The sequence below is a fragment of the Macaca nemestrina genome, chromosome 8, assembly GCF_043159975.1.
Source record: "Macaca nemestrina isolate mMacNem1 chromosome 8, mMacNem.hap1, whole genome shotgun sequence".
Lineage (NCBI taxonomy): Eukaryota > Metazoa > Chordata > Mammalia > Primates > Cercopithecidae > Macaca > Macaca nemestrina.
Window position 1 is genome coordinate 8,695,066 of NC_092132.1, and position 72,089 is coordinate 8,767,154.

Sequence of the window (72,089 nt, forward strand, 5' to 3'; positions counted from 1 at the left end):
TTGACAGCTGTTTTCCATTAAAGTGCAAACTATCCCTATATCAGTCCTAGTTTACATACCCCAAATTTTTTGCAGGTAAGAAAATATCACATAATAGCTCTTATTCCTGTTCATAAAACTTCAAATCAATCAATCAATCAATTAAGTAATTTTAGAAATTCAACATTTCAGCCCTCCTGCCCGACGAACAACGGGGACAAGTCTTTCAGAGTCTTTCAGCATGACCCAGGCTAGTGACCTGAAGTGTTGGAGGACTGAGTGCCTTGCACTCTCCCAGCTACTCAAACCCAAAAGAAGAACCCTGTTGAACTCATGTGCAGACTGACATCGATATTTAATATGATTTCCCTAACCCTCCATTGAATCAGAGCCACACCTGTCACCCACGGATGGTTCTTGATCACAAGCTCCTCTCAAATAGGCCATTTAGCAACTCCATGACCCTGTTCACAGAAATCGGTGGCAAAAGAAAAGGGTGGAACTGCCAGTGTGTATCACCAGCCCCTATTGGAGAAAATAAACTGTAGAAATGCCTCTTATAAACTTTATTCAGTCCTCGAAACCATTCAAAGGAGCCCCGATAATCAGTGTCAGTATACGGCATGAAAGCTGGGGAAGTGTGCAGAACAGACAGAGATCAGAGGAGGCCATGATTATAGAGAGAGGCGGCCAGGGTGCAGAATGCATGAATTTTACACTGTTTTGTTCCAGAACCTGCCACCTGAGTTGCTGCTGCCGCAAACGCTTGAGCTCAGTAAATCAAAGCAAAGTGGTCGACCTCAGACAGCTGCTGGATTCCTGTAAGTGGTTCCCAAACTCTACTACTTAAAAAAGCAAGATGTAATGCAAATTCTAAGGGAAAAGTATGTGGTGAGATGTGGTTGAGGGAGGAGGGCAGTTTTAGTTGGAGTAAAAAAGAATGTGACAGATTTCAGGCTTCTTTTCTTCATTTAAATAAAAGTATTTTTTATAAATATTTTACACATGGAGATTTCTTATCAGATTTTTATTTGAGAAAAAAAAAAAAAGAATGGTGCAGATGAGTGAAATGTTAAGATTCATTGTTTAGGTCAAATCAGGGACCAGAGGATGATACATTTTCTGACTATGAAACTGCATAGACATAGGAAAGTTGTCAAAAACTTATGGAGATTTTCCCATCCAAAAACAGGAAGATGTGGGTGCCACTAAGAGCAAGTTCTACAAAGTTATGTTAATGGTTGTGGAAACTGGGAAATGGGGAGGAGAAGGGACTATCCAGAGAAGTACTGCTCAAAGGCAATCGGCTGAGTAAAGCACTGCATTCTTTCTTTCTCTTTTTTTTTAAATTATACTTTAAGTTCTAGGGTACATGTGCACAACGTGCAGGTTTGTTACATATGTATACATGTGCCATGTTGGTGTGCTGTACCCATTAACTCATCATTTACATTAGGTATTTCTCCTAATGCTATCCCTCCCCCTTCCCCCCACCCCACGACAGGCCCCAGTGTGTGATGCTCCCCTTCCTGTGTCCAAGTATTCTCATTGTTCAGTTCCCACCTATGAGAGAACATGCAATGTCTGGTTTTCTTGCAATAGTTTGCTCAGAATAATGGTTTCCAGCTTCATCCATGTCCCTACAAAGGACATGAACTCATCCTTTTTTATGGCTGCATAGTATTCCATGGTGTATATGTGCCACATTTTCTTAATCCAGTCTATCACTGATGGACATTTGGGTTGGTTCCAAGTCTTTGCTATTGTGAATAATGCTGTAGTAAACATATGTGTGCATGTGTCTTTATAGCAGCATGACTTATAATCTTTTGGGTATATACCCCGTAAAGGGATCACTTACTACATTCTTTCTTAAGGCCTACAGAGGAGATGTTCACCATCTCAGTTGGTTGAGCACAGGCCAAGGGAGAATATCTATGAAGTGTGTGTGGCTGAAGTATGATTGATCCATGTCTTTTTGGTTCATTTGACCATGATAAACCCTAATGTGCGTATACAGTTGCTGAGGTAGTCAGTGGACAGATTTCCTTCTGGTTTTATTTCTGGGAATGTTTTGTGGCTCATCACCCTTTTCTAAAACAAACTAAAATCACAGACTTTTATTACTGTGTGTTTTTTGTTTGTCTCTCTCCTCTGTTTGCTTCTTATTTTTATGCCCCTTTTACCTTGTCCACCAATTAAGACATACATCCGTCCACAGGGCATAGGAACAAGACATGGTCCCTTTTGTTAAGGAAGTTGGAGTTCAGTGAGAGACCTAACCAGCATAAGGAATGCTACTTGCAAAGCATCAAGGCATAATGACTAATTGTTTAGTCTCTTAAATTAAAGTAACTGGGTGGAATCTCTCTGCTTAGCTGAATGTGTGCATGACCTCAGATTCTTTGCTTGTATCTCTAGGTCTCAGTCTCCTGTGAGTACCATGGGGAAACACGCACTGCAGGGATGGAGGGGGTACATGTGTGTTGATTGGAATGACATCCCATTCTAAAACATAGGTCTGCATTCCACTCCCCAGGACCTGTGAATATGTAGCTTTATATCAGCAGGCAGAAAAAGCTACTGTTATAGAAAGTACAAGGGGTCTGCACTGACACAGACCTGGGTTTGAGTTCTGAGTCCTTCAGTTTGCTACTAGCATGGCATTTGGCAAGCTACTTAACTACTTGGAGTCTCAGAGCCTCATATAAAAATGAAGGTAAGAATGCAGGTCTTCCTGAGTTGTTGTGTGGATGCACACTTCTGGAATTACGTATTTACTGGGCTCCTCCTCTAGATTCCTAGCTACTTAGGAGCAGGGTCCATTCTGTATGCCTCATATCTGGCACTTTGGGGACTTAACAGAGAATTGTTCAGTAAGCAGAAGTATGTGCAAAGTACTATGAAAGCAAAGAGAAGTTAAAGACACCATGCTTCCAGGCTGTGGGAAAGATTCAGCGAGATGGCTTTTGAGCTCCTTTGAAAGGAGATAAACCTATAGGTTTCTACCTCAATTTAGGCAGCAGTAATGGAAACAGCTCACACTTACTGAACGGCTACTATATCCTCTTTGTTAATACATTATTTTTATCCCTCAAAATCTTTACACTTCCAATGCTCATTGACATCAAAAGGAAGTGATGCTCAGAGAGAACAAATAACATAGTCAACTCACACAACTTGTAAGAAGTAGCGTCGAAATTCTAAGTTGACCGTGTCTCATTCCAAGGAATCATACCCAGCTTGCTCTGACATGATCCCTTGGGGTGGAGATGAGATAGAAAAGTAAGTGCTAGTGCTAATCTGTGACGAGTCTATTGTGAGGCACCCTCCTTCTCCAAATGTTGATGAAGTTATTCACCAGGCAGAATGGCTGGCTGGATGTGTTCTCAGGTTCTGTGAATTTCTAGAAAAACTTCCCTGCTCCCTCCACAGTCATTTTCAACCTCCCCTGCCAGTCTCTGGGTTGTGCTGTTGGTGACCCTGAGGAGGAACTTCACAATGTTTTCAGGCCCCAGGTGCTGCTCTGTTCTGAACACAGTACTAAGAAGGACATCCCAGATCCCAAAGATGCTCTCCCTATTATCTCATCTTTCCTGAGATTTCGGAGTGCCAAACAAACATGAGGAAACACATATCCGAAAGAGTCCCATTTGGTAAACTGCTAAGAGGTTTCTTGGTTTGCAATCAAGATAGCACTTTGAAAAGAGCTGTGTCTGGGTGGAACTGCCCTGCTTCTTGCTATTAAAGGGAAATCTAACCACAGGGTTATGTTTGCTATCTATCATGTCTGTTTTTCCTCACACAAGGACATGACTTTTATGGTTCTGCAAAAAATAGTCCTGCATGTGATATCTTTTGTAAGAAACACATTGCTTCTAGGACAAAAAAGCTTTTTCTGTTGATTAATTAATTAGTGTATATTTTCAAAGTTGTTTGCATCTTCTCTAAACCTATTTTTTTTCCAAAGGGGAAAAACAAAAACAAAACAAACAAACAAACAAAAAACCAGAGAATGAAGTGGGTCCACCCAGATCATCACAGACACCACAGTATTGACCAGAAAGGACAATAACAAAAAGGGGAGAGAAAAACAGGTCACCATGCTGTTCCTGCAGAGTAAAATGATAAACACGGGCTAGACAAGGGTCATGAAAAATGTGAGAAACTCCAAAAGTATATGCAATGCTTACTTTATATGCTTTATTTAAGGTGCACGGACCCATAATTTATATCATATTCTCAACTGGATCCATGACTTCAAAATGGCAAAGAAGCACTTCTCTAACTGAAAACTCAAATCATTTTCAACCACAATATTATTCTTCCACGCATTATTATTCACATTATGTTTCAGATGCTCTGCAAGGGGCAGAATCCAACTTACTTTCTTTAATCCAAATAAAAACAGAAATACTAGTTGACATATATTGGGTGTTTATTTTGTTTCAGGAACCATAATAGCACTTAAATACTTAATCTCATTTAATCTCAGAAACACATTGAATCAGAAACTATTTTACAGATGGAGTCTCAAATGCAAAGTGACTTTCTGAGTTTATGATTCCAAGGAGTGGTGGAGCCCAGGTTAGAACCAGCTTACTTTCAGGAGTTGTTCTTTCAATCACAGTGTGTTACTGCAATTATTTCCATACTTACACTTTTTCAATGATTTCTATGCATTGTTTCATTTTATCATCACAAGAAGCTCATGTGGTAGCTACTGATTATGTTATTTTCACTTTACCATGAAGGAAACTGACTCAAGGACCTCTCTTCTGAAAGTGTTTTGACATAAACACTTAAAAGTGGCAGAGTCCATTGTAGATCCACATTGCAGTTCCTTCCTTTTCCTATAAGATTTTTTTTCCCTCTAACCTGAAGTCTGGTTAGGTCATGAGAATTGATCTGGCTCAGGCCATGTGTGCACAAGTGACAGGTAGAGGCTTGACCATCCATTGTGGACTTTGCCACAGTCTTTTCCTCTGTCATCACCTTGCAGAACACGGCATCTACACCATGAGCCTTAGTCCCGGAGTAAGCCCAATAACAGAGTGGAACACAGGTCACAGTTGACTATAGTGAACACACACATAGTGTGAATAAGAAAGATAATTTCAGTGTTTTAAGTTCCTAAGATTTTAGCTTGTTAGTGTCCTTCGTATAACCTGGTCTATCTCTAGGTTTAGATGACTCGAAGTCCATGTAATCAGCCATCTGATGGGTATTATCCTAAGTTTAAATATGAACTCTGTTGATCCCGTAGGACAGGATGACTGTAAAGAAAACTAATACTCTCTAGCTCATCTCCACAAATGGTCAGGAGATTTAGCTCAGCTCCCTGTCCTCCTCTCACCATAGGCCCAGTCAGATGAACTTTTCAAATAAAGAGGACCAGGAGTGGGGTGTGGGACCTGGATGAGGCTGAGGTGTACCCTCTTCCCCACCATGCACTCTATGATGAAGGACCGGGATGGGTCTTATGATTGGGCAAGGAGTCCCACATTAAGGCACTCTGATTAATCAGGAAGTTGAGTAGCTGGAAGAGCATCGCAGACTGTCTGATTTTCAGAGGAACTCATCCAGATAGCCAGGGTTTTGGCTACAGAGCCAGGGTGGGGCAAGAAGTCCTCGATGCCTCCTCATCATGGACCCAAAGAAGCATATTTGTCTTTGCAATCAGGAAGTGCCTGCAAAGAAAAGATGTGAGCAGGATTGTAATTATTTTACACACACTCTCTCTCACACACACACTTATACTCATGCATAGACACTCACACTCCCACATTAACAAACGCACACACTCACACCATACTCATACACTGATGGGTACACATACACAAACATGCACTCCCTCACCCATACATGCATACAAATGATGAACTGTCCTTCATTTTCATCCACTATTTATTTTGCCATTACAGTTTGATTTTAAGAATAATAAATTTTTTACTGCATAGGGTTGTTGGGAAAAATACATCTATTAGTGAGGTATCAAAAACAGGACCTGACATTTCATGGTTGCCCAATGAGTGTATGGCCTGTCTTATCTTCTGATTTTCTTTTCCAGTAGTGACATGGATGTTGGGAATTATTTCCAGACATTATTTACTGAAGAGTAGGAAACTAGCTGTCTATGGTCTAATAACCTCCACACGAGGACCTAGAAGCCACTTTCCAACCTTGCCAGCAAAAGACTAAATATATCTCTAAGACATCAGATTAACCCTGAAGAAGAAAAATATTTGAACTGCTAAAGTGTTGTTACTTCGTGAGTCTCTGTGGTTTTTCTATTCTCAAGTGTTCTCTGGGAGGTTACCAAGTGATCAGATGTGGAGAAGAATTAACATTCTTCAGTACTGTGATAAAATACTAGGTTTCTAACCAACTCCAATATTATCTCAATACATGTGTGAATTCACTGAAAATTTGGTAGAGTTCATAACTAATAAACTTTAAAGAGTCTAAAAATATTTTTTTGGCCGGGCACGGTGGCTCAAACCTGTAATCCCAGCACTTTGGGAGGCCCAGACGGGCGGATCACGAGGTCAGGAGATTGAGACCATCCTGGCTAACACGGTGAAACCCCGTCTCTACTAAAAAATACAAAAAAACTAGCCGGGCGAGGTGGTGGGCGCCTGTAGTCCCAGCTACTCAGGAGGCTGAGGCAGGAGAATGGCGTGAACCCGGGAGGCAGAGCTTGCAGTGAGCCGAGATCGTGCCACTGCACTCCAGCCTGGGCGACAGCGCGAGACTCCATCTCAAAAAAAAAAAAAAAAAAAAAAATTTGAAAAAAAATTGGAAAGAGTTCATTCTGTCACTACTCCTCGTAATGCCCTTCCTCTTTGTCTCTTCTTTTATCTACCTGGAAAACATATGCGCTTCATTTTCTTTGATTAGCATCCATTTCATTCAACATTAATTGAGTAATTTAATTCCAAATACATCTATTAAACACACTCTATGTGGTAGGCGATGAAAATAACAGTGTGACGAAGGCAGCTAAGCTTTCTGTCTGCAGGTGCTTCAGATCTGAAGGAAGACTATTAAACACGATGGAAAGGAAGCAAGATGATGTCATGGCAGGCGTTAGTGGAAGCCCTGGGAACCTGTTTGCCGGCCAGGCACCAAACTGGGGCCAGGATAGGTAGATCAGGAATGCTCTTCACACCAGACGAGGTGCCATTCACGTAGATGTGATGGAAACCGTCTTTCCTGGAAAGGATACAGTGAGATGCCCTTGTTCTATGTACAAATAACTAACAACTGCATACCTACACCTTGCTAGTTTTGGGATACAAAATAGAGGACAAATGAGCATCCCTCTAATTCTGGAGCTTAAGTAATAGTGAGAAACAAAATCCTAAATAAACTAGATATCACAAGGCAAGTTAAGGTTTGTAACTAAAATAATAGTATAATTTACCATCAAAATGGAGACACTTCTAAGAGAAAAAAGACAGTGCTTTGTTTTGTCAGTTTCCCTCAAAGTGTCCCAGGGAAACCTAGATAGATGCACCCCCTCGTATTGGTGAACTGTGAGGGTATTAAGAAGAGGGCGTCGACCGGGTGCAGTGGCTCACACCTGTAATCCCAGCACTTTGGGAGGCCTAGGCAGGCAGATCATGAGGTCCGGAGATTGAGATCATCCTGGTTAACACGGTGAAACTCTGTCTCTACTAAAAAACACAAAAAACAAAAAAACAAAAAAAATAGCTGGATGTGGTGGCGCTTGCCTGTAGTCCCAGCTACTTGGGAGGCTGAGGGAGGAGAATCACTTGAATCCATGAGGTGGAGGTTGCAGTGAGCCGAGATGGTACCACTGCACTCCAGCCTGGGCTACAGAGCAAGACTCTGTCTAAAAACAAAGAAGGAGAAGAAGAGAGTGTCAATAAGAGAATAGCTAAGGAAGTGTAAGTTAGCAGAGTAAATGTGGGCCAGGTAAGCCTCCACCTCCAACTGTGGGCTTTCTCATCCTTGGCAATAGAGTATGTCACCTGGGGACAAGATGATGAACAGAGTCCTGCTAAAGGCCCTGTGTGCTTGCCAGCTTGACTGCAGTGAGTGAAGAAATGCAAGCACTATAAAGAGTGCTGCAGATCCCCGAACTTCTGATACATCTTAGCCCAATGATGAAGACCCATTTTGCCCTTAAAAATATTTCTAGTTGTGGTAGGGGGATAAGTTAAAGGGAGCCAAGCAGGAAGAAGAAGCCACCTGAGAGGGCTGCAGTATCCTAGCATGGAGGCAGTGAGGTGGCCAGAAGGAGCGGAGGTGCAGGGTGTTCAGGAGGTAGACTCACTAAGATTTAGTAAACAAGTGAGAGGGACTGAGAAAGGGAGGGGGTGGAAATACAGTTTACTGAGAAAGGTAACCTAAGGGAAGGAGGGCACTGATGAGTTCAAGTGGCTGGATTTTAGGTGTCCTGGAAACATCCAAGTAGAGGCATTAATAAGTGAGCAGTATAGATGTCAGGAAAGGATTTTAATTACAGACAGTGCTTAGGATTCATTATTAACTTGAATGGTCATTAACATGAATGAATGAAAGAATTCCTCCTATTGTCAAAGGAGATAAGTAAGACCACCAGAAATACCAACATTTCAGAGGGGGAAAAAAAGTCCAGGATCCCAGGAAATTTCTGAGAAGGAATATGTAAGAAGAAGAGGAAAAGAGGAAAATCCAGAATAAAATTGTACCCCTCTTCCCCCTCCCTCACACAAACAGAGAGACGTACATGGAAAGAAAATGATTCTGAAAAAAAAAGGAGTAATAGTAATCACTTGTTAGAATCAAAAACTGGATGCGGACCAAACATTACAACTATGTTCAATAAAAATAAATACATCAGTGACCTAGGAGAAGACCGTTTTTTATTTACTCCTATTTCTCTCCTTTCCCCATATATATACATTCACTACAAGAAAATTCCTTCAGGACAGAAGGTCTGTGGTGTTCCTCGATGTATACAGGACTGACTCCAATGCCCAACTCAGAGTGGCTGCTCAAGAAGCATTTGCTTTTGAATGCGTGGAAAGTAAGGAAGAAAAATCAATCCAGTAATCCAACTACTGGCCATCTACCCAATGGAAAGAAATTATTTTATCAAAAAGGTACCTGCACCTGGCTGGGCGTGGTGGCTCACCCTTGTAATTCTAGCACTTTGGGAGGCGGAGGTGAGTGGATCACCTGAGGTCAGGAATTCAAGACCAGCCTGGCCAACATGGTAAAACCCTGTCTCTACTAAAAATATAAAAATCAGCAGGGCATAGCTGTGCATGTCTTTAATCCCAGCTACCTGGGAGGCTGAGGCAGGAGAATCCCTAGAACCCAGGAGGAAGAGGCTGCAGTGAACCGAGATCACACCACTGCACTCCAGCCTGGGTGACAGAGCAAGGCTCTGTCAAAAACAAAATGATACCTGCACCTATATGTCATCACAGCACTGTTCACAATAGCAAAGATATGGAGTCAATCTTAACATCCACCAATTGATGAATGGATAAGGAAAATGCGATATATAGACACACACATACACACACACACACACACAATGGAATACTGTACAACCATAGGAAAAAAAATACAATCACGTATTTTGCAGCAACACGGATGGAACTGGAAGCCATTATCTTAAGTTCAACAACTCAGACATAGAAAAGCGAATACCACGTGCTCTTATAAATGAGAACTAAATAATGTGTACAGACTGGGCGCGATGGGTCACGCCTGTAATCCCAGCACTTTGGGAGGATGAGGTGGATGGATCACCTGATGTTGGGAGTTCGAGACCAGCCTCACCAATATGGTGAAACCCTGTCTCCACTAAATATACAAAAATTAGCCAGGTGTGGTGGCATTCACCTGTAGTTCCAGCTACTCAGGAGGCTGAGACAGGAGAATTGCTTGAACCCGGAGGCAGAGGTTGCAGTGAGCTGGAGCCAAGATCGTGCCATTGCACTCCAGTCTGGGAGAGAGAGTGAAACTCCGTATCAAAAAATTAAAATAAAATAAAGAAAAACAAAAAATAAATGTGTACTGATGGACATAGTGTGGAATGATAGACAATGTAGATTTGAAAGTTTGGGGGATTTCAGGGGTGGTATTGATTAGAAATTACTTAATAGGTACAATGTATGTTATTCTGGTGATGGGTACACTAAAAGTCCTGACTTCACCACTACCCAATATATCTGTCTAACAAAATTACATTTGTACCTCATAAATTTTTACAAATAAAATTTTTTGAAAGGAAAAAAAAATCATGAAAAATGTTTGCCTAGAAGTCTTGATTTCCAGTGCAGAGGCAGCCTGAATATGGGGTTGTATCAATTAATTTTAAGACCAAATGAATTTTGAATAAGTTCAGGGTGAGCTGAAAATAGAATGTTCTAAGTAAAGAAGTTTCCAACTAGCCTTGCTTTGATGAGTTGGGAAAGAAATTGAACAAGATGAAGCATTTTCAACTCTCAGCCAGAATATGCCAAAATCCATCTCTCTAAAGTAGATCTTAATCACAGTCAAATTTCTCCTCAAAGTACATTAAGGTTATATAAGTCTCCAGGCTTCATTCAAGTGAGCTAGAGCTAACTCTTTCTGTCTCTTCCTCAATTATCATCATTGTTGAGTTATTAAGGCAACAAATTGTATTTAAGTATGTTCTTGACAAGGTCTCTCCTCCCCTGTAGCTAGAAGGATTCCCATAACATACAAGTGAGCCCTAACCTAAGGTCATGGGGATGATTTGGGAAAAGCATTTCTGCCCCAACAGAGTGATATGTCCCTGATGCCTTTCTCTTTCTCTTCTGCCTTGTTATTTCTGAGGCATAATACGAGATTTTGGAAGTTCAGGAGAATCACAGGGTGATTACTAGTTTAAAGAAAAATGTAGGCATTACCACCTTATTTGGGTCATAAAATTGGTTATTTAACAAATAACCACATTCTAATGTGTAACATGTTTATCACAATTTAGTGGTGGCATGTCGACAATTGCCTCCTTTTACAAAATTTACTGTTCAGTTTTATTCCAGCTGTATAATATTAGCAATAAATCCACAAGTAATATTGTGACTTTTTTCAGTTGATTAAACTGAAATCATGGATACAAATTAAATGTTGGGGATTGTATTTATTGCTGATCTATAATACATAGTTTATGTAGAATACATTTAAAATGGCCAGTGTTCAGAGTATTCAGAAAGAAGTAAATCCACAACATATTCCAGAATATTTTTTGTTTAAACTTTAGATGGTATATCTTTGAAATATCACCTAATGTAAATAAAAAGCTTTACAAGCTAAATGACCTCCATAAGAACAGGAAAATTGTTATATTAATGGTTCCTAGTGCATAGTAGGAATTCAATAACTGGTAAAAAACTTGCATTCATTTTCCATGCTGCTGTAAGAAAGTATCACAAACTTAGAGACTTAAAGGAACATACATTTATTATGTGAAAATCAGACGTTCAAAACGGGTGTCACTTGACTAAAATCACGGTGTCAGCACAATAGCATCCTTTCTGGAGGGTCTATACGAAAGTCCCTTTCTTCCCTTCCCAGCTTCTAGAGGCCATCTGTATTTCTTGGCTATGGTCCCTTCCATCCTCAAACCAGCAGCATAATTATTTGAATCTTGGGCCTCTACTTCCACTGCCATATCTCTTTCTTTCATTTAATCTATCTGCCTCACTCTTATAAGGACTTTTGTAAAGACATTGTGTCTACTCTGGTTATTCAAGGCAATATTCCCACTTAAAGGTCTTTATATTTTTTGACTTGCAAGCTACCATCTTCACAGAATTCAGGAATCAATGTATGAACACCTGAAAGTCATTATTCTGCCTACCACAGGTCTTCAAGATCAAATTTTTAATTATTCAAGCCTATAATTTCAAGTCATTACTACTTTTTCTAGATTAGGAGAACTATATAGACATTAAATACTGGTCCTATCAAAAAATATCAGCATCTGATAATACTAGTTAGTCTTTCAAGAACATTAAATTGAGGACTGTTCACGTATTATTTCAGTTAAGTCAAAAAGTTGAAAATATGCCAGTTGGAATTACTGATGTATAGAAATTAGAGATGTATGAATATATTCTCAATAGATGCAGAGAAAGCATTCAATAAAATTCAATATTCTTTAATGATAAAAATTCTCAACAAAGTAGGTGTAGAAGGAACATACTTCAAGTTAATAAAAGCTACCTATGGCAAACACACAGCCAGCATTATACTGAACAGAGAAAAGTTGAAAGCATTCCCCATAAGAACTGGAATAAGACAAAGATGCCCACTTTCACCACTTCTATTCGACATAGTCCTGTAAGTGTTAGCCAGGGCACAGGCAAGAGAAAGAAATCAAGGGTATCCAAATGGAAAAATGGAAAATCTAATTACCTCTGTTTGCCAGTGTTATAATCTTATACCTAGAAAACCCTAAAGACTCCTCCAAAGAATCCTAGATTGATAAATGTGTTCAGTAGAGTCTCAGTTTACAAAATAAATGTACAAAAATCAGTAGCACTGCAATATATCAACAACAACCACACTGAGAATTAAAACAGGAATACAATACCCGCACAACAAACAAACAAAAACACAGGCATAGCAATAAACTTAACCAATGAGTTGAAAGATCTCTACAAGGTGAACTACAAAAACACTGCTAAAAGAAAACATAGATGACACAAACAAATGGAAATACAGCCCATGTTCATGGATAGGAAGAATCAATATCATGAAAAGGACCACACTGTCCAAATAAATATACAGATTCAATGCAACTCCTATAAAAATATCCATGTAATTCCCAACAGAATTAGAAAAAGATAATCCTAAAGTTAATGTGGAACAAAAAATAAGCCTAAATAGCCAAACCAATTCCAAGCAAAAGGAACAAATCTGGAGGCATCACATTACCCAACTTAAAATTATACTATCAGGTTATAGTAACCAAAGGAGCATGGTACTACTGGTATAAAAGTAGATACATAGATGAATGGGATAGAAGAGAGAACCCAGAAATAAAGCCAAATACTTACAACCAGTTGATTTTTGATGAAATATACAAAAACAAAAACTGGAGAAGGGATATCTTATACAATAAATGGTGCTGGGAAAATTGGATAGCCACATGTGGAAAAATGAAACTGGATTTTGATCTCTCACCATATACAAAAATTAACTCAAGGTGGATTAACAACTTAAATCTAAGACCCGAATCCTTCCAATTCTAGAAGAAAACCTAGGTAAAAACCCTTCTGGACATCAGCCTATGCAAAGAATTTATGACAGACCCCAAAACCAAATGCAACAAATACAAAAATAAATAAATTGGACTAAATAAAATTTAAAAAAATACTGCACAGCAAAAGAAATAATAATCACTTTTAAAAGGCAACTTAAAGAATGGGAGGGAATATTTACAAAACATGAATCTGATAAATAACTTATATCAATAATCCGCAAGGAACTCAAACAAGTCAGAATAAAAAGCAAATAATGTCACTTAAAAGTGGGCAAATGATATGGATAGGCATTTCTCAAAATAAAATATATAAATGTGCAATAAACATATGAAAAAATGCTCAACATCACTAACCATCAGAGAAATTAAAATTTAAACCACAGTGAGATACCACCTTACTCCAACCAGAATGGCCACTATTGAAAGTGAAAATACATATATATATTGGTGCAGATGTGGTGAAAAGGAAATGCTTATATACTGCTGTTGCAAATAGTACAACATCTATGGAAAACAATGTGGAGATTTCTTAAATAACTAAAAGTAGACCTACCATTCAATCTAACAATCCCACCACTACTGGGCATCTACCCAAAAGAAAAGAAATCATTTTATCAAAAAGACACTTGCATGAATATGTTTATCACAGCATAATTCACAATTGCAAAGACATTGAATCAACCTAAGCCCCCATCAATGGATGAGTGGCTAAAGAAAATGTTATACACACACACACACACACACACTGCGGAATACAACTCAGCCATAAAAAGATGAAATAATGTATTTTGCAGCCACTTAGATGGAATTAGAGGACATTATTCTTATTGAAGTAACTCAGCAATGAAAAACCAAATACTGCATGTTCTCACTTATAAATAGAAGCTAAGCTATGAGTAAGACAGAGTGGTATAATAGACACTGAAGACCCAAAAGGGGTAAGGTGAGAGAGGGATCAAGGATGAAAAACTACCTACTGGGGTACAATATACACTGCTTGGGTGATGGGTGCACTAAAATGTCAGACTTCATCACTATATAATTCATCTATGTAACCAAAAACCACTTGTATCCCAAAATCCATTGAAATAAAATAAAATTTAAGAAAAATTATAGCTGTATAGGTATACTATACTTCACTCAGGGAAAAAAATCCTAATTCAAATATAAAGTACTGCTAAATATCAGTTATGGAGAGAACTTCTTCAACTTATTGGCAGGAAGAGTTTGAAATTAGCATTATCTTTTTATTTAAAGTTAATTAATTCTTGAGGCCAGGTGTGATGGCTCATGCCTGTAAACCCAACCTTATGGGAGGCCAAGGCAGGTGGATTGCTTGAATCTAGAAGTTAGAGCCCAGCCTGGTCAATATGGTGAAATTCCTTCTCTACAAAAAAATACAAAAATTAGCTGGGTATGGTGGTTCACACCTGGAGTCCCAGCTACTTAGGAGGCTGAGGCAGGAGAATTGTTTGAACTCAAGAGGTGGAGATTGTGATGGGTTGTGATCATGCCATTGCTCTCCAGCCTGGACAACAGAGCAAGACCCGGTCTCTAAAAAATAAAAACTACATTAATTAATTAATTCTTTTCATGGGCCAATAATAAATTATGCTTTAATGACAGAGTTCCCAATGAGCCTTGCTTATACTGCTAATTTTAAATTACACTTATTTATTTGTATTGCAAAAGGAAAACTTATCCTAAGTCTGTAAAAATGGTACAAATCTTGTATCTGTTTTCCAAACTACAGGTAGTTTTCTACAATCAATAATCATTTATTTTGTGAAGCATCTCGAGAGTTAAGTCTAGCAGATATCGTTATTCCATTTTATTTTTGATTAGTGCAAAAGAAATTGCACTTTTTGTTCTTAAAGATAATGGCAAAAACTGCAGTTACTTTTGCACCAACCTAATAGAAGAGTAGCTAAAGTCCAGAGGACTTTAAAGAGCTTTCCAAGTTGTACAGGTGATAAGGACTGAAGATCTCCTCACTCTTTGTTAATTTCAATCACTATCAATCAGCTATGAACTTAAGATATTATACTACCTATGTTGGGGTCAGGCGCCATGGCTCACGCCTGTAATCCTAGCACTTTGGGAGACTAAGGCGGGTGGATCTTGAGGTCAGGAGTTCAAGACTATCCTGGCCAACATAGTGAAACCCTATCTCTACTAAAATACAAAAAATTAGCTCAGTGTGGTGGTACGCACCTGTAGTCCCAGCTACTCAGGAGGCTGAGGCAGGGGAATCCCTTGAACCCAGGGCAAAAGTTGCAGTGAGCTGAGATTGCGCCACTGCACTCCAGCCTGGCGACAGAGTGAGACTCTGTCTTTATTTCATATAGCATACCGACTCTTTAAGGCTTTTGACTACGTGATGGTTAATATTGACAGCCAGCAAGGCAATGGGAACACCAGTCCTCTAACTTCAAGGACACAAATTTTTTCAACATGTAAAATAAGTTTGGAAACAAAAACTTTCCTCAGAGGCTCCAGACAAGAATGATTGATTTGCTGAAATGGGATCCCACACAACATATCTTCAGAATGAGAGACACTTTCCATGATAAAGCAGTTTTGCAATGGTTGGGGGCAACTGAATCTTAGCACCATGTGTGACAGTAACCACATGACCCAGGATCCACTTTTGCTACCATAAACCACATCACCTAGAGCAGCTACACGATAGATGTTGCAATGGTCAGTGGAAGGATCAGCTAAGGTACTGGCTCAGAGACAACACCCTGTGGGTTTGGAGTACTTTCCTCCAGGATTCAGTAAGGTTGTCCTCCTTATCTACCATTTTGCTTTCTATGGTTTCAGTTACCTGCCGTCAACCATCGTCTGAAAATATTAAACAGAATATTCTACAACAGCATGCAATTGATGAGTTTTAAATGGCAGGCAATTCTGAGTAGTGTGATGAAATTTCATATGGTCCTGCTTTGACCTGCCCTGACATGAATCATCCCTTTGTGCATCCTAACTATGTGGTCACTTTTTAGTCACGTAGTAGCCCGCTGAGTTATCAGATCAACTGTCCCAGTATTGCAGTGCCCGTGTAAAAATAATCCTTATTTTTACTTAATAATGGCCCTGAAATGGAAGAATAGTGATGTTGGCAATTAGGAAATGCTGAAAAGAGGCCATAAAAATGATTTCTCTAAGTGAAAAGGTGAAAGTTTTCTAGTTAATAAGGAAAGAAAAAGTATTGTATGCTGAGAGTGCTAAGATCTAAGGTAAGAACACATCTTCTATCAGTAAAATTGTGAAGAGAAAAAAAAAGTTGTGCTAGTTTTGCTGTCACACATCAAACCCCAAAAGTTACAGCTAGTGTGTGATAAATGCTTAGTTAAAAAGAAAAGTTCGTGAGTAGAAGACATGAGCAGAAACATGTTCTGATTGGCGGCAAATGGCTTCATACTATGCTCAGTTTCAGGCATCCACTGGAGGTCTTGTACCATAGCCCTCACGTGTATGCACAGAATCAATAGGCAATATATGGTCCTCTATACCAAAGGTTAGGATTAAAGGGTCTGGGAACTGAGATGTGAGAGATAATTTGATCATTACTTTAGTGACCCACTTTGGGAATTTGTACTTCGTGTACCCTCAGCTTTTGAGGCTCTGTCCAGCAAAATCAACTGGATTTTCACCAGATGATGTAGAATCATTACTACATGATTCTACTGACAGTAATGATTCTACTGACTAACACATCAACTACACATGGTCATTTTCTAGTTTCTCATGTTGTTAGAAGCAATTGAATCTCAGTACCATATGTCACAGAAAGAAGTAAAACTAAAACTCGATGACTAATCAAGGAAGGTTTTAGTTGTTAGTTCTTCCATGCCCTATAAATGCAAAATTACAACAGAATCTGAAAGTGCACATTTATTAATGCCTTGTGGGGCAACCTTTGGATCAATGGGAACAGAATTATGTGGAATCTGGTGCATAAATATTTCCTTCTGTTGTCCAGAGGGGCATACAATTTTGAGGTGTTTGGTACATGGCACCTCACTGGGTCCCAGCAGGACTGAGCTCTAATTGAATACAAAGAAAGATGTGGAAATTCTATCTAACCCATGCAGTTCAGGGATTTCCCACGTAGAAAGAAGAGCAAAATATTATTACACAATTGTCTCCTAACACACACTGAACAGGAAATTTCAATTAGGCAGCAGTGCTCATTAGTCTAAAGATAAAAATATGATTTAATATGGAATACCAACTAAACACCATCCCCGGGATATCTTGAGCTGTGTTCTTTGATAGATGACTTCCAAATCTCATTCATACACTTTCTTTGTGTTCGTTGCATTTTATTTAATTAAGTGTTCTAATCTTTTGTCTGGAAGATTTTCTGCTGTGTCATATGATAGGCACAAATATCCTTCCACTCAGTATGCTATATGAAATAAAGACAGAAGTTAGGAAAAATAACTGAGGCATATCAAAGATTGTCATTAAACCACCAGAAGCTAGGAGAGAGGTATGGAAGAGATTCTCCCCCAAGCCTTCAGAAGGAACCGGTCCTACTTAAACCTTCGTTTTGAACTTTCAGCCTGCAGGATTGTGAGACAATACATTTATGTAGTTTTAACAATCCAGTTTGTAGTACTTTTAATGGCAGCCCTAGCAAACTAATACAGTGACTGTCTTTATTCTGCCACCATACACTGCCTGGTCGCAGAATAGTTGCCTTGCTATATTACAGAAAATATACCCACTGGCTCCCAAGGTACTTTAAAGTCTCATCCCCTTACTTCTTCAGGCTCAAAATGGAAGTCAGGGTTGCCATGTACATTAAATTTATGTTGGAGAAGTGTAGTTTTTCTTAAACTTAAAACCTGTGGATTAAAGAGATGTTATTTCTCCCCACACCACCCAACACGTGCAGTATTCATTGAGGAGAGAGGTACAGGGAAACTGCAATAAACAGTTCTCCTCAAATAAAGGAGTAAAGAAGTCATGAAATGGTCAATGAGCCCTACCAATTCTGAAACCACATTGTCATGTTATTCTACTGCTTGACTAGGAAATAACATCCTGCAACTACTGCCTACACCTTCTGGGCTCTGGACTTCACCCCCCAAATCATCTTTTCTTTTTATAAGATTTATGTTTTACATGCAGTTAAGTAATCTTAGCCAGCTTCTTGCCCATAATTATAAATCCAAAGGCATATATACATATATGTGTGTTTATATAATAGTATATCATATGTTTTTAATATATTTATAACTATATATGTATATATGTGCATACATACGTGTATATATGTACACGTATGTACGTATACACGTATGTATGTATACACACACATTTTGGGCATTTATCATTCTGTTAATGTAAGCTGGTGTAATTCCTTTAACAATTTTACGGCAATCTTATGTTACCAATACTCTACTTTATTAACCACACCCATATTTGTATTCCAAGACCTCGAATCGTTGTAAAGCTACTACGAGATCACAATTAGCATTCTTAGAGTTTCTACGGTTTGAATGAGTTTACAGGTCATGACTATACTGTCTTTATGGGTTATTTTGTTTAATTAAGAGCATCTATGAAGTAACTCTAAACTTTTCCAGATCTCATCAAGATCTTACAGAACATCTTTGATTTGAATTTTCCTGTGAAGCCACAGGTCAAATCAGTGGCAACACTCTGCATTTGTTTTCCTTCTTTGGGGCTGTGACCTACTTTGAGAACCATTTGCTAATTGTAGAAATGTGCATGAGAAATAGCTCTATTTTTCAAACTAGGCCAGTCCTGTATTATTTGTATTTCTCATAACACTACTAAAATATCAAATAGGTTTTCTTTCAACTCATCTATTACTATGTACACATTTTCATACACATCTAAATCATTTAACACTTTCAACATTTTGCCTAAAAATATCTTTAGCCATCTTTTCCTTTTTATTATTGTTATTATTACAAGCAGCAATTTCACTGAGCTTTCCACCACTGCAAAATATACTTCATCTTTTCTCTTTTCTCCTTTCTCTAGTGGCATTTTGCTTGCTGCCCCTCAAGCTCTCAATGTCTTCAAGTCCACTCTAGTTCCAGTATATTGACCAGACTGAAAACCAATGCCAATTTTTGAAAACATTTTGTTAAGGTCGCATCTTGATTCTAGGGGCAAAATTGTGTTCCAATTGTCTAATGCTATGTCATTTTTAAGACCTCAAAACTTAATGGCTTAAAATAAACTTTAATTATCCTCCTGACATTGTAGTTCAGATGTTCAAAAATATATCAATTAGATGGATTACCCTTGATTCACATAAGATGAGTGAGCATCTGTGGCTGGGGTATCCTCTTCCAAGATGGCATCTTGTCTCATGGACCTAGTGTCTTGGTGTTCTTGACCTCTCTTTCTTTCCCCCGGATGTTTCTTCTTTCGGAACCATCTGTCATGGTTTCACTTTCTCCCAAGACTGTTAGACTAGTGTTGGTTTCCTCCAGGGCAAGGCATCTAGGAGTGTTTTCCAAAAGGCAACTTTCTAAGAGACAGGAAGTTGAAACTACTCGTCTCTGAAATACCTGGGTACTGATACAGGCAGCATCGCCTCCTTTGTATTTTCTTATTCAAAGCATACACAAAGCCCAATCAGATCCAAGGGCAGAAGACAGAGACCCAAACTCCTAAAAGGAAGAAGTCGAAAATTTTGAATTTACACACTTTCTTTGTGCTTTGTGACTTTGCACAAGTTATTTAACCTCTTTGAATCTCAGTTTTCTCTTCTATTAAATGCAGTTGAAATAGAAAATAATTCTATTATTACTGCTTGAAAAGACTATTCAAAGACTACGATGAGAATAAAATGAGATCACAAGTGTGCAGTGCCTATCACAGTAGACCTGGCACAGAGAAGAGTCAATAAATACTGTCTGTGATAATTATTATATTAGCATGAAGAACATTTGAATTTTCTTATATTACCATAAGAAGCTAACTTCAAAGTATCCATTGTTAAAATTTAGACATAGCCATTTTCGAACACATGTTTTCAGCTAACAAGAAATTCCCATGTAAAAGTAAAGTTCTAAAGAGCTGTGGGTGTGCTACAAATCTCAATTTCTTTTGGGATGTATAACTATGCTTTGTATCCATTTCCTGTTTCATATTTATTAATATTAATATGGTTTATAAAATCTCAGCTGGGGTTTATTATAGTTCATAGTGATGTGCTGAATAAATATGCCCCAAATTCCTAAACTAAGAAGAAAAGCAAATCAAAAGACATGAATTTTGAAAAAATCAACAAATCTGCCAAGTACCAGTAGAAACATATACAGAGAGAGAGAAAGAGAGAGAGAGAGGCACTAGATTTAAGAGCTTAACATGATAGAAAATCACCTATAATGGTCCTTTAAACACGAATACATAATGACATACTTCTGAGTCCACAAAATGCCCTTGTTTTAAACTACATTACGCTCAACCTCTTGAAATTTCTGGCTTTCATCTTCATCTTCAGAAAATGCTCTTCTCTCTGGACATTGAATGACACTATCTTAGGATATGTTGCTTTTAAATGGCATGAAAAGCTTTCTCTGCTCTTTGTAACCATAATTATAGGTCCAGACATGGTATAATAAAATTAATACTCAGTGCATTCTTAGAAGAATTGGGATCAAAATCTCAAAGTCTTTGCTAAGCATTTGCTTGCTATTATTTAAATGGTGAAAGTATCAGTTTCTGCAATCATGAGCGTTTACTAGATCATGCCACTGTGTCTAAAGTGGTGTGTAGACTTTATGCCATACAATTCAGCATCTCAGTGAATAGAATCAAAAACCTTGTCTCTTCCATTCTTTTTTTTTATCTCAAGGCTGGTTTCTCTCCTATCAATAAATTACCAGCAGCAAATGAGACTGTTCAGAGTCAGCAAAAGAGAATATGATTTTGTTGTGTGTTAAAAGCAAAAGTTCAAATATTTACTCTGAACTGGACAGGCAGTTCAAAGATCAGTTCCTAATAACAATAATAATTAAGGCTACATTTTAATTAGTACTTACTGTGTTTAAGTCACTGTTCTAGTACTTAACAAGATTTCATTCTTCTCAAAAAATATGTAAAGCAGTGACTATAACTATTCCCATTTTATAAATAAAAATGTTTGGCATAGAGATATTAAAATGCTAGACCATGACCAAGGAATACATTTGGAGTGTGAAGGAGCTCACTCAGCTCTGTCCCACACAGCAGATTAACTGTGGACAACTTTTATTTAATGCTGTACTAATCTACCTCACTGAGCCAGTAACTTTCCACATTGAAGAAAATACTGTTTGCCTTAAGGCAATCAAGCTCCCTTCCTAGAAGGGCTTTGCTCACACGTAGGAGGAGAAGTGTTTACCTAAATGAAAACATTGGTTTGTCGGGAGAACAAGACCACTAGGCATGGAATAACTTTTATTTATCAAACTTACTAAAACAAGCTCTGTGATTAGCTTTGTAGCCTCTGAAGCATTGCCATGGAAAAGAGAGATAATTTGGGTCAACAAATAAAGCTTAAAGTGACAACAGACAGATTTGAAGTCAATATGTGGCTTTATTTTTAGAAACAGAATGATTGGGAATGTCCTCCCTAGGGTCTTCAACTGGGAGGTGGGAGAATCCTGAGACTCACGAATCTCACAATATGGTTTACGTGGTGCATGACTGAGATTTATGTGTGGTTTATTTTGATCCGGACTCATCTGTTCTGATTATAATGCTACTTTCTTTTAAAATTAAAACATCTAGAAATGGCTAAGAAATCTATCAGTGCAGGATGGTACAATTACTCATCATTCAGCCAAGCAGGGTTTGAATTTCTAAGCTGACACAAGGCAAGAATGCAAATTATTATTAGTAGTAGTATTTTATTATTATTATTATTTTGAGAAAGTGTCTCACTCTCATTTTCCTGGCTGGAGTTGAGTGGCATGATCCTGGCTCACCCAGGCCTCAACCTCCTGAGTTCAGGTGATCCTCCACAATGCAAGTTCTTAAAGTATCATATATATGTTTTAAGGATAGCCATAGCCATTTTAGTGAACAGGAGGTAATTGATATAAAACATAAAATGTTGCTTTCAATTATGAGTACTAATTACATGAAAATGTCATGCTTATATCCTCTCTTTTTCTCTCTCCTGTCTCCCTTATTTATTTCTTACTATATTTTCTTTTCCTTCATAAATAGTTTTGAATAGTTACTTTATTCCAAACATGTGACACTAAGGCCACAAAATTAAATAAGGTATAAAGGTAATTGCCCTCAAACAGCTTAGGGGATTTTAAGATATGGAGAAATGTAACTAATAAATTGTGGTCAAACAGGTTATCTGCTCTCAAACCCTGTTTCCTGATAAGATGTTATCAATGAAAATGCGTGCCCAAAACTTCATTAGCAATTTTAATTTCACCTCATCCCGTGGTCCTGTGATCTTGCCCTGCCTCCATTTGTTTTGGGGTATTTTATTACCTTGTGAAGTGTGTGATCTCTGTGACCCACACCCTATTCGTGCACTCCCTCCCCTTTTGAAAATCGCTAATAAAAACTTGCTGGTTTTAAGGCTCGGGGAACATCACGGATCCTGCCGACATGTGATGTCTCCCCGGGACACCCAGCTTTAAATTTCTCTCTCTCGTGCTCTTTCCCTTTATTTCTCAACCCAGCCGAGACCCTTAGGAAATAGAAAAGAACCCACGTTAAACATCGGGAGCAGGTTCTCCCAATATCTGGTGCTCCACTATATATAAATTTAGTGTACTCTAATAAGTATAACTTTTCAATTCAGTGGGAGAACACCGCCCAGCCTAGACTACTCACAGTTTACCCTGCAGACTTCTTTTGGGCACCAGGGCAATTCCAACTCAGCAAATCAAGGTGATAAATTCTGTGCTTCTGACAAGGTTTTGTGTGTGGTGGGGAGAGGTGGAGGGTGTATTTTTTTTTAATGGAAAAGCCACTCTCCTTTTTAATCACAGCAATTCGATAAAACAAACTACAGTAACAAGCAGTTGTTCCAGGTTTTTAAGATTGAACACAGACTCTATTTTCAATAATTCACATTTTTCCAGGTGTGCTGGACATTTATTGGAGCTTAATCATTTTCTCTCCTTTATGAAATTAATTTTCTAATACATTTGTGGTATAAATTAGGCTTTGAGAAAGAAGTGGTCATTACTCCCTGTCCAAATGAAAGAGGATTTTTAAAGATGCACGATTGCAAAGAAGTCGGAACCAGGTGTTTGCTACCATGAACAGTTTATTTCAATAACTATTTATTCTGAGAAAGAAATGATTAGAGTTGAATTTTAACACATATTTTACCATGTATTTTTTTTCCAGTTACTGTATTAGACATTGGAGATTCTAAGCTGAAGAGATGATAGTTCTGTTTTTTAAATGGTTGTTAGAGTAACTATTATTTAACAATAAATATTAGCGATTACTGTTACTCTTATGATAGTGATGATAAGGTTTTGGGTTACTAGCAGTAATGTTATTATTGCCACTTTGTTGTTGTTTTTTAATTTTTCTTTTTAGTATGCACTGACAGACAAGAAAAAGGACCCAAGGGTTGAATTTTGAGGAACATCAATGGTGATGAAGATATATCTATAAAAGAAAAAACAGTGTTTTATAAGTTTTCTTCCTCCCTCCTGGACACATGTAGGGTTGCATTTTCTGTACTGCTTGTGGTTGGGTGGTGAATGAAGGAAAGAGTCAGCTGATCTTAAATGTGTTTCCTCATAATCCTCTTTCTAGAATCTGCCACTTTAATGCCTGTCAGCATCTTTCTCTGCATATGACCCATCCCAGCACTACTCCTTCTCAAGAAGTTGTAGAAGCATGATTGTGTTCTTCCAACACTACAGCTTAGTGAGAGAGGTTGCGTCAATTTAGTGTTAAATTACAGTGGAAGTGATAACCACCATAAGAGAATGAAATAATCCCATAAAGGGTTGGTGGGAGGAGTAATCTTAGAGTTGTAATACCTTTGTGTGGGGTAGAAGAGTGACAATTGCATCTTTTTATAAAGGCTATTGAATAAATTCACTAATAATAACAGAACGACATTTTGTTTTTATCTTAGCTAACAGCTACATTGGATAACTTTCTGCAATAGGCATTCATTGAAGTAAGACTACAAAATTACATTTGTGACCTTCAATGTAAGGCAGAGATCTTTTACTCTAATTTTCTTTACTTTCTCTGGTATTCTTAGGCAATAATTCAAGCAAAAACAAAATTTAATTCTCACTGGCATTTACCATTTTACTATAATGACCTCATTACTGGCACACCTGAACAGATATCTGGAGAACAAATTTAGTAGCCAGTTGGCTCCCCAGAGGCACCAGATAAAGGCACCAGGTTTTAGGGAGGTATGCCAATGACAACAAAATACCTACTTTATAATAAGCATACTTGAATGTGTTAAGATATCTAATGTACCATGTTAAGATTGTCTTGTTTTTTTTATTAGTGCACATCTTTTTTGGTGCTACAGACCTTATATTTGATGCCAACTCAGCTCTCTCACTCAAAAATTTTAGTGCCCTCTGAGTCAGGTGAAAACCCACAATGGTCGCATTTTATGGTAGTATCACCTCTGTGCCTGAGCCTCCAGCATTTTTTGCAGTATTATTTCTCAGTACTGTTATTCCTCACATCCCTTTCACAGAGGCCAGCTTTGCTTAGCTGATTACTTGTATTTTCTTAAACATATCACCTAGGGTGTGGCTACATCCCGCAACCATTTTCCCTCTATTTCTCTTTTATCACATTCTCTCCTAAGCATCTTTTAAATCTGAGGTCCAATAAAAATTTTACAGCAACGTGGATTTGTTGCTTAAACTTGGTTAACTACTTTCATCATTAACATTCTTAAGGGCTCATCTTAGTTGTAGCATTTATCACAATTTTAATTGTGTCTTTTACATTGTAAGCTCCATAATAGCAGAGACAATGTATGTTTTTGTATTCCTTTGAATTCCCAATTTTTTGGAATAAATCTACCAATGAATATATATTGAATGAATATTTGTTGAATTGAGGGAAGAGAGAGACCCTCTCTTACTGTTTTATACTGTTTTACACTCAGAAAAGGAAAGAGAAGCGAAACTAAAAGCAGATAGCCCGGCGCCCAGGAACCAGACCCTAAACCAAGGAACCAGACCCAAAACCAGGCCTGGGACTGCCTGACCTAAGCCTGGTAGTTAAAATTCAACTCCTGACCTAGCAACAGATGTTATCTATAGATTCCAGACATTGTGTTGGAAGGGCATTGTGAAACCTTCCATTCTGTTCTGTTTCACTCTGACCACCAGTGCTCGCAGCCCCTGTCACGTACCCCCTGGCTTGCTCAGTCGATCACGACCCTCTCCTGTGGACCCCCTTAGAGTTGTGAGCACTTAAAAGGGACAGAAGTTGAGCACCTGACGAGCTCGGATTTGAAGACACTAGCCTGCCGATGCTCCCAGCTGATTAAGTGTCTGAGGGGTTTTGTCCGCAGCTCATCCTGCTACAGAATGATAGAAATAACAGTAGGCCGGCAGAACAATTTTATTTATGACCTTAGATGCAAAAAATTAATAACTGGATATTATCAAATCATATCTAACAGTAAAGTAAAATAATTGTTCAACACAACAAAAGGAAAACATATTTAAATATGAATAATTCACCTCAAATTGAAAATTCTTATCAATTATGTAGGTGGTAAGAATGCAAGATATGTATCTAAGTGCAATAATTATTTACAAGAAGTAATAGCAAGCAAGAGTAAATAGTAATATGCTGAAGTCTTTGATTACTATAAAAATCAAAGAAATGTGTACCATCAACACTGTTATTCAACATTATCTTGAAGTATCTAACCAACACAATGAGATTAAGGGAGGAGCCCACCCCTCTATTGTCTTATGCCCAATTTCTGCCTCCAAAGAAAGAAAAAGGGAGTAAAAACTAAAAGGCAGAAATGAAATCCACAGGCAGACAGCCCAGCGCCATACCCTGCGCCTGGTAGTTAAAGATCAACCCCTGACCTAATTGGTTATGTTATCTATAGATTACAGACATTGTATAGAAATGCACTGTGAAAATTCCTATCCTGTTTTGTTCTGATCTAATTACTGGCACATGCAGCCACCAGTCATATACCTGCTGCTTGCTCAATTGATCACGACCCTCTCACACGCACCCCCTTAGAGTTGTGAACCCTTAAAAGGGACGGGAATTGCTCACTCGGGGAGCTCGGCTCTTGAGACAGGAGTCTTGCCAATGTCCCCAGCCGAATAAACCCCTTCCTTCTTTAACTCAGTGTCTGAGGAGTTTTGTCTGCAGTTTGTCCTGCTACAAGATAAAAAACGAAACATGAAATAAATACTGTAAAAGGAGAAACAAACATATACCCCTTTGCAGTTGATATGATTGCATATGTAGAAAGCTCAGGAACCAAATAAAAACAATTTCTAGCAAAAGAAAATTTAATGAGATAAATAGATTTAAAAAGCAGTAATCTAAAATAGAATTATAAATATGTTAAACTTATGGTTTGTCCCAGTGTGTTAAGAGAGTTGCTCAGCATGATTGAATTTAGGGCATATTTTCAGGACTGTAGGAGGTGAGGTTAAATAAATAATCATTATGACTCTCAAGTTTGGGGTTCTAACAATGAGCCATGTGTTAGGCCTCTGAGCCCAACCCTGCACATATGCACCCAGATGGCCTGAAGCAACTGAAGATGACAAAAGAAGTGAAAATGGCCAGTTCCTGCCTTAACTGATGACATTATCTTGTGAAATTCCTTCTCCTGGCTCAGAAGCTCCCCAACTGAGCACCTTGTGACTCCCACCCCTGCCCGCCAGAGAACATCCCCTTTGACTGTGATTTTCCACTACCTACCCAAATCCTATAAAATGGCCCCACCCCTTTCTCTCTTCCCTGACTCTCTTTTTGGACTCAGCCTGCCTGCACCCAGGTGATTAAAAACCGTTATTGCTCACACAAAGCCTGTTTGGTGGTCTCTTCACACGGACACGTGTGACACCATGCATATTGCAAATTGCTTTATAACTATTAGCTTGTTTAATCAAAACTTTGACAGAATTATCCGGCTTTTCACATCAAGACACTAAGCCCTAAAATATTTAAGTGACTTACCTGCGATCACAAAACCTACCAGACACCGAGCTGGAATACAGAACTGTCTCCTTGAATCTAATGTGCTGTTTGTAATGAAGTGAGGCTCTGTAGGCAGGCAGATTGGAAGGGACACATGAAGGCTTTTGGAAGCTGCCAGGCTTCCAGGGTTTAGTGTCATGTTCCCAACTTGGATGGGGGCCAACTGGGTTCTACTTGCTTCTGGGAAACATTTATCTCCCCAGCCGGCCTCCCCTGGACCTTCATTAATGCTTGACAGGAAAATACCAGGGCAGTGGTAGGAAAACACCAGGGCAATGGTGAGAAAACAGTGTCCTGCAGAAGCACGTTAAACAAACAAATGTGCTAGCTGGGATTACAGGCCGTTAGATAGACAAGTGACATCAGGAGCTGCTTGCCTGCCAGAGAAGGAGGGCAGAGATTAAAAAAAAAAAAAAAAAAAAAAAAGGAGCAATGTATTTTTCCTGTTTCTTTTAATTTAGTGTTGTCTGTTTTTCCCTTGAGCTCTTTTTGGCCAAGGACGTATCTTGGGCCCATCCATGTGACAGTGATTGAGCTGAGCTGCTCTCAGCAAGTCTTTCCTGGGCTGGGCCTATGAGGTTAAGGTCCAGGCTCTGATTTGGTACAGGGTCATATCTGCACCGTAAAGCCTCATCATTCTGGGGCCAGGAGCAATGTGTTATCTTCTTCTCATGGTAGAAAGGCTGAAGCACATGAAGATTAAGGCAGACTGTGCTGGTGAACATCTCATTCATGAAAGTAAGTCTCTTGGACAAGCCTAAAATCAATGGGAAGAGAATATATATCTGTTGAGGGAAGTCAGGGACCCTGAACGAAGGGGCCAGCTGAAGCCATGGCAGAAGAACATAAATTGTGAAGATTTCATGGACATGTATTAGTTCCCCAACTTAATACTTTTATAATTTCTTACACCTTTACTGCAATCTCTGAACATAAATTGTGAAGATTTCGTGGATATGTATCCCTTCCGCAGTCAATACTCTTGTGATTTCCTATGCCTGTCTTTACTGTAATCTCTTAATCCCGTCATCTTCATAAGCTGAGGATGAATGTCACCTCAGGACCCTGTGATGATTGCATTAGCTGCACAAATTGTTTGTAGAGCATGTGTGTTTAAACAACATGAAATCTGGGCACCTTAAGAACAGGGTAACAGCAATTTTCAGGGAACAAGGGAGATAACCTTGAAGTCTGGCTGTCTGTGGGCCAGGCAGAACAGAGACATATTTTTCTTATTACCGAAAACGGGTAAGATAAATATCACTGAATTCTTTCCCCAGTAAGGAATATTAATAATTAACAGCCCTAGGAAAAGAATGCATTCCCAGAAGAGGCCTCTGAAATGGCCGCTCTGGGAGTGTCTGCCTTATGCAGATGTAAATAGGGATGAACCATGCCCTAGTTTCCTGCAGCACCCCCAGGCTTGCTAGGATTAGGAAATTCCAGCCTGGCAAATTCTAGTCAGACCGGTTCTCTACTCTCGAACCTTGTTTATCAGTGACAATGCATGCACAACTGGACATGGAAGTTCATTAGTGATTCTAGTTTCACCCTGACCATGTGATCTCACCATGACCTCCTGCCTTGTGATCTTTTGTCGCCTTTGAAGCATGTGATCTCTGTGACTCACACCCTATCGTACACTCCCTCCCTTTTGAAAATTGCTAAGAAAAACTTGTTGGTTTTATGGCTCGGGGGCATCATGGAACCTGCTGACATGTGATGTCTCCCCTGGACACCCAGATTTAAAATTTCTCTCTTTTGTACTCTTTCCCTTTATTTCTCAGACCAGCTGACACTTAGGGAAAATAGAAAAGAACCCACATTCCCAGTTGGAGGCACTGCAGTGTCACATGGCAAAGGAAAGGATGAAAGAACTGAGGACAATAATGGCATCAAGCACTACTGGCTCAGATCAATATTGTGGAAAGGGGACTGTGTCCTCCAGTCTCTTCTTCCCAAAATTTGGACATATCAATTTCACCTACAAGATATGTTTTTTCTTATCTTTGTACCACCCATATCATTATTTGATACTTATTTCTGTTTCTATTGATCATTTTGGAAACTTATAGAAATCTATATTAAAATGGAGCTTTGTTTCACTAACTTGACTGACAAAAAAAACTCTGTTTTATTCACTATTAATAGAAGGTAATTGTACAAATAAATAATTTAATTTAAATTATTGCAAGACATTGTGACTACCAGAGATGCTGAATCTCTCTTTGTTAAATATGTAATTAGCAAGTGCTAGAGCAACGTAAGTATTTTTATTTGGTATGTTCAGGATAATTGAAAAGAAATGAATGGTGAAGATACGGTCATGATTTACTTAATACTCTCTCCCTGTACCACTCAAAATCATCTCCCGTTCATAATAAAACCATCTGAGTGTCATGCATTCAAAAACACTGTCCTAGGACAAGCCACTTATTTCCATGACATATGTGGGGAAAATGAGGCTCAATAACTTTGATAGACAAGGCAAAATTCACACAAGCAGGATCAGAGACAAAACAAAAGCACCATCCTCGTCCTCCACTCAGTTGTGGCAGATTGCCTCAAAGCACTTCAGGGATAAGTTAATACTACTTAATGAGGCAAGATTTGGAAAGAAAAGGAGAAACAGGACAGGAGTTGATATGAGGGAAGTCAGTGAAACTAGGTTTTGTTTATGGTTCTGGCACTGATTCACTGTTTATCCTTGAGTAGCTCAATTAATCTTCCTGGGTCTCTCGTTCCCATTTGTCAACAAGCGGTAATGAATGGGCCTTGCAGAAATGATAGGGGGATTAATAAGGTAACACATATACAGTGCTCTGAGCACATCAAAGAAATGGCTCTGTGTATAAATGCAGTGTGTTACTGCCATCAGAAAGGCAGTAAGTTGGGAGAGAGGAAAGACAAGAGAGAGAAAATGAAGGGGGCTAGAAATAAAAGCAAGTTAAAGGAAGTGAAATGGAATAGCACATGAAACCAGAAGGAGCAGAAAATAGAAGATACTTGTGTAAGGATGGAGAAAAGGTGGAGTAAGAAAAAGTAAAAATACCTTCATAGAAATCTGGGTAAAGAAAGACTTCGCTTTAGTTATCAACTGGACAGACTAAGCAGATAAGAAAATATGGTAGTAGAAAAAAGGACAGGGACAAATTGGGTTGTGGGTTAAACAGTAGGCTAGATAGGAGCAGATCTTGTTTCCACCAGCTCCACATCATTGGAAAGTCACTTTACTTCATTATCTCTGTTTCCCATCTGTAAAAAGAAAATGTTGAGATGTTTGCTAAGAAAAGCTAAAAGAGAAATACTGGTAAAAAGAAGGTTAAAGGGAAAAGAAAGACAGATTGCCAAACATAAATAAGTCATTTTGCTTTCTTCAGATGATGAATAAGAATTCTAAACTTATTTCATTAAAAGAAAATAACATGTCATTATACACACAAGTAAAAAGAGCACATTTTATTTTAAAGTGAACTGAATATAATACTTTCCCATATTGGGCAAATACTGGGTCATAAAGCAAATATCAATACATTTAAGTGACAAAGAATTAGGACATACTCTCTGCATGTAGTATATTTAAACTGGAAATAAGTAACAAAAAATAACTAGATGAACTCCCATATTTTTATTTAATCATTTCTTCTATAATTTTCTTATCAATTAATGAAGATACGAAATGAATATTAGAAGAGTTGCCTGGCATGTTGGTTTAAGCCTGTAATCTTAACAATTTGAGAGTCTGAAGCATGAGGATTACTTAAGGCCAGGATTTTGAGACCAGCTCAGGCAACATAGAAGGACCATGTCTCTACAACAACAACAACAGCAAAAAAGTATAAAATATCATTAGTCAGGAGTGGTGGCATTTGGCATTTGCCTGTAGTCCTAGCAAGGCTATACCATAGTAATAGCCACTCCAGATTCCTAGTGGCTATAACTGTGAGACTCAAAGTTTCCCCTTCTCCTTATCCTAGTAGAGGGTCTAATTTCAGTATCTGGATTTTCCCTGATGGCCATCGTCCCTTGGTAATTAAAAAGATTATTTCCAAGTTTTGAAACACATGTTTACTTTTCCCCAATTTGTAAATTCAACATTATATCTTCCCCAGTTCCCACAACTCTTTCACATCAGAAAACAGAGTGGTGCTTTTTCAAAGACTTTAGTGAATTGAAAGCTAAGCAATGATAATATTTAACAAGTGAATTTTTTTTCTATTCAAAAATTTTGGTCTCAGAGAATGGCTAATCTAGTTTCTGAATGATTTCATTTTAATTGTGGACAATTCCTTAGAGATTTTCTAGCGAAACCTATGTTATGCAGAAAGAAGATGAGGAAATTGAAGCTAGATGATATTATCAAGGAAGACTAATTAAGATTGAGCTTGGACAAGAACTTCAAAACTCTTGGCTTCTTCTAATATTGTTTCTCCCATATAACAAGTTCATCTTCTCTATTTCTCTCTGAATTAACAGAAGAGGTAATTATAAAATAATTCACACCTGTAAAACCTCAATGAAATATGTGCAAATTGAAATACATGAAAACATTCTAGAACTTCTCCTGTTTGCTTAGTATTTAATAATTCCCTAATGAGTGGTCCACAGAATAATTGCTTTGAGTTGAAAGGTGGCACTATTAAAGGGTGCTCTGCAGGAAAAAAAAAGGAAAGGCAAGTTGGACAGAGGCCATATGGGATGTGCATATTCTAGGAAAAAGAAACTGAGTTTTAGGAATGAGGAAGGCATATATTCTTGCTCGACTGAGATCATATTTTGGCATATGACTATTCACCTTAGATTTAAAATGACATTACTAATGGAGGAAAAAACAAAACAAAAACTATAGTTGATGAAAATGTAATCCTTTTCACCCATTCAAAATTCATTTCTTGGTGAAAGCAAGGGAAAGAGCACAAGTAAGTATATTTCAGAATGAAAGAGAATGAAAAATTCAGAAAATGTCAATATGTCTGAAGTTCCCAAAGTTTACAAGAATGAAGGTAAAAGAATGAGTTTAGAGGTGCAGGTGGAGATTTGATGAGGTAAGTTTCAGTGGCAGTCATTAGACTGCTCACTCAACCACCAGCTGCTCTCTTCTGAACACAATAGGATTTCATTTTCTGACTCTATGAGAGTAGACTTGACTAATAATGGTGAATAGTAGTGACATTTGGGAATACCCGTACAGAGAATTTGGTTTCTGGTTTGAGAACCTTTATAACTCCATGTCTCTTTGGTTTGGTAAACAGTGACATTCAAGACAGTGGCTTATGGCTTACGCCTGTAATCCCAGCACTTTTGGAGGCCGAGGTAGGCGGATCATGAAATCGAGACCATCTTGGCTAACACGGTGAAACCCCATCTCTGCTAAAAAATACAAAAAATTAGCCAGGCATGGTGGTGGGTGACTGTAGTCCCAGCTACTCAGGAGGCTGAGGCAGGAGAATGGCGTGAATCCAGGAAGCAGAGCTTGCAGTGAGCCGATATCATGCCACTGCACTCCAGCCTGGGCAACAGAGCGAGACTCCAACTCAAAAAACAAAAACAAAAAGACGGTGGCTTAGCTAAATTTGTTAACCAAATTTCCCGAGAAAATATAGTAAGTAAAAACGTTGGGTGACTCATGATGAAGAAATTCCATTAGTGGAAAGTAAAATATTTCTGCTCGAATGCTCTGAATCTGGGAGTGGCTGTTACTATGGTATAGCCTTGCCTGCCTGACATAGTCCCATAAAGTATTTTAGAATTTGGGTCTATATATTGTTCACGAGTCGGCATAGTTATGGGTCAGCCATGAAGTGATCAGCATAGTTATGTTCCCCCGTTGATCCCCCTTCAAGAAAGAATTAGTTATACCAACAGACTACATGTACCAGCTACTTTAAGAGATGGCTTCAGCTGCAGATAACGACTGCACACATGCTCTCCGCTTTTTGTGAACAACTCACAGAACGAATGGCTAATTGTGATGAAGTTTAAAGACTTGCATATTTCAAACCAATTCTAAACAACAGTGAAGAGTGAGCTTTTCTCCAGAGCTGCCTGTGGATTTGGCTGAGGCTGTTGTTGGACTAAAAGCTCAACGTCTCCCTCTACCCAAACCCAATTTCTTCTTCTTCCTTTTGCTGGTGTTGATTCCGAGGATGCTACCTAGTAAATATACTACAAAATTAACTCTGCCCTCGAAAGAGCAAAGCCGGGGAAAGTTAGTGCTGGAATCCACAAGCAGGCAAGAAAAAGGTGTGTTGTAGATGGATCACTCATCACCTGGCCAGCAATGAGAACTCCATCAGTGTGGTTGCCAGAGCACAGTGGGTCGCTGCCTTAGGCGGTGGTCCAGCTGCTCGAATTTTCACTTGTAGTGAAATAGGACATAATATCTGTGGAAGCAAATGTACTACCTGATGCAGTATTTTAGCCACGTGGGAAATATGAGGGAAATAGCAGCCAGGGAAGTAGAATTGGATGGCTGTTGAGGGATGTGATACATACTCTAGGAAAAAATAAATAAATAAGGAGAGGCTGAGAGCTGTGTGTAAAAGCCATAGAGTCTCATTTATAGCATACAAGTAGACTCTTCTCTTTGCCATTAGAAATTTAGAGAAAGCTGAAGACAAGCACTAGACCCTAATTATCAGACAGCCAAGCTCCCAAGAATATTATATTCCCAGTAATGGTTTTACTAAAATGGCTCTACAGAAAATTAGTTGTCACACAAAGGTTCAGTGAAGTAAGAGTCAAGAGAATAAGGCTTACAGACACTAACCCCACCAAGTCAAAGCAAAGACACCCTTAAGCATTTTGACACTATATCTTAATATATTTTTTTTCAATAAAGATGCTACTGCTGCAAAAAGAAAGCTGGACATTACTGGCCTATTATCCCATATAATCCACTGAACTCAGCAGAGAGGTGAAAATTGAGAATAACTTGTCCTGCCTATTACACACACACACACACATCTCCATTTTGCAAATTAGGACACTTAGAATTTTAGATCAAAAATAGTATTTCCTAACACCTTTATCTGCCCTTCAGCTAATTTTATCATTGTTAAATTTACTGAGATGATTGTAGCGTATGTTTTTGGAAATTACAATGTAAAGACTCATAAAAAATTAATTTACAACAATGTTTGTGGGTATAAATATATTTTGAGAAAATGTGGGTAGTTTTTAAATTCCAAGAAACTTGAAGATATGAATATTGAACTAAATTATAAAATGCTTTAAATATTTTAGTTTTGGGAGACGTATTTAAGGCTAAGATTACAAAGATAATTATACACACAAAAGATTTGCAGGATACCTGAATATCAGCTATTTTATGAATAATAATAATTATGACTTAAAATTTTATTGTGTGACTCAAAATATATCTCCAATTTTATTTCCAGTAAACTTGATTTTCATTTTATAAATATAAAGCACTTTCAGAGGTTTAATTTTATATGCCACTGAATAAAAAGTTTTATTTATTGATGGATATTTTAATACTAAAATTCAAAATAAAATCAGCCAAAATTAACTTTAAAACCCACAAAACTTAGAAGGACGGGTGAATGTCAGTGACTAAAGATGATGTTAAACACATTTGAACCCAGCCAGATGCCCACATGAGCAATTTCTGTTTTCCCACAAAACAGAAACAAGAGGTAATCTTCAGTGTGACAACTAGAGTACTAGGTATCTACATCCATGGGAAAAAAATGCCATTTTCAATATTTCAAAAATACAAAATTTATTTATACATTTTCAACAGCTTCTTTTGAAAAAGAAATTCAGAATATCATGAAAACATAGCCTTTGGCTAAAAAGTCCAAAAGATTTTAGCTTTGTTCAAACTCTCACACTTCATGCTTGTGAATCAGAAGTACAAAAATTCTAGAAAGTTAATCTTTCAGGTTCAACTTGCAAGAAGTGTCCACCTCTGATCCTGTAACTGTGACTAGCAAGATTATATTTTAAGCATAGCTAATGCTGTGTGAGCAGTAGGTGAGTGGACCTTGCAGAGAAAGGGAATCAGTGTGAGCATGGAAAATATTTTATAAGAGACGTGGCTCTTATACCTGCAGACAAGATTCAGTTCTTAATATACACCATTAGCTCTGTCATTTTATTTCAGTTGTAGCATATCATTTGCTGTTATAAAGTTTAGTAAACCTGATTAATATCAGACTAAAACTGTAGGTTTCGTGAAACAAGACATAAGTATATTTTGTTTCCTTATTGGTTTATAAATCTAGCACAGTAAATTTCAGTAAATATTTGGGTAATTTTATGAATGATAAAATAAATGGAAAGAATGGATTTTTATTGGACATCTCTTAGATCCAGTCCAATCTGGTAAATCTAAGAGTTTGCAGGATAGTCTAATAATGAAATTTATTTCTGTTCCCAGGAATAGAACTCAGAGTAGATACTCTCTTAAAAATAAATAAATAAAGAGAGGAGGGAGCTCTTGACACAGTTCCACGTGCAATTTAATGGCACACACAATCTATGTAAATGGTGGCCACTGGAATGAAGGAATCATACTCAGAGCTTTTGTATAGAACACAGCCCTGGCTCTACATGAGTGGATAAATTTCTGGCAAGGTTTGATACTACTTCCTACTTTCCCTGGTTCAAATTAAAAAATGAATAAATAAAAGTGGGGTGGGTGAAAAGAAGAGAATACCTGGCTAAAGAAGAATTAAATTCTACAGCATTTTCCAATTCAGGTGTGTGTAGTGCAGCTGATAGTAGAGAAGGGTTGCAGTATTTTTCTAATAGCTTACAAGGTCCTCAATAAATCATATACATATATTTTAAACATAAATTCTACCTGTGTGGTTATGGTCACATTTGTCAGCTGGATTTATAGTTAAGGTACTCATGCTGCAACTAAACTAGTGAGATGTCTAGTAGCCAGAGAAAGAAAATTTTGTTGTAGATTGGTATCTTCTTGGGAACCCCAACCCACAAATGTAGTTTCAGGGGCCTAGTGTAACAGGTAACAGTGGTACGTGTTGCTGTACCAAAAAGAAGATAATAGCCCTAAGTACAGAAAGATTGAGGTGCTTGTTTTTACTTACTTCACAGTATTCATTTTCTTAAGACATTAGAGGTACAAGCTATATGTATCCTTCTCCTTCTCCTCCTCATCACCACTAAGATCCTACCTAAAGCATGTTTCTGTTACAGAGGCCAGAATGTACTTCCAATTAGTAGCTTCGGGCTTTTTTTCTTGATAAAATCATAAAAGCACGACAAGCCTGCCTAACAGGTTTTGGAGAACCTTTCTGTTCCCCTAGCTCCTGTTGGAATCATAGGTGTAGGGAATTCAAAATATCAAACCACACTCTAAGCATAATAGTACCAAAAAGATTAATATAAGATTCGAGCCATTCCAGTTTAACTGTCTCCCGTGCTCCTACCTTTTTTCTCCTATAGTTAAAACAAAATAAAACAAACAAGCAAGTCAAACAACAGCAAAAACCCCCTCCTTTTCAAAACAACTCTTAGGACAATTAGGTTACAATTTGTGAAATGGTATTTTTCTGAGCAGAAAAAAATACAAAAATCATGTTTTAACTTAAGAACAACAGTTTAAAGTCACAAATAGTGGTATTTGTCTTTATTTTATTCCAAGGAAGGGAAGAAAGGCATTAATTGTATGCCAGGTGTTAGAGGGGCTTTGGGTGATAATGAGGCATTGAGCAAGGTCACCTGGACTGGTGCTCCGTGTACTATTGCATGTAGTCCTACTAAGAATCCAATAAAGTAGGTTCTACTCTACTTTTCTATACATAAGAAAGCTTAGCCCTGGTCACTCAGTAAGTGAAGGAATCAGGATTCAAACGCAAGAGCTCACATACCTAGCCACTATTTCAGTAATCATCTGTTCTATAACCAAGAATATTTATTCATATAAATAAGATGTGTTATGCAAGTAGATGTGGTGGCAAGGGTTTTAAGATAAACAAATAGAATGAGAGAAGGAGAGGCAGATTTGTACCCCAACCAGTAGGGCTGAGACTGCCTAGGACTGAACTGTAAAGACACTACTTCCAGGAATCTAAATGTACAAGGACTCCATCTGTATTACATACACACACACATACACACACACATATGTATGTGTGTGTGTGTGTATATATATGTGTGTGTGTGTGTATATATATATAATGGTATGTAGTAAATAAAGTTGTATATAGTTACAATATAGCTGAGTAGTTGTAGTTAGAAAAGTCACATGCAAATTTGGAGAATAGGAAATATAAAGTGAACATTGGAATCAAGGATATGAGAGGAGTTTGGGGAAGGTTGTGTTTGACAGGTAGTAAAGGATGAGATCACAAGACATCAATCTGAGTAATACTTCAAAGACAACACATAGACTTGAGAAAAACAAAAAAATATTTCCTAAGGAAGGCAACTGCTAAGAGCAGGTGATCTTAGGAGCTAAAATTCCCTCTAATTTTGTATTAGCATTTCTTTAACTCTTCTGTTAATTCATTTGTAGAAACTTCATTACAATGTGGCATCAGGAGAAAAATAAGAATGAATGTCTCCTGAGAGATTAAAATAAATGAAAAGGAGTCACCAATCTTTACAACAGTGTCTAGAATCATCTTTAAAAACTTACCAGCTGATAATTTTAATACTCACATTACAAATTACCATGTTGCTTAATTCTTAGTTTAGTTCAAATCAATATGTAGAAGTTATTTAGTGTATTGAGTATTGAGGTCTTAAAATTTTGGCACTCTGACAGGTGTTTTTATAGCAATCATTTTTGACTTCATTTATTTATTAAAACTTTGCTTTCAATATTGTATGTATTCTGCATTTGGGGCATTGTGCATGATTTTAGGGATGCAAAATGAGTGACCAGATGTTTTCTTTCACAATGCCTTTGCCTCTGTTGCTTTTTCTTTGAGGACTATGTTTCTTTTCTCTCAGATAGGCAAGTACATGTTTATCTTCCAAGACTCAGCTCAAACATCACTACTTGATTATATGATTGCATCTTTCTAAAGCAGCTAAGTTCTTAAGGACAGTTACCTTTTCTAAATCATTTTTTACTTCCAATACTAGGAAAATGATTATCTGAGCTAGCTGACCACAAAAGTTATATAAATCGCATACAACCTCTCTAAACCCTCTGATTGGTAATACAGGAAGAGAACTTGCCTTTTCTGTGAGTCTGCATCTAAATGCCTGCTTGTTACCCTGGGAATGTTAGTTTCGGTGGGTGCAGCTGGTGGAAGATGAGCTGGACATGGAGTAGCGGAAAGCAGTCATCAGTTGGGAGCCAGAGGGTATTTCTGTATCTTTTTGTTGCTACGTCTAAATTTTATGTCCTCTAAACTTAATGATATCTGTTTTGTTTCATCTTTCTAAAACACTATCACATCCCTGTTTTGGCCAATTCTGAACTAGATTCCTACTCCTGCTACAGATGAGGGAAATCAGAAATCTAAGAAACAGTTCCTGGTTTTAGACAAGTTGACATCAAACATTTGAGCCTATGAATCAAATAATTAGCCTAAGGTTTCCTTGGTCAGCATTGAGCATTTGACTTAGTTTATCCTGAATGGTAAAGCTTTCCCGCTATGCTTATAATCTTACCATCCACTTAGAGAAGAAGGAGGATCATTGCTTTGACTCAAGACTAATATAATAATAACACAGAATGTGATTGTCACTTTATGGTGAATAGCCTATTTGATTTTTATTTTCCATATCATCTAGTCATATGTTTGTAGTAGTTAGTATCTATGTATCTGTTATCATAAAATGGGCTTGTGAGGGTTCTGGGTGGAAGAAGATAAAAAGGGAAAATTTTCCAACAGAACACTTAGTTAGATTAAGTATAAGCCTTAAGATTTAGATGAAAACAAATGTCTTCTTTACCTTGTTACACATCTTATATTGGATTTGTTATATTTTTCCTCTTTTTTCTTTAATCATATGAATGACAGGAACTCTAGGGAAAAGATTAGGTTTTAAACTTGGAAGAATTCCCAGTTTTGGACTAATTAATTTTTGTCTAGTCTGCTCATGGCTGTTGGCCTCCACTTGACAGAGGAAATACATTGAATTAGTAATGCTTGGATTTTACCCATTATTTTATATTGTACAAGGGAGTGGTCAAAAATGTCAAACCTCTGCCCCAAGTTTAAAAACACATATTGGGACATTTCTCTAAGAAATTAAATATTTAGAGGGAATATATACCGGAGCACAACACACATCCAAGGTGCTGCTTCTCTCTCTTCTTTGTGGTGGTCAGAGTTACAACGGTCAGTGAATGAGTCTATACCAGAAGAGGCCAGACCTTCTCATTTGAAACCTTCTGGGACAGCTCCTGGGCCATAGGGCAGCTCTCCTGGCCTGCTAAGATCTTAGAAAGTGAGCATCTTTCTTCCTGTAGTCCCTCTGATGCCTGAAGTCTATGCCTGTGTCTCCTTCTATTGGAGGGAAAAGTTCACACAGTTTGAACAGGACTCTGAGAAACCTGCAGAGCGAAACTTCCACCGGTCTCTGTTCCAGGCCTCTCATGCTCATCTCGATCAGGATGAAAGAGTGAGCTTCAATCACTGGAGCCCTTAAAGGAGTCTGGGGTCACAGACTTACACATAATGTCTATTAATGAAGTGTCCTGTTTTACTCATCTATCTCTTTTCTTCGCAGGATTGATTTGGATAAGAATTATTGTATTTTGTCATTTGTTTACAAAAATGTTAGCACTTTCGACTAGAGTCCCATATGGACTTATGAGGATGAACTCTAATGAAAAATACATTTTTTCCCCAGGGTTTTTTTCTCTCTCTCTTTCTTTCTTTCTTTCTTTCTTTCTTTCTTTCTCTCTCTCTCTCTCTCTCTTTCTTTCTCTCTCTCTCTTTCTTTCTTTCTTTCTTTCTTTCTTTCTTTCTTTCTTTCTTTCTTTCTTTCTTTCTTTCTTTCTTTCTTCTTTCTTTCTTCTTTCTTTCTTTCTTTCTTTCTTTTTTTCTTTCTTTCTTTCTTTTTTCCATAAACTCTCTAAAGCACTTGCAGAGGAGTGCATCCGGATCAGAAACTGACCATCTCCTCACTAGGTATTAATGTTATTTCTCCCACTTTAGAAATTAGAAACCTGAATATGGGAAAGAAAATCATCTCCACCTTTTCCCACAGTTATGAAGTGGTTCAAATGTGGCTATCAGGATTGAAATGTAGCTGTCTTTGTCTATAACAACTATGAGCTTTCAAATTTTAAATATTGCCACCCATAATTTAATTGATGCCTTGAGATTCTCTAATTCTTCTCCACATCCAAATGAAGTTCCATAAGTGTATTCCCTTTCACAAAGTGGAGATCTTAATAAAATTATGAATTTTAATATAACTATGACTTTATCATACTTTATTATTTGATATATAGTAATATGTAGTTTAAACAAATCCATCATTTCAAGTGAAGTATGGTAGAAAGAAGGCATTTCTATTCATATTTGTTTTCTTTTAGGAAATTAAAGATCTTATGTATTTATCTAAGAGTTAAATACATAGATATTTTATTAATAGAAAGTACTATTATTTAAACTTTGTGTTTAAGGCAAGGATGAAAATCTCCTCCCCATGTTTTGCTTTTTGAAACTTTGTTGGTATTTTAGAGATGTTTTCTTACTTTATTTGGAACCCATATAAGGGCTCTAAACCTCAAAGGCACATGGGGATGAAAGGTTGAGTGCTTTGATTTGAATTATAATTTTCAGTGACGTAGCACCTTTCATCTGGGAATGCAAAGCCATCCTCAAGAAATTGCAGATATTATTTCAACACCCCTTTGAGGCAGCTAGAATTTACTTGGAGCTGGAGAGGCAGAAACACAAACAGGGAAAGAGAAAAGCTAAATATGTACATTATTTTATATATATAATTATATATTTATTATATATATTATATATATATAATATATTATATATAATAAATTAGTTATATTTAATATTTGGTATATATTATATAATAAATATATGATATATTATATAATAAATATATAATATATATTATATATAATAAATATACATATATATACACAAACCCACTGAACACCCCAATTTTCCATTCTGTTCTTCTGCAATTAGAACTTGCTCTGCCCAGAATGAAAAGATTATGAATGGAGGTGTTATTTAAGAAGCTTTATATTTAAGGGCTCAGTTTCTGTGCATGCCAAAGTTTTCTGTGAACTAATAGAAAAAGGAATATGAGGAGAGAGAGAGAAAAGAGACAAGTTTTGTAAGCAGACAGCAATATGGTTCATCAGAAGACAGGGAGTAGATTAGTAGTAAGGAAATCTTTTCATAATGAATGTAACTCCTTATATCCAATATTCAAGCAAAACGTGTCTACTCTACTTACGCTCTGTCTTGGAAACACTTTCTTTCCTCTCTATTATCAATGAGCTACCACCAGAATCTTTCCTTTGGATTGTTACAACAGCCTCAGAGACCCACCCCCAAATCTTTCCTTTACCCATCCAATATACACCTATAGACAAAGGGATTTTTCTAAACATGGCTCTTTTCTACTTAAAATTATTTCTTGACCTCTTTATAGAGCCACTGAACAACAAAGACTTTTGCTTGGGACAGAACCACCCTAACTAAAGTGGCCTCCACATACATTTTGTCCACATTGATTGAAGTTTCTTCCATCCATGATCCCTACCCCCACTTCAATTCGTGCTTTATATATTTCTACCAAATTAAACCGTTCCTTCTCCTTCAAACACGCAACAGAATATTTCCACCATTGCCTCCTGTGAGCATCCTATCCTCAGCCTGCTATGTTCTTTTCCACCTTTCTGTGTCTAACTTGGAAAACTGCTATTCAGACTTAATACCCCTGTTCAAAGATCACCTTGTTAGTGCAGAAGACTTGCTTACTGGTGTATGTGTGTGTGTGTGTGTCTGTTTCTTTCCACCCACTGAAATTTTGCTATTATATATAGATTTGCCTTATGATCTTCCCTATTAAACTTTAATGTTTTTATGGCAATATTGCATCTCACTCACCTTCAGATCCCCTGTACGGATGTCAATACCTAGAGCAGAAGAAGCTGGAATCAGTATATAGATGCACATAAACATTTATAAATGTAATTAATAAATATCTTTAAACAACTATTTATTTTGAGAAGTATCCAACCCATTGCTATGTATGTGTACAACTGCTACCATACGTGTCCATTCGTATTTCAATACAGTGTTCCCATACACACCAATGGATTCCTATGGCAACTCCCGCATATTTTTGGGGGGGTCATAGCAACATAGTTAGTGTTTAAAGTAGAATGACAAGGAGACGACTCCTGAAGAAATAGCTTTAAGCCATCAAGAATTGGGATTTGCTGTGTAAATACTCCAGCCTCCTTTTCCTTCAGTGGAAACAACACTGAGAAAATTTTATGCTCTCTCCCAGAGGTTTTCAGAGCGATTGAGACTGTGTTTTCTAAAGCAGTAACCTGCTAAATATGCCGTATTGACTGCTATCATCTCCCTGTCTTACTCTTCACTTTTCTACCAGAAATTTCTAAGTTCTCTTTCACTGAAACCCTTGTCTCAGGACTTACTTTCGGAATAACTCATCTTAAAACAAATAATCATTCTGAACACATAAGACCCTCATCCTCAATCAATTACACTGATCTGACATTCCAGGATATTTCCTACAGTGTTTGGTAGGAGGGTACCAAGACGTCATGCAATGGGGAATCTGTTATGAGTTTAAACTTCAAGCAGAAAGTGAGTCTTCCAATCCAAAGGATTTTAAAATACCTCTCTTGTTGCCATAATGTGCAGAATGTCATTCAGGAAAGAATCCAGTGATCCAGGAAAATGGAGAGAGGATAGAATACACACTCAGTTTAGAGAGACAACTGTAGGGTCAAGCCAAAGGAATTTCTAGCCTTAACAGGGAAAGCAGGTAGCTAGCACTTTGCAGAACAAATTAGAGGAAAATGAAACATCAATAAAAGTTAAGTGATAAAGGGTGTTCATTTTACACGTTCTTCAGCTAACATTGAGAGTAAGGATTCTTAAAAAGAAGGGGAAAAAAAACATCTTAAGCACAGAAAAGCTTAAGATAAGCTACTGGGTTGCATCTAGGAGGAAGCACACATGGACACCAATGAAAAAGTAGTAGCAGACATATCCCAGATTTGGGCATGGTATGTGGCATATAGCTGGCATGCAACTATATGAATGAAGTTCATATTAAATCAGGAAAGAGTCTGCCCATTAGGCTATGCTAGCTAATTCTAATTTCCAAAATGCAAGCCCTGTGGCACCTGCCCCAGGATCAGCAGAGAAACTTGTTTGTAATGCAGATTATTAAACCTCACCTAGAATTACTGAATCTGACTTTCTCAGCAGTGACCTTGGCAAAATAATCATCACAGCAAATTAATAGCTAATATTTACTGAATATTTATTGTTTGCCAGGCACTGTTCTAACCACTTTGCATGTACTAATTATCTTTAAATCCATAAAATTCCAATAAAATAAATAGAATTGTTAACCATAGTATTAACCACATTTTGACAGTGATGTACTTGATGCAACGAGAGGTTAAATAACATTTTCAAGGTTACATAATTAGTAGTGAAAAAGCTAGGATTTGAATACAAGATGCTGGATTCCATAATCCATGCTGTAAACCGAAACACTACATTGTTTCTCCCTTAAAATTATTTATCACAATGCCTAATTTGTTTATGTACCAGGGTAGTTGTGAGGTCACTTGTATTTATCTGCTGTCATGCTGCTATGAAGAAATACCCGTGACTGGGTAATTTATTTTAAAAGAAAAGGTTTCATTGACTCAGTTCTACTTGGCTGGGAGGCCACAGCAAACTTATAATCATAACAGAAGGCACCTCTTCACAGGGTGGCAGGAGAGAGAATGAATGCCGAGCAAAGGGAGAAGTACCTTATAAAACCATCAGATCTCGTGAGATCTCACTCACTATCATGAGAACAGTATGGGAGAAACTCCCCCCATGATTCAGTTATCTCCACCTGGTCCCACCCTTGACATGTGGGGATTACTACAATTCAAGATAAGATTTCAGTGGAGACACAGAGCCAAACCATATCAGCACTCAAGATACACATGTAATAATGCACACATAAGGGAAGGGTATTCTGTGAGGCATAAATATTTATTAACTCTACAGCATGATTTGTTTACCAGGCATCAAAAAAAACAACAACAAAAACAAAAAACCCAAGTAAGAGGGAGTGTGAAAATGACAACATTAATGATAACTGTAACCAACACTCTTGTTTACTTTTATGGTCATTAAAGGCACTCTTCTCTAATGTTGACCTCATTTTAATCCTTGTATACCTCGGAAATTATATAAGGCAGTTATCATCATCATTCTCATGTTATAGATATGAAAACTGAGTCTCAATAAAGTTAAGTGATTTATCTTGGCTACACAGTTCCTATGGAAGGGATCCATAATTTAAATTTAGCTTTGAAATTTGGCTTTTTGTTCATTGTAGGATAAAAAACATCAATGAAAGATACAGTGCGTCAGGGAATGGGGAACAATGGAAATATTGTAAAGTCTTCTATAGTTTGATCTCACTGCTTCAGTAGAAAGAAATGTGTTGATAGGCTTTTAGAGATGATTACAAAACACTATGCAGATAAATTACAAAACTTTTGGACTGTTTATCTGGTTCTTTATAAAATTGCACAGTCTGTAGTTCATGTAGTCTACCAACAGGTGTAGTGCTACAATCCATTCATTAGAATCTGATCAAAATATTTCCAAAGTTGAAATGTTTTAAACTTGCAGCCTTTGTGCCTTGCAAGCTGAACTTTTTTTAATTTTTAAATTAAAGCTTTAAAAATTCTTGTCATTCCCAGTCAAATTTAGATTAAACACAATATTTAAAGGTGGTAAACTAATGTTAAATATTCACAAAGGAAAATTTCACCTATATCATGTCCCAGTGTTTCCCCCTCCATGCTTTTTAAACATGGAAGATTCCCCTCCTTTCTTTCACATCACTCATGCACACACTCAAATATGCTGACATTCTTTTGGTTCCCAAACTTACAACCTGTATTTATTTTTCTATATCTGCACCTTTTATTTATTTTGCTACCAAGAGCCTTCCTCTCTTCTCCTCCCCTCTCCTTTCTCTCCTTTCCTCTCCTCTCCGTACTTATTTCTTTTCTCTTTCTACACTGACAGCACAATTAACTTAAATCAGCTTCCAGACTAAAATGGTTGAATTCTCTGGAATCTTGATGCGATATTTTATCGATGTCTATTAGTACTCTTCTCACATAAGTACGACTGTGAGCAAGCATTTTTCAGGCTCATTTCATTGTGTGCTCTTTGAAGGCAAGAACTGAACCTTGCTTATACCTAATAGAAGTTCTAGTGCAAGCTGATAGATGGTAGGTTTCCAGGTCATGATTATCTAACATGAACTGAATACTGATACTGTATTTCTTCTTCTGTGTCTTTAATAAAACCATTTGAGCTGTCATAATGTGAAGTTAGAAGGAGCTGTCAGTTCCCCTCTTCAATGACAAGTATCAGGCCAATGTGTGATTTCCTCAGAGGATATTGTCCAAATGTGACTAACATTCAACAAATTGTTCACAAGCAAGCCTTGCCCTGACTTCCATTATGAATTCTGTGATGTAATTGCAGGTGGTCCTGCCAACTCTAAAAGATGTGAATGAACACAAACTACATCAACTCATGCCTCATTACTAATTCCAAAGTGGCAGCTCAATCCCCTTATTCACATTCCCTGAATCTGTAATTTCTGCTGCACATTCCTGCCGCCTTTGCTTGCTCTGTTTACCTCTTCCCTTCGAACACCCGTGCACAATGTCACTGGCCTCAAGAGTTACAAAGCACACTTAACTCTTAGAATCCCTTTCTTAGAAGATGTAGTAAGAAGTAGTACCTATTAAAGACTACGCACACTATGAGCCGGAATCATGTGGGGGAGAAGGGTATAACCGACTTAACTGAAGCCTCTCATTCTACTTTGAGGTGAGGAAACTTCTCTTTTCGTGGTACTGAACTACTGCCTCCTAACCTTCATGTTTGTATAAAGTAGGCTAACAATGTGTATACACAAATGTACATAACCATTATCAGAGAAAAGTAAATGAGCGAAGCTGACTGGCACAAGACAATAGGGTGAGTGTGGGCTCACAGCTAACTAAAGGGTATATGTTTATTCTGACGACACCCCATTTCATTTTAAACAAAGTATATTCATGGTCAGATTGATCCCCTAGATCATTATTTTGCAACCAAGTAGTAGCTAATCTACCTAAATTCTTCCGTAATCTCTAAAATCAGAAATAAAAGGTACTATATTGTAATGGTATAAAGTGATAAAAATAAATTAAAGATAGTTTAGAGAAATAAATGAATTAAGACTCGCAGACGGTCAACAAAGAAAAATAGATAAATAGGGCAATATAACAAGTATAAGGGCAACTTATTGATACTTGATTTTTTTCTTACTGCTTCTTTCTCGTTCTTTTGCTTTTAATCATATATTTATAAATAAGAAGGAGATGCCATGGTAAATATATAAAATGCATTAAAGTTATAAAAATCATTATAAAACAAACCATCCAGTTAAAAAATATAACCGTTGACTTTAAAGTTCTATTTATGCCTTTTTGAAATTAAATTACTAATTGCCTCTCTCAAAAATAAGCACTGTCTTGTTATTTGCACTTCTGATTCTCTTGCTTTGTATTCATAAATAACTAATGTTTTTAAAATCTCCATAAATGGTAGAATATTCTATCTGTTATTTTACAACATTCTTCTTTTTCTTTGTTTGACCTTATGATCCCAATATCTATCCATGATTTTCATTTGCATATACTACTGAGAAGTACACTGCTTTTAGCTGTACTCAGAAGTGCAAGGCTCTTGGTGTATTTGTGCAAGAGTTTCTCTAGAGTCGTAGCCATAGAAGAGGAAGCGTAGAGTGACAAGTGTATTGGAAACCTTGTTCAATACTGCACAAACTCTTGGTGTCACCGCGGGCTGTAGAAATGGCCCACAGGGTCGGGCGTGGTGGCTCACGCCTGTAATCCCATCACTTTGGGAGGCCGAGGTGGGTGGATCACCAGGTCAGGAGATCAAGACTATCCTGGATAACACAGTGAAACCCTGTCTCTACTAAAAATACAAAAAAAAAAAAAAAAAAAAAAAAAAAAAGCTGGGAGTGGTGGCTGGCGCCTGTAGTCCCAGCTACTTGGGAGGCTAAGGCAGGAGAATCTCTGGAAGCCGAGAGGCAGAGGTTGCAGTGAGCCGAGATCATGCCACTGCACTCCAGCCTGGGCAACAGAGCGAGACTCCATCTCAAAAAAAAAAAAAAAAAAGAAATGGCCCACAAGTTAATTTGCTTTGTATTGACAACACGTCACCTTAAAGAGGCATCAGACATCTCTCATTTCTTGCTTCTGGAATTTTCTGAAGAATCAGCAGGAGACACCAGCAGGAGCCTGCTCAGCACTCACTGTATTTCCCTGTATGTATGCCTCTGTCTTAGCACTCACCTGGTATGTATAACTCTGATGTTACCACATAAAGGCATACTGTTTTCAGATGTTATTGAACCAATTTACACTCTAATCAGCAGTGCTTAGGATATTGCATCTCAGTCAAAATGTAATATTGCCAGGCGCTGTGCTTTCTAGTTTTACCAATCTGACAGTTTCAACGTGATTTTTATTAATCATTTCCCTCAGCACAACTAAGGATGGCCCCCTTTTCACACATTTTGGTAGCCATTTAGAACACTTGTCTGCGTGATTGACATTTTGTGGAACTGAAGCCATTATTTATACATTTTAGGTATAGACATTTTTTGTGTGACAGTTGAAACACTATCCTCTCATCGTGTGTACTTATGTTTTCTCCCTCTTTCTATATTTCGATGAGCTAGTGTATCACATTTATTGCCATGAAAATTATTAATATGCTCCTTTGCTTTTGGAATATCTTGGATCTTGACTTAAAAAGTTTCTCCCGACTAGGCACAGTGGCTCACTCCTGTAATTCCAACACTCTGGGAGGCCGAGGCGGGCGGATTATTTGAGGTCAGGAGTTTGAGACCAGCCTGACAAACATGGCGAAACGCTGTCTCTACTAAAAATACAAAAATTAGCCGGATGTGTTGGCGAGTGCCTGTAATCCCAGATACTCAGGAGGCTGAGTGGGGAGAATCACTTGAACCTGGGACGCAGAGTTTGCAGTGAGCCCAGATCTTGTTACTGTACTCCAGCCTGGGCGACAGAGCAACACTCTGTCAAAAAAAAAAAAAAGAAAGAAAAAAAAGTTTCTTCCTAGAATGAGATCAAAACAATTTTTAAGGTAAAAAATAGTTTCCATATCACTTTTTACAAATTAGATAATTTTGCCCTTCACTTTCAGGCCATTAAGTCTGAAACAAATCATTTTGCACCATGTGAAGTAGGGCTCTGATTTCATTAGATTTTAATATGGAATACCATCTTACCCAGAACCGTTCATATAAATGTTCTTTCTCCCACTAGGCTGGAAATGTCAGGGATTTTATAAGTGGGCTTTGCAAACAATTAGGAAATTTGACCTCTGCATTTATTTTGTTCTATGAATCTTATTCTTCATTTTATGTCAAAAACTTAGTGTTGTAACTCAGCTAGGTTCACAATAATATTTATTATTGGAAAAGGAAAATCTCTCATATTCTTTAATTGCTACAAAAAATGTTATTTATTGTTCTTGACCCATTTTATTTCTATGAGTATTTTGTAGCCACCTTGACAATTTCTACAAGACAAAAATCTGTTGAAATTTGTTGATAAATTTTTTAAATTGTGGTTTTATTTGGGAAAAATTAATAGCTTTAAATATTTAACTTTTTAGTTATGGAATTTTATTCTTGTTTCTGTGTATTAATGTCTTCACTGATATCTTTTAAAATGTTTTATAATTTTCCTGAGAAACAAACAAAACTTTCATGAGATTTATTTCTAAATTAATACTTTAATGTCACTTTAAAAGTATCATTCTAAGTTAAATTTTAAAGCATTTTTGCTGATAAGATGTGATTAATTTTCACCTAAGTTAATAATCTCTTTTAATTCTAATTGTATACCTATGGATTATATTTTAAGCACCCATCACTTAGAAATGAGAAGTTTTAAAAATTTTGTATATGGTGCCTTTGTTTTTATTTCCCCATAAAACTTGCTAGGATATCCAATACAATGATGGGTATAGATACCGCAAACATCCATGCTTTTTTCTAATCTTAACGGGAGTGTGTACCACTAAATATGTTTGTGTATCTATTTTTGTGGATATTTTTCATCAGGTTAATGAAGTTTCATTCTATTCCTGTAATAGCCAGAATTTTGTTTTACCTCTTTTTTTCAATCAATGGCTGCAATTTGAATTTTATCAAATACTTTCATTGTATCTGTTGAGACAATCATAATATTTTTCTCAGCTAGCGTGTAAAGATGATATTAGGGAGACCCCTATCCACATAAGAAAATACTAAGTTCATCATTGGCACGCAGGTAAACTCCGCTTCTGTTTTTCTGTCAGTTGGAAATGGCCAGATGGTTGGGTTTTGGCTAACAGAACGTGAATAGAAATAACGCATATCACTGTCAGACTTGGCCACTAGAAATCACTTGTGCTTTCTCCTCCATGATCTTTCTCATTTCCAGTCTGTGACATATTCAAAGCAAGGTAGCAGAGCCTCCCACAGGTCTAGTTCCTGAAAGACTATATGAAAAAATACTTCCAAAATGGTAAAGTAAGAAACTCTGAAAATTTACTCCTCAAAAGAGCAATGAGAAAATTGGCAAAATTGACAAAATCAACTTTTTCAGAACTCTGAAAATTAATCAAAGACTTAGAACTCTCTGAGAATCATTAATTCAAGAAACTTAGCTGAATCCCAATTGGAACAGTGAGCTTTGCGGCATTTAATATTTCCTTTTTGTCTTATATGCCTCTCTACAGCTCCAAGTGGCATTGATTACCAGTAGCCTCACAATCATGGTAGCTGTGGCAACAAGCAGCCAAGAAGGTTCTCAGGTGGATAGAGGGGGTCTTGGGCCTCCCAGAAGTCCCAATCCAAAGACTTTTCACTCTTTTACCTAGTGTAGTAACTCCCTGAAAAAACTTATTTGAGACTTGCCTTATTTGACTGTAACCAGACCTTACTCAGTAAAAATGCCCTCCCGAGGTGTTTGTTAAAAATAATTCCAGGCAATTATTTAACATCCTCACTGTTTGGAACAGTAAAACGAATCAGCAGAAAGCAAGTGGTTGACCAAAACATTTAAAAAGAAAACCTGTGTAATAAGATATCCAAGGAGATCTGAAAATCAGCTTTGACATATTCCTGGAATCTAGAAGACTAAGCACATGTGTAGGGGTGCACACTTGTTCAGGAAAGACCTGAGGAAGCTCTATTTTCTCACCTGTGTCTGACTTTGACACTACCCACAAGCAGGAAGTGAAAGCCAAGGATGAGTTTGACCCAACTGAGCATCAGAGTGCCTCAGCAAACAGTGCTTACAACCTCGCCACTGTCTATTAGATTTTGACTTTTTAATAACAGTCATTCTGACTGGTGTGAGACGGTATTTCATTGTGGTTTTGATTTGTATTTTTCTAGTGATTAGTGATTGAGCATTTTTTTTTCATATATTTTTTGGCCACATGTATGTCTTCTTTTGACAAGTGTCTGATTCTTAGCAAACTAATGCAAGAACAGAAAAGCAAATATTGCATGTTCTTACTTATAAGTGGGAGCTGAATGATGAGAACACATGAGCACGTAGAGGGGAACAACACACACTGGGGTGTATCAGAAGGTGAAGGGTGGCAGGAGGGAGAGGATCAGAAAAAATAACGAAAGGGTGCTAAGCTTAATACCTAAGTGATGAAATAATATGTACAACAAACCCCCATAACGCACATTTACTAATGTAGCAAACCTGCACATGTACGGCTCAACTTAAAATAAAGATATGTTTTTAAAAAGAAAAGTGTCTGTTCCTGTACTTTGCCCACTTTGTAATGGAGTTACTAGTTTTTGCTTGTAAATTTGTTCACGTTCCTTACAGATTCTGGATATTAGACCTTTATCAGATACATAGATTGCAAATATTTTCTCCTCTTCTGTAGGTTGCCTGTTTATTATCTTGATAGTTTCTTTTGCTATACAGAAGCTCTTTAGTTTAACTATGTCTCTTTTCTAACATACCTGACCTTCAAGAAATACTAACGTGAGTCCTACAGGCTGAAATGTAAGGACACTGGATTGTAACTCAAATCCACATAAAGGAATGAAGAACAGCAATGAACACTCTCAATAAAGGTAACTACATAGGTATATATGGAGGACATTATAACGTACTTTTAAAAATCTCTCTGATTTTAAGATACACTGTATAGAGCAATAATTATAAAATTATGATGGTGGTATTATAATATACAAACAGCAAATTGTTTGAAAATAACACAACTTGAAAGGTAATACAATTTTATTGGTGCAACATTTTAATGTTGTTGAATTTAATTTATAATTAATCTAAACTAGATTGTTTTCAAGCTACAATAATTATAACCCCCTATGGGTTATAATTATAATAATAAAAATTAGACTGTATGGAGAAATATTGTGCCTTCTAAAATAGAATATATACCTTGCACTGTTAAACATAAATAAATTTTGTATTATTTGAGCTATTATGTGTTTTCTTTTCTTTTTTTTTTTTTTTTTGAAATAGAGTCTTGCTTAGTCTCCCAGGCTGGAGTGCAGTGGTGCCATCTCAGCCCATTGCAAGCTCCGCCTCCCGGGTTCCCGCCATTCTCCTGCCTCAGCCTCCCAAGTAGCTGGGACTACAGGCGCCGCCACCTCCCCCGGCATTTTTGTATTTTTAGTAGAGACGGGGTTTCACCATGTTAGCCAGGATGGTCTGGATCTCCTGACCTCGTGATCCATCCGTCTTGGCCTCCCAAAGTGCTGGAATTACAGGCGTGAGCCACCGCGCCCAGCCCATGTGTTTTCTTTCTTCGTTGATTTATTCCTGTGTTTACAGTTACATAGGCTAATATATGTGCTAAATTACATTGTTGATACTTTTGGTATCAAACTTTTCTTGACCTTCTGAGATAAACTGAAATTAATCATAATGTATTTTGCTTTTTATTTGTTGCTAGACTCAGCTGGTAAATAAAACTTAGTGGGGGTTTTGGATTTGTATTCATGAGTAGATTGGTGTACATTTTTCATTATTCTTAAAGGCTTTATCAGATTTTGACTAAAATGTGATATGCTAACCATATAAATCAAAATAGAGTGTTATCTCTATTTTCATTCTCTAGAATTATTTATCTAAATTGGATTTTTTGTTTTATGAATGTAATATTTAACAGTAAAGCTCTGAACATTTTTATTTTTATGAGATTTTAATTACTGTTTCTGATTTTATTTTTATAAGACTATTTACATTTTTATTTCTTCTTGAATCAATTTTACTTAGTTTCACTTTTCTAGACAGTTGATTCTGTGTAAATTTTTTCAAATTATCATCATATTTTTATAACATCCTCTTATTAATCTGTTTATAGTATCTGCATTTCTATCTAATTTTAAAATCCTAATACTGACATTTCACCTTTTTTATATTAATCAAATTTTTGACACCTTTATTTTTCATAAGAAACAACTTTGGTTTTGTATATTGTTTCACATATTTGTTACATTTATATTTTATTAATTTTGGTTTTCATGCACATTATTTTAGTCTACCTTCTCGTGCTGAGTTTATTCTCTTCTTTACATAAATTCCTTAAATCAAATGCATAGTCATTGATTTCAGACTGTATCCTCTAATAAAAATACTAAAACTACAGTGAGCCTGTAGGACTCCCTAAAAATTTTTATGAAAATACTGCTTTAGATCCAACATGGAGTTTTTAAATACAATATAATCAATTTTTTAAATTTATATTATAAATAATTCCTGATGTATTTGTGATTTATAGCTGCATTTTAAACTTCATTTTTGTTACAAATTTTTGTAAAAGTTACATGTGCTCAGGAAATATATTCTATAAGATGCCAATCGTTTTACATTTTTGAGATGAGGTGAGCTATATGGCTACTATGTGCCCATATTTTGAAAATGATTTATATGTATAGAAAATAACATATATAAGGCAAATGCTAGATGTTTCATATATGTCCATTAGATACCAGGTTTTTCAGATAAAATATATAATGCCCTATTAAATTTGAATTTTGGATAAATATTTTTAGTACAAATATGGTCCAAAATATTTATTTAAATACAAAATTAAGTAAACATCCTGCTTTGATTTTTCTTTGCTAAATTAGGCAACCTTAATTAAATCAATCCTATTTATTAATTTTGTTCTAAGCTTCTATATTATTTTTGCCTTCTTGATCTGTGATTGAGAATGTTAAAGCTTTTCCTGTGATTTTGGATTAGTCAAAGCCTTCTTTTACTTATATCAAGTTTTGCTTCATATAATTTGAGGTTATATCATGCCATACATAAATACTGATAAATTTTTTTTATGTTTCAAGTGTGTTTAATAGATTTTTCAAAATTCTTTACTGATCCTCTTAAGATCTAATAATGATTTTTGCCTTGCATTCTATTTCCTTAGTGTCAACATAGCTATAGCAGCTTTTTATTTCTTTGCATTTAATTAATTCAACACATACTTATTGAATGTCTATTAAATGCTATGCTCATATCAAAGAAAAACAAAAATACAAACACAGCAAAAATAAGTCCCTGTTCTCCTAAGACAAACATTATAATTGTGCAAGAGAAATTAATAAACTGTATGCGGAATTAGATCATGATACATACTTTAGAAAATAACTGGAGAAGAAAGAAAGGGAGTACCAAGGTTGGCCTCATTGCACTTACAACATATAATAATTAGATTCTGAGAAATGAGTTATGACCTGGGTGTCTTTAGTTTATTTTACGGATTCATGAAAATAGGTGATTAAAACTTTGTGTTTAGTTCTGATGATTCAAAAGTCAGATGTAGTGAGGTTGTCAATATTAGAGGATGTGGTGACAGGGTCCATGCTAGAGTGACTAGAAGTTCTAGGGCCACTTCTCCATTTCCACTAAACATAATTAGATGATGAGAAGCGAGCAGCGCTCTCAGAACACCAGAGATGCTAACTTCTCGATTCTTGACCACGGTATTAAGGATGGACATGGGTGCATACATCAACAGAGAGGGCAATATTAAAATATAACAAAACCCATTAAAGTAAAATGCCTTCATTAATTTCAGTGTCACTATCACTACCTTGTGCTTTTTTATTTTAAATTTTTTGAGTATTTTTGAGACAGGGTCTCGCTCTGTTGCCCACGGTAGAATGCAATGGGTGTGCTCATGGCTCACTGCAGCCTCAACCCCCTGGGCTCAAGCAATCTTCTGCCTCAGCCTCCCAAGTAGCCGGGACTACAGGCATGTACCACCACACCCAGCTAATTTTTTTATTTATTTTATTGGTTTATTTATTTGCACAGACAAGCCTCACTATGTTGCCCAAGCTGGTCTTGAATTCCTGTGCCCAAGTAATCCTCCCGCCTTGGCCTCTCAGAGTGCTGGGGTTACAGGTATGAAACACCACACTCAGCTTAAATAGTTATTAAATAATGGTATAGATGAACAATGTTGAGCACACGGAAATTACTTTTTTTTAACTTAAATCTCGTTCTTGTAAAAAAACAAAGAACACATACCAAAAGTACCTATAATATAAATAGCCAACTTAACACATGTTTATACCTTGAGAACTAATGTAACACAGTTCCAGTCCAGATATATACTGACAATCATTCAAGAGTCCTCCTCATGATCTACCCAATCTCACACTCTGACTCTTTAGTTTCCCTTATTTTGTTTGTTTGACTCAACATGATGCTAATGAAAGTTATCCAAGTTGCTTGAGAGCGCCATGATTCATATATTTTTTTTTTTTTTTTGAGATGGAACCTCACTCTGTTGCCCAGGCTGGAGTGCAGTGGTGCCATCTCGGCTCACTGCAACCTCTGCCTCCCGGGTTCATGCTATTCTCCTGCCTCAGCCTCCCGAGTAGCTGGGACTACAGGCGCTGCAACCACGCCCAGCTAATTTTTTGTATTTTTAGTAGAGATGGAGTTTCACCGTGTTAGCCAGGATGGTCTCGATCTCCTGACCTCATGATCCGCCTGCCTCGGCCTCCTAAAGTGCTAGGATTACAGGCATGAGCCACCGCGCTCAGCCACTGTGATTCATATTCTACATGTTATTTACTATTCCACTGTTTGATTAGACCACAGTTTTACTACTTATGGATACCTGGGTTGTTTCTAGTTTTGTGCTAATATGAAGAGTCATAATATGAACAGTTTTAGCACATGTCTCCTTGGACGAGTATGAACTTATTCTATTGATTATGAAGAAGTTCTGGAATGGCACAGCCACAGGATACAAGTTTCCACAGATTTAGTAGTGTATGCTACCTTTTTTCTAAAATATTTATACAAAATTTACCTTCTACCCACATAGTTTGAACAGTGTATTATTACTCCACATCTCTACAACTTTTGGCACTAATGCATTTACTCATTCATTCATTATTCATTTTTGACAGCTACTGGGTAGGTAGTGTTATCTAATTGTACTTCCCTGATTGTTAATAAAGTTGACTACTTTCTCATAAGTTCATCTGTCATTTGTGTTTTCCATCTTGTGAAGTGTGTTCTTTTCTAGCACACTATCTGTTGTTTCCTTATTGGTTTGTACTAGTCAAGTATGTACCTCTGTAACAGTGGTCGTTCTTAGTGTTATATTTTGATGCACATTAGCTCTTAATTTCATGAAGGCAACCTTATCAATAATTTCCTTTACCAACTGGTATCACATATTGTGTGACAAGCCTTTCATTGTCTGAGATCAGGAAGATTATTTTCTTGAAGTCACACAGTCAGTGAGTGGCTAAGCCAGGTGAAAATCTGAGTCTGAGGAGTTCCAATGACTGTGACCTTCTCACACTGCCGGCAAGACATTGCTTCCGTCTGAAAACAAAGCAAAGCGGAAACTTCCCCCAGACAAAAACGTATGCACTGGAAATATGGAGCGGTCATTGTCAGAGTTATACAATCTGCAGTGTCAATGAATCCTTTGTTGTTTCTTACTGAGTTAGACACAGCCTTGGATGAACAAGAAGGAATAAACAAGTGCATCAGAACAGTCTGTTTAGTCGAATGAAACGAATTCAGCTGCCTCTGGCACTGGGTAGTGTTCCGTAAATTATCTTTGCCCATGAACTAAGTGGCACCCCTTAAAGAGTTCATTCACCTCACATGGATGAGCAGTTTACATCAGATAACAGATTCTTCACCTCCATGATCCCGCCGGCTGCTATTATCTCAGAGATTTGTCACTGTCCTGTGGGGGAATTGGATGGCTTTGAACGCATAGCTAGTTTTCCTTTGCCAATCTTTCAGACATGAATGTGCATATGGTGAACTGCTTTATGGAGGGAAAAGAGCTGGTTTAGAAAATGTTTTGAGGGATGGAGGACACATTGTGTTCTTATTTAATGTAGCATATCACCATGCTGTGCTGTGACTTTGAGTCACTAGAAAAAAATTAAAACATATTTACAATTAGTACATTAGTTGTAGTAATTTCACCTTAGTAACTTGTATTACTATTTTGTACTCCCTTCTTTATGGCCATGTGCATTAGGGTCCTTTAGGTTGCAAGTGTTCTTTTATATTTCAAACTTTCAAACACACGCACACACACATATACATGTATGTACACACATACATATGCATATGTTAATCTGCTTAATCTTCATTGAGCAGATGATAGATGTCAGCCTCATTTTAAATTATGTAGAAACTGAGGTATAGGGCGGTTAGCCGTCCATCCTCTTGCAGACTATATTGAAGGTATTAGTACCTTGCACTTAATGGACAGAGATCCAAAGTATGTTAGGTAAAAAATATTTAGGCCAAATGACTTGATGCTTGAAAAATACATTGCAGGCAATGAAATTCAGGAGTAACAGCAAAATGAGGAAAAATATTAATAAACCATGTCAACACATGCAAAACAAGACACAATCAATAAGTTGAACTGATCACACAGTTTAATATGTAATTAAGATAAATGAACACCTAAATAATTTATGCTTTGACATGGTACCATTCTTTTTTTTTTTTTTTTTTTTTTTTTTTTGAGACGGAGTCTCGCTCTGTCGCCCAGGCTGGAGTGCAGTGGCGCGATCTCGGCTCACTGCAAGCTCCGCCTCCCGGGTTCACGCCATTCTCCTGCCTCAGCCTCCCGAGTAGCTGGGACTACAGGCGCCCACAACCGCGCCCGGCTAATTTTTTGTATTTTTAGTAGAGACGGGGTTTCACCGTGGTCTCGATCTCCTGACCTTGTGATCCGCCCGCCTCGGCCTCCCAAAGTGCTGGGATTACAGGCGTGAGCCACCGCGCCCGGCCAACATGGTACCATTCTTGATCAATTTCACAGTGGAAATTGTGCGTGTGTGTGCGTGTGTGTGTGTGTATCTGTACAATAGTGCTTTATTACTCAATTTGGATTTGATCTTTCCTTACACATACACCTAGACACACAAATAGTGAGACAGCAATTATATTCTTCAATTTATGTGTGGGCAAACTGTCAGAAAGAGTCTAAGTGAACTTCTGTCTCAGTTTACCTATACATAAATTTGAAAATCTATTTATTTCCCCAATTTAACTTCCAAGGATCGTAAAGTCAATATGTAGTCAAGCCAGGATTTTAAACCACTTCCAGTCAGTGTTAAATTTAGTAAGTTTTCATCTGTATCTTGCTATACCCTTACCAAGGCGTGGCAATGCTTATCAGCTATTTCTGACATTGTTAGTGAACGATCTCATGTGTATCAGCAGAGACTGGAAATAAGGCTTGACAGAAGGTGTCTTCTACAGGCTAAGCTTTTCCAAGGAAATGCTGCATTGAGATGCTCTTCATCAGTTCCAAACCAATTAATAACTAGATATAAAACATGTGAGAGTCTAGTTGAGGACTCACTACTATTTCTTTGTAATGCTCAAAATTACATAGACAAACACTCACTCTCCTATTGTGTAGCTATTGCTTCTGTTTCAAGTCGTTTTAATTCCCTAAGTGTTTATTAATTTCCATTGCTTCTAAAACTCATTTTGGATTTTCAATGGGAATCAGACTTTCAATCTTCTTTTAAAATAGAAACTCAACTTTTTTGTTTTTGCTCTTGCGGGGAGGTATTTGATCTTGTCTGAACTAGATGACACACATTTTTAAATTGGGAGTGGATACCTGGCCATTGCATTTCTGAAGAAAAAATACTTTCTGACCATGAACATAAGGAAGAAAAACAGCCTTTGCGTTTGGCAAGGTTTATGTTTCAGTTTTTGTACATAAACAGGACATTTTCTGAGTGATGCCTGGCATCAGGTATCAGGGCTATGAAAGAAAAGAAGAAAATAAGGTTTTTTAAGGTAGGATAATGGGGTTTGTTTCTAAAGTTTGAGATATTGGTGGTGTGGTTTGGATGTGTCCCCACCCAAATCTCATCTTGAATTGTAGCTCCCATAATCCTCACGTGTCATGGGAGGAACTTAGTGGGAGGTAATTGAATCATGGGGGTGGGTTTCTTTCTGTGCTGTTCTCATGATAGTGAATCAGTCTCACTAGATCCAAAGGTTTTATAAAGGGCAGTTCCCTTGCACATGCTCTCTTGCTGCTGCCATGTAAGAAATGCTTTTGCTCCTCCTTCACCTTCTTCCATGATTGTGAGGTCTCCCTAGACATGTGAAACTGTGAGTCCATTAAACCTCTTTTTCTTTATAAATTAGTCAGTTTTAGGTATGACCTTATAAGAGTGTCAAAACAGACTAATACAATTGGGGAGGAGGAAACAGTTGGGAGAGACAGATGCCAGGGGTGTCAGAACTGAATGTGTGCCCAAAGGGTGTGAATGCCTGCTGGCAGGTGCTTTGCGGTGGGTTGGCAGGAGGGCCCAGAAGAAGAGCATCACTCAGATGCTTAAAATATGATGGATTGGTGTTCTTTCTTTAAGGAAATGGGTGCTTCACGTTCTTCTGAGCACAGGTTTATGTTGGCTGACTTACCACTTTTCAGGTAACAGAAAAACCCATGTTGTTGATAGCATAAGTGCCCTCACCAACCACAGTCATTTCAGGAGAAGGAGTGATTCTGGGATGATGCAACAGTACCTTCCTCATCCCTCAAGGCACTTTCTGAGAATGCCTCTGTACAGCTTGCCCCCTTCTGATGACAAATACATCTTTAAAAATAAAAGGAAGCCCTTGCATCCCTGCCAAAGGGGGAAAGAGGTGATTCTTTCACTGTATCCTGCAGAGCACCCAGAGCTGGGGCAGAGCAACTAGGGTAATTACTTCAGAGACCATGGTCATTGTACTGTAAGAAACCATTGACTGATGGAATGTGAACATCTTACGATTAACATAAAAGCTACTATGTGTCAGGAATGGCTATAACAACACTGTATCTTTTATGTTTTTAATTCTCATTTTAAAAAAATTCTCACGATTACCCAGTGAAATAGGTATTTTCATCTCTGCTTTAAGAAAAGAATGAGTTGGAACTGAGAGAGTTATAAAATTTGCTTATAACCGCTTGCATTGGGCACAGCACCAGGATCAGACACTTTGTTTGGTTGAACATCAAAGCCCTCCTTTTCTTTGATGATGCGACACTGTTTCTTTGTGCTAATTCTCTGTGTGGCTTTAGGCAAGTCATTTTAAGTACTTTGGCCCTCAAGTAACATATTTGAAAGTGCAGAAAAAAATGGCTGTCCATTGCCATTCTTTGCAAGCTTGCCTTCCAGTGTGGAGGTTCGAAGAGGTGGGCCACTTTCGCAATTTTTTCCCTTTAAACACATGCAGCCATATACTACTGAAAAACTATATTAAAACTGTTTATCTCTCTTGGTCCTGCCTTGCTGTATGTGCTTTTCTTGAAGATTGAGGGAGGAGATGAGATTGTATTAGTGTCACTAAAACAAGAGCAGCCCTGCTGTAATACCGCCCCTTGGATGAAAGGAACTTTTCCTTTTTTCCTGTTTTGTATTGGAACCGCTGTAGTTTCAAGTCTATCCTTCTTTCACCATCATCAAGAATCAGACAAGGCCTAAAGACATTTACGGAATGCCTGATTGCTTTCTCTCCATTCTAACTGAGTTGGGTTGAGGGTCACGGCTGACATGGGAAGAACCAATGGGGAAGCTTCTCGGGGTGTTTCTCACAATGAATCATGCCAGCACTCTCAGTTACCCCCGAGCTGTCCAGTTTGATTGATACCAAAGGCTTTATATGTTGGAAAAAGATAACCCAAGATAAATTTCACAGCATTCGTAATGAGTCAGGAGAGGGTAAAAATCAACAAACTCTAATGCTGTTTTAGAATTCTTCATCTGAATCAGCTCCAGGAAATGAAGGTCACACAGTGGTCAAGGCAAAATAATAGCAGGCTGTGAGTTTCAGTGTCCCTTAGATTTAACTAGTGAAGGGGGAAATAAAAATGTGGAGCAAAAAAACATCCTTCACAATCCAAAATTCCTCTCCCCTAGGATGTCACTAATCCCTTTCAGCTATGGTACTCAAGTGGGGAATGGGATGGACCCTTTGAAAAAAGTCTGGTGGCTGTCTCATGATGTGGGATATGTGTGGCGGTGTCCCCAGAAGCTGTGTTTTGCATAACACTGTTACATTCCCATCTGGCATCATCTGGCCACTCTCCTCCCATGTGAGAAGGTCAGACAAATAAAAAACAAAAACAGATAAACAAGAAAACATCAAAGCTTTGGCTTGCCTAGAGAAAAATATAGAGATTGAATGAGTTTCCAGTTTGTTTGTTTGTTTGTTTTTTTAATCTCTCCACACACCCTTGAAAGTATCCTTGCTCTTGAAGTCACGTAATTCATCAGCTAATCTTATGCTGGCATAGTACTGCATTTTCCTCTGTTGTCTGTGAGCCAGTAAGCCCTATTTTGTGGGTTTATATTTTCCACAGTATGTACAAAGATAGTCAATAATAAGTTGAAAAAAAAATAAATAAAATGGAGCAATAAAAAGGTTCAAGGCTCGACACACCACTAATTAATCATAAAGCTGAAAAACTATAGCAGGTGGATATATACTTGACAGAAGATGATTTTTTTCTGTGTGACTGGAAGGGGTACACCAAATCCAGGAGCATATGTGAGTCACATTTGAGACAGGAAGGGACAACATGAAGAATTTTGCCTGAGATGCAGCTGTTGTGTACGAGACCAGAAATGAATCTATTAAGAAAGGCTGTCTGAGGACAGAGTGAGGGTTGATGGGAGAGATGGCTAGAAGACAAAGCTAAACAGTCTAAGTTGTAGACCATGAATAGTTAAAGTGAATTGTGAAGAGTATGATATAATTTGGAGACTTTGTTTTCTCCCCAAAAAATCCTGTGTTTCAGAGTGGGCTGGTATCCTGAGAGCAGGGCTCAGCCCAGAATAGTGGAGGAGATGGGAAATAATTGAAGGACATGGGACAGTGGGTGATGGGAAGTCCCTCCCTGAAGAATGTTTAGCAAGAGGATACAGAGACTGCCAGGATGTCAAACACAACAGGCCAGCTTTGGGGAGGCACAAACAGGTTTGAAACAATGAGCATATAGGCAAAGTCAGCAGAATCTAAAGCACTGAGTGGTTCAGAAAGTGGGGAAGGGTATCAAAGGAAGGGAGAGAGCTTCACAGGAGGCCTATGTGAAAAGGGAAATGTTAAGAACATAAGAACACTGGGCTTGTATGGATGTCAAATACTGGACCATTGTTCAAATTTAGTTCAGCTGTTTAATGACAAAGAGATGGGATAGACCCTGCATAATGATGGAAATACAATCTATTTCAGTGAACCATAATTTTCTCACCCATAAAATAAAAATAATAAATAAAGACACTCTATTAGTTCATTCTCATGTTGCTAATATATACATACCCAAGACTGGGTAATTTATTTTAAAAAAAGAGGTCTAATGGATCCACAGTTGCACATGGCTGGCGAGGCCTCACAAAAATGGTGGAAGGGGAAGCAAACACATCCTTCTTCACATGATGGCAGGAAGGAGAAGTACCAAGAAAAGGGGGGAAAACCCCTTATAAACCATGAGATCTTGTGAGAACTCAACAAACTAATTATCACAAAAAACAGTAGCATGGGTTAACCACCCCCATGATCAATTATCTCCCACTGGGTCCTTTCCGCAACACATGGGGATTATGGGAACTACAATTCAATATGAGATTTGGGTGGGGACACAATCAAACCATATCATTCTGCTTCTGACTCCTTCCAAATCTCATGTACTCACATTTCAAAAGCAATCATGCCTTTCCATCAGTCCCTCAAAGTCTTAATTCATTACAACATTAACCCAAAATTCCAAGTCCAAAGCAAAGTCTCATCTGAGACAAGGTAAGTCCCTTCTATCTATTCCACCTATGGGTCTGTAAAATAGAAAGCAAGTTAGTTACTTACTAGATACGATGAGGGTACAGGCATTCGGTAAATGCAGCCATTCCAAATATGAGAAATTGGCCAAAATGAAGAAGATACATGCCCCATGCAAGTCCCAAATTCAGTGTGGCAGTCAAACCTTAAAGCTCTAAAATTATCTCCTTCAATTTCATGTCTCACATCCAGTGGCACCCATGCAAGAGGTAGGTTCCAATGGTCTTGGGCAGCTTCACTCCTGTGGCTTAGCAGATACAGCCCCCACCTGGCTGCTTTCATGGGCTGGCGGTGAGTGTCTGTGGCATTTCCTGGTGACTAGCGCAAGCTGTTGGTGGATCTACCATTCCAGGGTCTGGAAATCAGTGATTCTTTTCTCATAGTTCCACTAGCCAGTGCCCAAGTGAGGACTCTATGCAAGGGCTCCAACCTCACATTTTCCTTCCATTCTGTCCTAGCAGAGGTTCTCCATGAGGGCTTGCCCGAGCAGCACACTTCTGCCTGGACATCCAGGTGTTTCCATACATCCTCTGAAATCTAGGCAGAGATTCCCAAACCTCAATTTTTGACTTCTGCATGCCAGCCAGCTCAACACAATGTGGAAGCTGCCAAGACTTGGGGCTTGCACACTCTGAAACAGTGGCCTGAGCTGTACATTGGCCCCTTATAGTCATGACTGGAATGGGTGGGAAGCAGAGCATCAAGTCCCAAGGCTGCACACAGCAGGGGGACCCTGGATCTGGCCTAGGAAACCACTTTTCTCCCCTAGGACTCCAGGTCTGTGATGGGATGGGCTGCTGTGAAGGTCTCTGACATGATCTGGAGACACTTTCCCCATTGCCTTGGTGATTAATATTTGACTCCTCATTACTTATGCAAATTTCTGCAGGGCTTGATTATCTCCCCAGAAAAATAGGATCTTCTTTTCTATTGCATTGTCAGGCTGTAACTTTTTTTTCAAAATTTTATGCTCTGCTTCCTGCTAAATACTTTGCTGCTTAGAAATTTTTTCCACCAGATACCCTAAGTCATCCCTCTCAAGTACAAAGTTCCACAGATCTCTGGGGTAGGGTCAAAATGCCATCAGCCTCTTTGCATAGCAAGAGTGACCTTACTCCAGTTCCCAACAGATTTCCCATCTCCATCTGAGACCACCTTAGCCTGGACTTCATTGTCCATATCACTATCAGCATTTTTATCAAAGCCATTCAACAAGTCTCTAAGAAGCTTCAAACTTTCCCACATTTTCCTGTCCTCTTCTGAGCCCTCCAAACTGTTCCACCCTCTGCCTGTTACCAAGTTTCATAGTCACTTCCACATTTCTGGGTATCTTTATAGTAGTACCCTACTCTCTGTGGTACCAATTTACTGTATTAGTCAATTCTCATGCTGCTATAAAGAACTGCCCAAGACTGGGTAATTTATAAAGGAAAGAGGTTTAATTAACTCACACCTCCCACCAGGTCCCTTTCTTGACATGTGGGGATTATGGGAACTACAATTCAAAATAAGATTTGGGTGGGGACACAGTCAAACCATATCAGACACTCTCCAACTTTAATTACAAGTATAAAATAAACTAATTGATGTAAAGATTGTGTTGATAATTTTTTAAAAATAATTAATATGATTAAGTATTTTATTGTGTGCCAAGCAGTGTGTTTTACACATTTATTTTGTCTATTTCTCCAAAACATAATTCCAGCTTACCTTGTTACAGCCTTGTGACATAGGAATGCTGTTTATCCTCAGAGAAGTAGGCTCAGGGAGAAGCTGCGTAATTTATCACTAGTCACATTGCTAGTCAGTATCAGAGTTAATATTTGAATCCAGGAACTTCTTATGCCGAAGCTCAAGATTTTGACTACTGAATTGTGTGGACACTGAAGTTTTAACTTGTGAGACAGTTCTGGTAGGAGGATTTGTGCAAAAGGGTATTCTAGATGAAGGGCTGAATGCCAGTTATCAAACAGGGTTAATAAATTCTCTGAACAGACCTGTCCTTCCTGGTTGACTTACATCCTGCCCTTTTACTGTCTTCCTTAGAGTTTAAAGGCATTATTTCTGACATTTATTTATTAGAGTAGCAAGACCTAAATGTTATAACACTGTTCATTTACTTTCCATTACATCAAGGGGAATATCAGAAGGTTCTTTTTTCTCTTCCTTCATCATCTTTACAGTATAGATATTGAGTAGGAATGAACAGATACTTCTAATAATGACTGACATCTATTTTGCCAATCCCTTTAGCTGTTAAAGAGTCAAAAACTGTAGATGTCCCTTGAGACCACTTTACGTCCTGAAAGTATATGGACATGTTATTTACTGAGCTTTCCCTACTTTCCCTCAAAAAGATGTGCAAGGCAAAAAAGAATGTTTAAGATTTGATTACTTCCCATAATGAGCAACTTTAAAATATTGATGTGAAAATACAATCAGACAATTTTGCTTGTCCTGTATTATTTTCACTTGCACATATTTAACATTAAATAAAGCACAATATTTCCTTACTGTCTTTCTTTTCCCTTATCTTGGTAGCATAAAATACATTGCATTAACATTTAGACTCTTATGCGGATAAGAAACACTCAGGGGTGGTCTGACATGTGATAATGCCTCAGTCTAACATACAATGATTCTTTTTTACAAACATATACACACAAACAGACTAACACATCATTGCATGACTCCAGTCACATCCATATACATAGTTAAACACATGTAGCACTTTAACAGAGTATAGCACTCTTTCCTTCCTGTTCTATCTCATTGTTATTTTCTCTTGTTTAGTCAATGTCTTCCTCATCATTTACCCTCACATTTTTGACATTCTGAAGTGTGCACATATTCATTCATGTATTGATAAAATATTCATTTATTAAGCACCCACCATTCTGCCAGGCATTCGACACCAACGGTAAAAATATTGAACAAGTCAGCCAAATTCCTGTTTTCATGGAGCTTGCATTCTAGTGGAAGATAATAGAAAAGGCAAAAATCAGTAGACACAAAATGCTATTTCAGAGAATAAATAATAAAAATAAAAAGGAATAATCACTTTTGAATTTTTCAATCCATTCTTTATTTATTCAGCTAATATTTGGCACTTATAATCTTCCAGGAAATGCATCAGAGGCTGAAAATAAATGGAAATGAATAATATAGCAGGGCAAACTCACAGTGGTTGAGGAAATAAGGAGAGAGGCAGGAGACCGGTTTGCCTTGAGTATGAAGAGAGTAAATTGTTTAAAAACCCAAATGCATATGCCATAGAGTAGACATTGCACTCAAAATACATTGTGGTCCCATTTGTCTGCTCTTGCTTTGTTGCCATTGCTTTTGGAGACTTCATCATGAAATCAATGCCAATGCCTATGTCCAGAATGGTATTTCTTAGGTTTTCTTCTAGAGTTTTTTACGGTTGTATATTTTACATTTAAGTCTTTAATTCATTTTGAGGTGATTTTTTTATATGGTGGAAAGAAGGTGTTCAGTGTAAATCATCCGCATATGGCTAACCAGTTAACCTAGCAGCATTTATTGAATAGGGAGTTCTTTCACCATTGCTTGTTATTGTTGATTTTGTTGACTAGCAGATGTCTGTAGGTATCTGGCTTTATTTCTGGGTTCTTTAACCTATTCCATTGTCCCATATGTCTGTTTTTGTACCCGTACTATACTGTTTTGTTTACTGTAGCCTTGTAGTATAGCTTAAAGTTGGGTAGCGTATTGTATGATGCCTCCAGCAATTTTTTTTCTTAGAATTACTTTGGCTATTTGAGTTTGTTGTGGGTTCCATATGAATTTTAGAATAGTATTTTCTAATTTTGTGAAAAGTGACTGATATGGTTTGGCTCCTTGTCCCCACTCAAATCTTGTAATCCCCAATGTTACGGGTGGGACCTAATAGGAGATGATTGAATCATGGAGGCAGATATCCCCTTTGCTGTTCTGAGTTCTAGTGAGTGAGTTCTCTTGAGATCTGGGTTTTTAAAAGTGTGTGGCACTTCCCCATTCACTCTTTCTCCTGGCACCACATGAAGACATGCTTGCTTCCCCTTTACTCTTTCCCCATAATTGTAAATTTTCTCAGGCCTCCCCATCCATGCCTCCTGTACAGCCTGTGGAACTGTGAGTCAATTAAACCTCCTTTCTTTATAAATTACCCAGTCTCCAGTAGTTCTTTACAGCAGTGTGAGAACAAACTAATAAAGTGACATTGATAGTCTGATAGGAATAGCAATGAATCTGTAAATTGCTTTGGGCACTATGGCTATTTTAACAGTATAGATTCTTCCTATCCATGAGCATGGAATATTTTTCTATTTTTGTGTCATCCCTGATTTCAGCAGTGTTTTGTAATTGTCATGGTAGAGCTCTTTAACCTTTCTGGTTAGCTGTATTTCGAAGTACTTTATTCTTTTTCCGGCTATTGTAAATGAGATTGTGCTGTTGATTTGGCTTTCAGCTTGGGTGTTTTAGTACATAGAAATGATACTGATTTTTATACATTAATTTTGCATCCTGAAACTTTACTGAAATTGTTTATCAGTTTTAAGTGCCTTTGGGCAGAGACTATGGAATTTTCTAGGTATAGAATTATATTGTCTGTGAAAATAGATACTTTGACTTCTTACCTTTCTCTTTAGATGCCTTTTATTTCTTCCTCTTGTCTGATTGCTGTGGCTAGACTTTCAGTACTATGTTTAATAGGAATGGTGAGACTGGGAGTCCTTGTCTTGTTCCAATTCTCAAGGGGAATGCTTCCAGCTTTTGCCCATTCAGTATGATGTTGGCTGTTGGTTTTTCTAGATGGCTCCTGTTATTCTGAGGTATGTTCCTTTGATGTCTAGTTTGTTGAGTATTTTACCATGAAGTGATGTTTAATTTTATTGAAAGCCTCCTCTGTCTATTGAGATTATCATCTAGTCTTCCTTTTTAGTTTTGTCTATGTAATGAATCACATTACTGATTTGGCTATGTTGAACCAAACTTGCATCCCAGGAATAAAGCCTACTTTATAGTGGTAAGTTAGTTTTTTGATGTGTTGCTGTATTGTGTTTGCTAGTATTTAGTTGAGGTTTGTGTTTTCATCAATGTTCATCATCAGTGTTTGCCTGAAATTTTTATTTTCCGTTGTATCTCTACCAGATTTTGGTATCACAATAATGCTGACCTCATGAATGAGTTAGAGAGTAGTGTTTCTTCCTCAATTTTTTGGAATATTTCAGTAAGATTGGTACCAGCTCGTCTTTGTAAATCTAGTAGAATTCAACTGTGAAGCCAACCAGTCTGGGGCTTTTTCTGGATGATCGATTTCTTGATTACTGATTCTGTTTTGGAACTTGTTATTGGTCTATTCAGGATTTAATTTCTTCTTAGTTAAATCTTTGGAGGTTGTATGTTTTCAGAAATGTATCCAATTATTCTATGATTTCTAGTTTGTGTGCATAAAGGTGTTAATAACAGGCTCTATGGGATTTTTTTCATTTCTATGCAGTCAGTCATAATGTTACCTTTTTCATCTTCGATTGTGTTTATTTAAATTTTTTTCTTTGTTAATCTAGAAGGAAGTCTATGAATTTTGTTTATCCTTTTGAAGAATCAACTTTTGGTTTCACTGATCTTTTGTATGAGTTTTTACATATTAATCTCATTTGTGATATTAGGTTGTTAATTTGAGATCTACCTAACTTCTGAATGTAGGCATTTAGCAATATAAACTTTCCTCTTAACACTGCTTTAGCTGTGTCCTAGAGATTCTGATATGTTGTATCCTTGTTTCCATTATTTTCAAAGAATTTTTTGATTTCTGCATTAATTATACTCTGTATCTAAAACTTATTCAGGAGCAGGTTGTTTAGTTTCAATATAATCGTATAATTTTTAGAGATCTTCTTGGTATTTATTTGTATTTTTATTGTGCTGTGGTCTGAAAGTGTTGCTGGTACAATTTTGGTTCTTTTTTGAATTTATTGAGATATCTTTATGGCTGATCACATGGTTGGTCCTAGAGTATGTGCTTTATACAGGTAAGAAGAATTTATTTTATGTTGTTGTGTGGAGTATTCAGTAGATGCCTCTGGACAGCCAGAGAAATTGTCAACAAAGTAAACAGGTAACCCGCAGAATGGGAGAAAATTCATCCAGTTGGAAGAATACTTTGTGAATATTGGATATTAAATTCTAAGTCTAATATCCAGAATTTATAAGGAACATAAACAAAAAAAACAAGCAAAAGCCAAACCACTTCATTAAAACATAGACAAACTATATAAAGAGAAACTCCTCAAAAGAAGACATACATGCAGCCAACAGGCATGTAAAAAATGCTCAACATCACTAATCTTTAGAGAAATGCAAATCAAAAACACAATGATATATCATTTCACACCAGTCAGAATGGTTATTATTAAAAAGTCAAAAATAACAGATTTTGGAAAGCTTGTGAAAAAAATAGAAATACTTATACACTGTTTGTGGGAATGTAAATTAGTTCAGCCATTGCAGAAAGTTCAGAGATTTCTCAAAGAACCTAAAACATAACTACCATTAAACCCAGTAATTGTAGTACTAAGTATATACCCAAAGGAATATAAATAATTCAGCCAAAAAGACACATGCACTTGTATACTCAACACAGCACTATTCACAAAAGCAAAGACATGGAATCAACCTAGATGCCCCTCAATTGTGGACTTGATAACGAAAATGTGCTACATGTATACCATGGAATACTAAGCAGCCATATAATATAAAATCATTCCTTTGCAGCAACATGGCTGCAGCTAGAAGCCATTGCCCTAAGTGAATTAATGCAAGAATAGTCAACCAAATTTCACACTTTTTTACTTACAAGTAGGAGCTAAACATTGAGTACAAATGGACACAAAGATGGGAAAAACCGACACTAGGACCTACTTGAAGGGGAAGGGTGGGAGTAGAGGGATAGTTGAAAAATTACCCACCAAGTATTATGCTCACCACCTGGGTGACAAAATCATTTGTACACCAAACCCCTGCAACATGTGATTTACTCATGTAAGAAACCTATACATGTACTACTGAACCTAAAATAAAAATTGAAAAAAAAAAAAAGGCAAACGAATAAAATACAGTGAGGGATTTTTATGGGAGTTGTAACATAAGGGTCCAAATTCCTTCTTTTTAATGTGAATCTCTAGTTTTCCCAACACCATTTAGTGAAAGGCCTACTTTTTCCAATTGTGTATTCTTGACACCCTTGTTGAAGATCAGTTGACTGTAGTATGTGCATGAACATATGCATATGTACATACATACATATATATGTGTGTGTATGCCTGCATATATAAATATAGATATAGATTTCTGGAAATTCTATTTTGTTCCATTAGTTTTTTTATGCCAGTACCATATTGTTTTAATGCTGGAACTTTGTTATATATTTTCAATTCAGAAAGTGGAATGCCTCTATCTTTGTTCCTTCTCAAGATCACTTTGGCAATTTTTCATCTTTTGTGTTTTCATATATATTTAAGGATTGTGCTTCTTAATTTCTGTAAAAATGCATTGGGATTTTGATTAAGATAGTAATGAATCTGTAGATTAATTTGGGTAGTATTGGCATTTTAATAATGTTACGTTTTCTAATCCATGAACATGTGATGTCTTTCCATTTATTTGCAACTTCTTCATAATCCTTCATCAATGTTTTATAGTTTTCAGCAAACATTTTTTTATCTTCTTTGTTTAGTTCATTTCCACACATCTTATATATATATATTTTTTTGATGGGGTCTTGTTTTCTTGCCTAGGCTGGAGTGCAGTGGCATGATTTCGACTCACTGCAACCTCTGCTTCCCAGGTTCAAGAAATTCTCCTGCTTTAGCCTCCCAAGTAGCTGAGACTACAGACACGCACCATCATGCCTGGCTAATTTTTGCATTTTTAATAGAGACAGGGTTTCACCATGTTGGTCAGGCTAGTCTCAAGCTCTTGGCCCCAGGTGATTCGCCTGCCCGGCCTCTCAAAGTGCTGGGGTTACAGTTGTGAGCCATTGTGCCTGACTTTATATTTTACTCATTTTGAGGCTATTGTAAATAAGATTTTTAAATGTGTAGTTTAGATACTTTATTTTTCGTATATAGAAACACAACTAAATTCTGCATGTTGATTTTGTATTCTGCAACTTTATTAAATGTATTAGTTGTAACTCTGTGTGTGTGTGTGTGTGTGTGTGTGTGTAGTCTTTAGGATTTTCTACATATGAGGCCATGTCATCTGCATTATTTCACTCATTTGACGTATTTAAAACAGTCAAACTAATAGAAACAGAGATTAGAATGGTTTTTTTCCGGGAGCTGGTGGATAGGAAAATGGGGAGTTGTTATTCAACAGACATAAAGTTTCAGTTATTTAATATACTTAAGTTCTAAAAAGATGCTGTACAGCATACTGCCTATAGTTAGCAATAGTATTTTGCATTTAAAAATTCAATACAAGTATGGACATGTTGCATGGTTTTTTGTTTGTTTGTTTGTTTGTTTGTTTAGACAGATTCTCACTCTGTCACCCAGGCTGGAGTGCATTAGCGTGATATCAGTTGCCACTGTCTTTTTGGTTCAAGTGATTCTCCTGTCTCAGCCTCCCAAGAAGCTGGAATTACAGGTGCCCACGACTACACCCACCTAATTTTTGTGTTTTTAGTAGAGATGGGGTTTCACCATGTTGGTCAGTCTGGTCTTGAACTCCTGACCTCAGGCGATCCACCTGCCTCAGCCTCCCAAAGAGCCGGGATTACAGGTGTGAGCCATTGTGCCCAGCCATGTTGAGCGTTCTTACAACAAAAACAATCTAAAACAAAGAGGTGCAAGGAAATTTGTAAAGTTGATGTACATTCTATTAGCTTGATTGTGATGATGGTTTCACAGGTATACATACATGTCCAAACTTCTGAAATTGTGTATATTAAATATGTGCAGTATTTTATATATC

The 72,089-nt window shown here is 37.4% G+C and overlaps 2 long non-coding RNA genes across 4 annotated transcripts; both read right to left on the reverse strand.

Moving 5' to 3' along the window:
• Nucleotides 1-4,244: 4,244 nt before the first annotated feature.
• LOC105488261 (uncharacterized) lies at nt 4,245-27,530 on the reverse strand. 3 transcript variants are annotated; one of them, XR_011606702.1, is made up of 4 exons: nt 27,422-27,530; nt 19,530-19,902; nt 9,844-9,946; nt 4,245-5,669 (listed from the first exon to the last, which is right to left on the reverse strand). It is a non-coding gene; the product is annotated as an uncharacterized lncRNA (long non-coding RNA). The 3 variants fall into 3 exon arrangements; XR_011606700.1 differs by lacking the exon at nt 9,844-9,946 and adding an exon at nt 17,475-17,654; XR_011606701.1 differs by lacking the exon at nt 9,844-9,946 and having other exon boundaries at nt 4,246-5,669.
• Nucleotides 27,531-28,065: 535 nt separating this feature from the next.
• On the reverse strand, nt 28,066-47,997 carry LOC139355742 (uncharacterized). The gene is made up of 3 exons (XR_011606703.1): nt 47,910-47,997; nt 42,490-42,518; nt 28,066-28,199 (listed from the first exon to the last, which is right to left on the reverse strand). It is a non-coding gene; the product is annotated as an uncharacterized lncRNA (long non-coding RNA).
• Nucleotides 47,998-72,089: the final 24,092 nt, after the last annotated feature.